General features: G+C 32.5%; 9 protein-coding genes across 29 annotated transcripts in view; 4 read left to right on the top strand and 5 right to left on the bottom strand.

Annotated features, from left to right (window-relative positions):
- The window catches only part of LOC137819539 (ABC transporter C family member 8), a 7,716-nt gene extending 2,404 nt beyond the window's left edge, over nt 1–5,312 (top strand). The window contains exons 2-12 of one of the 3 annotated variants that reach the window (XM_068623420.2): nt 1–610; nt 709–1,029; nt 1,131–1,217; nt 1,296–1,913; nt 2,014–2,178; nt 2,627–2,921; nt 3,017–3,231; nt 3,943–4,248; nt 4,366–4,429; nt 4,592–4,831; nt 4,931–5,312. The exon at nt 1–610 is cut by the window's left edge and continues 1,330 nt beyond it. In XM_068623420.2, coding sequence (XP_068479521.2) covers nt 1–610; nt 709–1,029; nt 1,131–1,217; nt 1,296–1,913; nt 2,014–2,178; nt 2,627–2,921; nt 3,017–3,231; nt 3,943–4,248; nt 4,366–4,429; nt 4,592–4,831; nt 4,931–5,061 — 3,052 coding nt within the window. In that variant the 3' untranslated portion in view covers nt 5,062–5,312. Of the gene's footprint in view, nt 611–708; nt 1,030–1,130; nt 1,218–1,295; nt 1,914–2,013; nt 2,179–2,626; nt 2,922–3,016; nt 3,232–3,942; nt 4,249–4,365; nt 4,430–4,591; nt 4,832–4,930 lie in introns of those variants that run through there. The other 2 variants (XM_068623421.2, XR_016516192.1) reach the window with 2 other exon arrangements.
- A 2,006-nt stretch (nt 5,313–7,318) lies between these two features.
- LOC137818689 (disease resistance protein RPV1) lies at nt 7,319–17,131 on the bottom strand. 2 transcript variants are annotated; one of them, XM_068622251.2, is made up of 8 exons: nt 16,348–17,131; nt 14,168–15,215; nt 13,757–14,062; nt 12,188–13,667; nt 11,148–11,239; nt 10,910–11,015; nt 8,839–8,957; nt 7,319–8,488 (listed from the first exon to the last, which is right to left on the bottom strand). In XM_068622251.2, the coding sequence occupies exons 1-8, from the start codon at nt 16,848–16,850 to the stop codon at nt 7,604–7,606; spliced, it is 4,539 nt and encodes a 1,512-aa protein (XP_068478352.2). In that variant the 5' UTR covers nt 16,851–17,131; the 3' UTR covers nt 7,319–7,603. The 2 variants fall into 2 exon arrangements, with proteins under 2 accessions (XP_068478352.2, XP_090152381.1); XM_090296255.1 differs by lacking the exons at nt 7,319–8,488; nt 8,839–8,957; nt 10,910–11,015; nt 11,148–11,239 and having other exon boundaries at nt 12,935–13,088; nt 13,171–13,667; nt 16,348–17,015.
- A 1,531-nt stretch (nt 17,132–18,662) lies between these two features.
- On the bottom strand, nt 18,663–27,266 carry LOC137819339 (putative disease resistance protein At4g11170). 10 transcript variants are annotated; one of them, XR_016516191.1, is made up of 9 exons: nt 27,131–27,266; nt 25,702–26,163; nt 23,882–24,932; nt 23,489–23,794; nt 21,935–23,402; nt 20,985–21,226; nt 20,785–20,896; nt 20,302–20,438; nt 18,663–19,691 (listed from the first exon to the last, which is right to left on the bottom strand). XR_016516191.1 is itself a non-coding variant. In XM_090296247.1 (9 exons), exons 2-9 carry the CDS (start codon nt 26,154–26,156, stop codon nt 18,801–18,803), a joined length of 4,590 nt encoding a protein of 1,529 aa, XP_090152373.1. In that variant the 5' UTR covers nt 26,157–26,163; nt 27,131–27,266; the 3' UTR covers nt 18,663–18,800. The 10 variants fall into 10 exon arrangements, 8 of the variants coding, with proteins under 8 accessions (XP_090152373.1, XP_090152375.1, XP_090152376.1 ...); XR_016516190.1 differs by having other exon boundaries at nt 20,785–20,887; XM_090296247.1 differs by having other exon boundaries at nt 20,985–21,154.
- Nucleotides 27,267–36,601: 9,335 nt separating this feature from the next.
- Nucleotides 36,602–43,821, top strand: LOC137818386 (putative phospholipid-transporting ATPase 4). 6 transcript variants are annotated; one of them, XM_090296517.1, is made up of 11 exons: nt 36,602–36,879; nt 37,504–39,447; nt 39,588–39,698; nt 40,021–40,297; nt 40,379–40,467; nt 40,596–40,683; nt 40,775–40,984; nt 41,276–41,401; nt 42,404–42,502; nt 42,671–42,862; nt 42,953–43,821. In XM_090296517.1, the coding sequence occupies exons 2-11, from the start codon at nt 37,628–37,630 to the stop codon at nt 43,613–43,615; spliced, it is 3,675 nt and encodes a 1,224-aa protein (XP_090152643.1). In that variant the 5' UTR covers nt 36,602–36,879; nt 37,504–37,627; the 3' UTR covers nt 43,616–43,821. The 6 variants fall into 6 exon arrangements, 4 of the variants coding, with proteins under 4 accessions (XP_090152643.1, XP_090152642.1, XP_068477889.2 ...); XR_016516333.1 differs by having other exon boundaries at nt 36,679–36,879; nt 41,276–41,393; XR_016516332.1 differs by having other exon boundaries at nt 36,679–36,879; nt 40,754–40,984; nt 41,276–41,393.
- A 1,897-nt stretch (nt 43,822–45,718) lies between these two features.
- Nucleotides 45,719–50,147, top strand: LOC137818388 (casein kinase 1-like protein 2). 2 transcript variants are annotated; one of them, XM_068621791.2, is made up of 14 exons: nt 45,719–46,050; nt 46,130–46,170; nt 46,511–46,580; nt 46,675–46,823; nt 46,909–47,004; nt 47,086–47,156; nt 47,676–47,737; nt 47,836–47,899; nt 47,978–48,062; nt 48,157–48,283; nt 48,410–48,492; nt 48,574–48,640; nt 48,787–48,929; nt 49,572–50,147. In XM_068621791.2, the coding sequence occupies exons 1-14, from the start codon at nt 45,975–45,977 to the stop codon at nt 49,875–49,877; spliced, it is 1,440 nt and encodes a 479-aa protein (XP_068477892.2). In that variant the 5' UTR covers nt 45,719–45,974; the 3' UTR covers nt 49,878–50,147. The 2 variants fall into 2 exon arrangements, with proteins under 2 accessions (XP_068477892.2, XP_068477891.2); XM_068621790.2 differs by having other exon boundaries at nt 45,739–46,050; nt 47,836–48,062.
- Nucleotides 50,148–51,912: 1,765 nt separating this feature from the next.
- LOC137818389 (uncharacterized) lies at nt 51,913–53,235 on the bottom strand. Its single transcript, XM_090296246.1, has 2 exons — nt 52,661–53,235; nt 51,913–52,191 (listed from the first exon to the last, which is right to left on the bottom strand). Exon 1 carries the CDS (start codon nt 53,047–53,049, stop codon nt 52,690–52,692), a length of 360 nt encoding a protein of 119 aa, XP_090152372.1. The 5' UTR covers nt 53,050–53,235; the 3' UTR covers nt 51,913–52,191; nt 52,661–52,689.
- Nucleotides 53,236–55,667: 2,432 nt separating this feature from the next.
- Nucleotides 55,668–59,041, bottom strand: LOC137818385 (eukaryotic initiation factor 4A-10). Its single transcript, XM_068621784.2, has 5 exons — nt 58,824–59,041; nt 58,066–58,135; nt 57,860–57,966; nt 56,929–57,359; nt 55,668–56,500 (listed from the first exon to the last, which is right to left on the bottom strand). Exons 2-5 carry the CDS (start codon nt 58,131–58,133, stop codon nt 55,865–55,867), a joined length of 1,242 nt encoding a protein of 413 aa, XP_068477885.1. The 5' UTR covers nt 58,134–58,135; nt 58,824–59,041; the 3' UTR covers nt 55,668–55,864.
- Nucleotides 59,042–60,281: 1,240 nt separating this feature from the next.
- On the top strand, nt 60,282–63,487 carry LOC137818509 (glycylpeptide N-tetradecanoyltransferase 1). The gene is made up of 2 exons (XM_068621976.2): nt 60,282–60,416; nt 61,961–63,487. The coding sequence occupies exon 2, from the start codon at nt 61,984–61,986 to the stop codon at nt 63,286–63,288; it is 1,305 nt and encodes a 434-aa protein (XP_068478077.1). The 5' UTR covers nt 60,282–60,416; nt 61,961–61,983; the 3' UTR covers nt 63,289–63,487.
- An 886-nt stretch (nt 63,488–64,373) lies between these two features.
- Nucleotides 64,374–68,803, bottom strand: LOC137818670 (telomere repeat-binding factor 4). Of its 3 annotated transcripts, none has more exons than XR_016516189.1 (7): nt 67,308–67,817; nt 66,998–67,218; nt 66,691–66,775; nt 66,029–66,112; nt 65,882–65,948; nt 64,767–65,064; nt 64,374–64,666 (listed from the first exon to the last, which is right to left on the bottom strand). XR_016516189.1 is itself a non-coding variant. In XM_090296244.1 (7 exons), the coding sequence occupies exons 2-7, from the start codon at nt 67,455–67,457 to the stop codon at nt 64,635–64,637; spliced, it is 870 nt and encodes a 289-aa protein (XP_090152370.1). In that variant the 5' UTR covers nt 67,458–68,332; nt 68,552–68,803; the 3' UTR covers nt 64,374–64,634. The 3 variants fall into 3 exon arrangements, 2 of the variants coding, with proteins under 2 accessions (XP_090152370.1, XP_090152371.1); XM_090296244.1 differs by lacking the exon at nt 65,882–65,948 and adding an exon at nt 68,552–68,803 and having other exon boundaries at nt 67,308–68,332; XM_090296245.1 differs by lacking the exons at nt 64,374–64,666; nt 64,767–65,064 and having other exon boundaries at nt 65,880–65,948.
- Between the last annotated feature and the right edge of the window lie 355 nt (nt 68,804–69,158).

Raw genomic sequence — 69,158 nt, 5'->3', positions numbered from 1 at the left:
ACAAGATGAGCGTCTCAGATCAACTTCAGAAATTCTAAATAGTATGAAAATCATCAAGTTACAATCCTGGGAAGATAAATTCAAGAACATAGTTTTGTCCCTACGTGCTAAAGAATTCAAATGGTTGACTAAGGTACAGATCATAAAAGCCAATGGGGCATTTCTATATTGGATGAATCCCACCATTGTTCCTACTGTTGTTTTCCTTGGGTGTGCTCTTTTCAAAAGTGCCCCACTGAATGCTGGGACCATTTTCACAGTTATTACAACATTGAGGATAATGGGAGAACCTGTTCGAATGATCCCAGAGGCTCTATCTATTATGATCCAAGTTAAGGTCTCCTTTGATCGTCTCAATACCTTTTTGCTTGATGAAGAGCTAAGTAGTATTAATGGTTATGGAAGAAATATAAAGCAGAGTTCAGTTAATGCAGTGGAAATCCAGGAAGGCAACTTCATTTGGGATCATGAATCAGTGTCCCCAACTTTAAGAGAGGTGAAGTTAGAAATCAAATGGGGACAGAAAATTGCAGTTTGTGGACCAGTTGGAGCTGGAAAATCATCTCTTTTGTATGCTGTACTTGGAGAAATTCCCAAGATCTCAGGAACTGTGAGTTATTAATCAAACAAATACAGTTTTTTGTCAATCCAAATTCCTTGGCATACAACACTTTTTTCTCCCTAAAATTTCACAATAATGGTAAACAGGTTAATGTTGGTGGCACCATAGCCTATGTTTCTCAAACTTCTTGGATACAAAGTGGGACAGTTCGGGATAATATACTTTTTGGAAAGCCAATGAACAAAACCAGATATGAGACTGCCACTAAAGTTTGTGCCTTAGATATGGATATTAATGATTTTAGCCATGGTGATCTTACTGAAATAGGCCAGCGAGGCATTAACATGAGTGGAGGACAAAGGCAAAGGATTCAACTAGCTCGAGCAGTTTATAATGATGCTGATATCTATCTCCTTGATGACCCATTCAGTGCAGTTGATGCACAAACAGCTGCTATTCTGTTCCATGTAAAGAAAATAACACTTATATCTTGTTAATTATAGTAAAACTATTGCCTTAATCCTGATTTTGGTGAATCAAACTAACTGCTGCATTTAAAAAATTACAGGACTGTGTCATGACTGCTTTAAGAGAGAAAACAGTCATTCTTGTGACTCATCAAGTGGAGTTTCTCTCAGAAGTTGATACGATCCTGGTAAAACATCTCATTTGGGTTCCTATGTTTTTTTTTTATATTACATTAGTAAATATACTATTATAATGAAAATTCTAGGTAATGGAGGATGGAAAAGTTACTCAATCAGGAAGTTATGAAGATCTCCAGTCCTCTGGCACTGCCTTTGAACAGCTTGTGAGTGCCCATAAAGCTGCATTAATAGGATTGGATAAAAAATATGAAAATACTAGTGATTCTGATATTGAATTTATGGTACATCCTGAAGAATCTCAAAGTTTTAATCTCACTAAAAATCAAAGTGAGGAGGTGATTTCTACCAAGGGACAACTTGGGGCACAACTTACCCAAGAAGAAGAAAAAGTGATTGGTGCTGTTGGGTGGAAACAATTCTGGGACTATATTTCATTTTCCAGGAGTTCATTCCTGTTTTGTTTAACCATGTTAGCAGAATTTGCTTTTATTGCTTTGCAGACTGCATCGTCGTATTGGCTTGCTCTAGCTATTGAAATTCCAAAAGTAACCAGTGGCATTTTGATAGGAGTTTACGCATTATTTTCATTTCTTAGTGCTATATTTATATATATAAGGTCTTTCCTAGCTGCTAATCTTGGATTAAAAGCTTCTGAAGCCTTCTTCTCAAGTTTCACATCATCTATGTTCAATGCTCCGATGTTGTTCTTTGACTCAACCCCTGTAGGAAGGATTTTAACCCGAGTAAGGCTTCTTCCTTCCTAATTGTATTAACATATATATTTCCATCTGTTTATTCATAAGTATCTAAGTAACTCCCTGTCCTTTTTTCTCTCTCTATCAGGCTTCCTCAGATTTAAGTATTTTGGACATTGATATTCCTTATTCTCTCACTATAGTATCATTTGTAGCATCTGAAATTCTAGTGACAATATGTGCAATGGTATCCATCACATGGCAAGTTCTTATTGTTGCTGTTCCGGCTACAGTGGCATCAATATACATTCAGGTTTCTTCACTTCCTAATGTTTATTTGGTAGAATTGTATTGCCTTATCAAAATATTTATATAGAAAACCATAGTTCTAGATAAATACAACATAGAACAATTCAAAAGGAAAGGATCTAGATCATCAAGAATTTAAAATTACCTTGACCTATCGTTTTATGGTCTTTCTCATGGGATTCTTGTTTCACTTCTTGATGGGGCTAAGGGAAACTGTGTACAATTTGACATATTGGAAACCATAATCAATGAGCTCTTTAAATATTAACTATACCCTATTGAGACCGTATCAATCTTGAGTCTATTCATTAAATATGATGCTCACAATAGATGTAGGAAAGGCACGTCTTCTAACATTATTAGCTTCCCATTCTCGGTTCTTAATTAGATCATGGATCTAGCAACTCCTTGTCTTCATATGTATATTTATGTGTTTTATTTAACTTTAAAAGGGATATTATCAAGCCTCTTCAAGGGAATTGATGAGGATAAATGGAACCACAAAAGCTCCTGTCATGAATTTTGCTGCCGAGACATCACTTGGAGTGGTTACTGTAAGAGCATTGAACATGGTGAACAGATTTTTCAACAACTACCTAAAGCTTGTGGACATGGATGCAGCAGTGTTCTTTCACTCTAATGTGGCCACAGAATGGTCAATTTTAAGGATTGAAATACTTCAAAACTTGACAGTATTCACAGCAGCTTTATTACTGATTCTACTTCCCAGGGGATCTGTATCATCTGGTAATGATACATAGTACTAATATTATTTACCATGATAAAAAAATTTCAGATTGTTAACAAACCATTAATTCTGGACAATTCTCCTGTTGTGTAAGGTCTTGTGGGATTGTCTCTTTCTTATGCGTTGACACTAAAAGAATCCCAAGTATTTTGGAGTAGGATGTTTAGCATGTTGTCAGACCATATCATCTCTGTTGAAAGAATCAAGCAATTCATTCACATACCATCAGAGCCTCCTGCCATTGTGGAGGATAACAGACCTCTATCTTCATGGCCATCAAAGGGTAGGATCGATCTTCGAGGGCTAGAGGTAAGAGGAGTAATCAATGTTGGTAACAGGACCCCTTATTATTTTTGTTTCCTTTTATTTGATGAATAGAATCTGCCTAATAACTGTATATTATTAGATTTCTGCTTTTAGTTTATATAAATTAGAAATTATGTTAAATTGTCACTAAGGGCTGTAATTGAGGATGTATTATTTATAACATTATCTATCTATTGCTTCTGGGGTGTTTGTTCATCTCTTTATTCTTGGTGATTCTTAATGTGATTTGGTTTATGTAAAAGGGTTGGGATACCCTTTCGTATCCCTCTTAATTTAATTTCATTCTTTGCTGATAAAAAGAAAAAAATAGCAGAGAATACAATGAAAGAAGGCAAGCAGCCATAAATTCTGACAAGGAATCATAACTAATAGCACACCTTGGTAAATTATCTATTGTGGTAGGCTAGCATGTTCTCAGAGGCATATGTGGAGGGAGAAGTTGGGAAGGCCAACATCACCTGCCACAATTCTTGGAATGTTACTTATATATTTATTGGACAACTTCACTTATTGTTAATTGGTTCTGAGATGAAATCTTGAAATTCATAACATATTTTAATGGATTTTATTCTGGTACAGTTGTATTGTTGTCCTTTTTTTTAACCTATACTTGCAATTTTTTCTTCATTTCATTTCTGACATTTGGACAGACAACTTCAAATCTTATTGCTGCTTTTTATACATTGATTTCAGATTAGATATCGTCCAAATGCTCAATTAGTTCTCAAGGGTATAAATTGTACGTTTGCAGAAGGGAGTAGAGTGGGAGTTGTTGGAAGGACTGGAAGTGGCAAAACTACACTTATAAGTGCTTTGTTTCGCTTAGTTGAACCTTCAAGAGGTGATATTCTAATAGATGGGATCAACATATGCTTGATGGGGTTAAAGGATTTGAGAACGAAGCTAAGCATCATCCCTCAAGAACCAACTCTTTTCAAGGGCAGCATTAGGACCAACTTGGACCCTCTAGGCTTCTATCAAGATGATGAAATATGGAAGGTGAATGGACTAGCTCCACAGCTTAAACTTTTGTGACTAATAAATCTGTGACCTCTTTCATGAGAAAGTTCATTAAGAGCAGGTTTGATAAGATGTTATTTGTATATTATTATTTAGGCTTTAGAGAAATGTCAGCTAAAGGAAACAATCAGCAAGCTACCAGGTCTCTTGGACTCTTCTGGTGAGTTAACAGACTTCTGATATAGTGTTATACATGCCACTATTCTGCTCTTTCTACATTTGAGTAAAGTACAAAGTGACTGAAACTAGGCAGTGTGCTTTATCACACTGAGATTTTAAAACCAATAAACCATAGAAGTTTAATTTTGACAAGTTTTTTCAGTGAGTGACGAAGGTGGAAATTGGAGCTTGGGACAGCGCCAACTGTTTTGCCTTGGTAGAGTACTACTTAAGAGGAACAGAATACTGGTCCTAGATGAAGCTACTGCGTCCATCGACTCTGCAACAGATGCCATTCTACAACAAGTGATAAGACAAGAATTTGCAGAATGCACAGTCATAACTGTGGCTCACAGAGTTCCAACTGTAATAGATAGTGACATGGTCATGGTCCTGTCTCATGGTATACAAGTTAATTACTTTTCCTTTCAAATTTTCAGATATATCACAACTTTTATCTAGTCTTCTCTGCTTCCTCATTTTATTTTGCTGGTTACTGAAGGGAAACTAGTGGAATATGACGAGCCTTCGAAACTTATGGGGACCAACTCTTGGTTCTCGAATTTGGTTGCTGAATATTGGTCAAGCTGCAGGAAGAACTCATCGCCAAATATTAGCAGGAAGCAACATTGAACAATATCAACAGAGAAAATGGAGTGCAAATAAACTGAATGATAATTGACTGGGACATAGTATAATCTATGAAACTTTTAGACATTATATTAAAAGTATGAGCACTCAATTGCAAGTCTAGTCTGTGAGAGAAATGTAATGTTATTCCTCAGTCCCCTGGCAAGACAAGAGACTTAGCTAATAGCATATTTAGCTAAAATTTCTCTATAAAAAAATCTAAATTAATAGAAGAAAATTATACTTATGGGTAATGTTAATCTAGAAACATGTCTTTACTTTAGTAAGTGCATGATGAACTTGTTAAATTGAATATTCTTGAACCAGCTAAATCTTCCAGAACCACTCCTTGTTGTCAGGTCAGATTCCCATAATTCATCATTTCTGAATTCAGAAGGGGGACTCAAAATCTTCAAAAAGTAACGAATGGAGTAGACAGATTTTGAATCGTTGCTGAAGGTTTTTGGCAAGCACAAATATTGCTAGTTCTAAGGTGATTATGAGTGAATGTCTGAAAGAGACAGTTTGTGAAACTGTTAATCGTAAAGCCACTTTTGTTTCATGAAAAGTAAGACTATTTAGTGTACTTTGATGAGTAAATTTCTTCACCAGTATTCATTTAAGGAATTCCACCTCTTTATTCATTATTATCATTGGAAAAGACACCATCTTTAGCCTCCTTGTCAAAGTGTTGGGTTTCAAACCTACATTGCCCCATTTCTTTGTTCACTAATTCTTGTTGTTTCTGAGCATCTTTCATTTGCTTGCTGCACAAGCTTTTGCTTTTGTTGAAAACGGCTGGTGTGATCTTCTACCACTTTTTGAGTAGAGGCAAAGTCCTTGAACAGATCATCAATTGAGGAAGCAATGCCTTCAACCAGCTTTGCAACATTAGGAGAAACTTTCTCCTTGAATGACTCTTCTATGCATTCCAAAGTTGTGCTAATTCTTGTTACAGTTCAGTGTCCGAGAATGCCAGATGATTGTGCAATGCTTCCCTTACAGCAACAACAGTTATAGAACTGAGGACTTAAGACTTCTCAACAGGATGCTATCAAGTTGTTGGAAATCTCACATCGACTAGAGATTAGACATATCATAGTATATAAGTGGATGCAAACCTCATCTTAGAAGTCGGTTTTATGAAGTTGAGTTAGGTTTAAAGTCCATTTCTTAATACAAGTTCAAAAAAATAATAATTGTCATATTCACAGTTGCAATGGTTGGAAATTTGAAAATTGAAATAATCCTAACAAGCAAGTGTAGACTCTGAATGTTTCTTTGGGACCTCTTTTAGCAGTGCCGGGTTTCCTTGCAAGTAGATTCACTGTTCTCTACTTCAACCACCACTGATACCTTTAAACGTGTGACTAAAGAAAAATTATGAGTTAGAGAAAAGAAAGAAGCAACAAGAAAGTAAACCCAAAAAGATAGATACACATGATTAACATGAAGAGACTTTTACCAAGATCCGAAATTCTCGCTCAAAGTATCTTGAACAATTATATGAAATGATTAATAGAATTAGGAAAAATTACATTCACTTCATAAAATTTAACAAATGTTCATTCCATGCTGTTAACTTTTTTTATCCTGCAAGAACCTCTCTTAATTTATATAGTAACAATTATACATTTTCTATTTAGAGTAAGGTAATTTTAGTTAACAATATTCGTGACTGACATTCTACATGCTAATGCTTTTTTTTTTTTTTTTTTTTTTTTTTTTTTTTGATCAGCAATGAATGAATTAAATTAAGAGGGATACTTTAGGGGTATCCCAACCCGTTTACAAACCACACACTGCTTATACCGCTGAGCAGCCATAAAGAGGCTATGCCTGCAGCAATAGAAACAAGAAAACCCTGCAAAAAAGGATCATAGCAGCAGAATTGAGCTTACACACCCACTAAACCCATCCTCCACACAAACATGAGGAGGGTGCTCTTAGCTTATGATCTAACCTTTAAAAAGGTCCTAAGAATACCTCAATAGCAGTAAAAAAAACAGCAAATACCCTGACATTTTAAAATCTCAACTGCAGCAGAAACATTCAACACCAAAGTGTTTATATAGATTCACCACTGCTGCAGGCTTCAGCAACTGATGTTTTCTTTTGCACTCCAACCCACCTCACCCATTTCTACACCTGCTAATGCTTTTTTTAAATGTAATGGAGTTTAGAACTCAAAATTTGTTTGGTTTGATAACAATGGTGAACACGAATTATTAAAGAAAAACCCATGAAAAAATGCATAAAAGAAGTTTCAACATTAGCTAGTATGGATAGTGTAAAAGAGTGATAGCACTTGTAAGTTAAACATTGTGACTTATCAACAACCATAGTATTTTGAATCAATCCCTACAAAATACATTAAAACTTGAGGTCAAATACTAATTGAAACCTCGTACATCATTCATACAAATTTCACTTTACACAAATAGCTATCATCTTGAACATACTACACTTATTTACAGCCAGAAACTTATGTATGGAATGATACAAACAAAAATTACATCAAAAGAAAAAACCTCAGGAAAGAAGACTAAAATGGGGGCTTTGTCTTCATTCTTTGATATGGCTTTTTGAGGTCTTCGTAAGCTGAAACCAAACTCAATCTTTTCTCTACAAGTTCTTTTAATTGTTTGGTTGTGTAAACAACAGAAGTTGAGATATGCTTCACTGATTCAAGTGTTTCGTTCTTCTTTGTTTGTTTTTCTGAGCATAAAAACTCTAGTGTTGACCTCTCCTTTTCCAAGGCTTCCTTTTCTTGTTGAAGCTTTTTTATAGCTTCCTGGATTTCCCTTTGCCTTTTTTGGAGGTTTTCAATCTCATACTTACTAGTTGAGATGGTGGTGTCAAACTGTTGAACTTTCAGTTTAGAATCTTGAAGTTTGTTATACAAGTCCCTCTTCTCAGATGCCAGTTTTGCTTCTTCATCCTCGGTTAACATCTTATCTTGAGAAATTTTGGAAGCTTTATTGTATAGCTCTATAAATGTTTCTAAACCCTCATTTTGCTCTTCTGTAATTTCTCTACGATAAGTGTTAAGCTTGTGTAGTGATTCTTCAATTTGTTGCCGATAGGACTGGTCTGGAAGTTTCTTTAGCAACGAAGTTGAGAACACTAAGGTTCGGAACTCATTGAGGATGGTTGTAGCATCATTTGCTTGAGCTACCTTTTGAACACAAGTTTCTGATTGTTTCAGTGAAGGAGATGGCTCATTAGAGAGTAAGTCAAGGATTGCAAATGGATTTTCATCCAACTGTTGGAGGCAATTCTCAAGGTCAAAGGATGAGTATTCAGTAACAAATTTATCTGTATCATGAGTTTCTACAACTTGCTTATTCGATTTGTCTAACCTATCATGCAAGTGCTCAGAGCTCCCTTGGGAAGAGGCTTGAAGTGGTGTGAAATGTTCATTGGCCACCTGTGAAATCAGAAGGTCCAAGTTTCACTAAGTTAAATACTTCAATGATAAATACTATTAAACACTCTCTAATATACTGTTTTAAACATACTCTTCATTATTACCTGAAATTTATTAGAAATCATTGTGTAGGTAAAAAGGCATAACAGATATTACTTCACAAGGGATATCAGCCTCTTGTTATTAAAGATCACTTCAAAGGGACAAAACAAGTGTTTTTTCTTCGACTAAACAAGTGGACATTTCATATACCTAAGTTTTTTCTTCATGATAATATGATACAGTTACGTTTTGTATTTTTTACACTTTCAAATAATATGATAAAAAATTTCAAAATAAAAGATACTTACAATTTCTGTAGACTCTCTAGAATTTTCTTTTGGACTTCTTTTAGCAGTGCTCAGGGTTTCCTTGCAAGTCGATTCAGTGTTCTCTAGCTCAACCATAACTACTACCTTTGATTGTGTGACTAAACGTAGAATTATGAGTAGGAGAAAAGAAAGAATCAGCAAGAAAGTAAACCCAAAAAAGATAGATACACATGCATGAAAAGACTTTTAGCAATCTGTGATTCTCCTCAATAATGGATTTAGTCTACTTGTCCAATTTTCTCCTTGTTCCATCACATAGTTTATTCTAATTTTATCCCCTCCATTATTAATGCTTTAATATACTATCTAGAAGATAAGTGTTTTTTGAGGGACTAGTAGAGTAAATCTAAAGTGAAGAGAAACAGAGAAGTTAGAGAGAACAACCACACAACATATCAGACCAAAAATTCATTCTTAGTCAAAATTCAAAATTTCCAATCTCATAAGTTAAACAAATGTCTTTACCTTTTTAATTAGGATCTTCACAATATTTTGATAATTGAATCAAAACATCTCGTATTTTTGGTGCTTGAAATGTTATTATCTTGACAGTTTTCATTTTACTTTCTCATCGTTTGAAATAATGATCTAATAGCAAAATTTGCATGCATTAGCAAGCAAAAATTGCAATTGTTTTGATAGACAACATAAATTTATACATAAAACTAGTAATTAGTAATGCTCCATCAGAGTATCTAATATTTATTAAATTTGTTTAATTACATGACAAACAAAAACTATTCATAATTAGTTTTTCATTATAATAAGAAATATGCAGTCATAAACAAAATATATATTTATATAAATAAATACACTATACAGAAATATTCCCAAAAAAATGGGGCCTAAGCCTATGGCCTGTGAGCTACAAACACTGATATGAACACTATTACGACACGAACAGGAAGATATGTATAATTTTTAAAATATAGGACACTGGGACACATATCTATATATAATTATGAATTATATAAATTGACAATAAAAATTTATACGCACAAGTATGTTTCAGATTTTGTTTTGGGACAGAAAGATTTGTTCCTTACTTTTATAATCATAATAAAAATTTATACAACAAATTTGAGTTTTTAAAAATTAATGTATTTCTCCTTTTTAAAATTGTGTTAAAACTGTGTTAGAATGGTCAGAAATACAATAAATATTTTTTGAATTGGACACTCCACCGATATGTGTCCTACGAGTGTCGGTGTCCGATGTGTGACCGATATGGACACGTCATTTAAGAGGAGTGTCTGAGCCTGATAGCCTCTAAGCATACACAGCCCTTAGAATAACATTCTACCAAAACTCTAAACCCAAATCATAGATGCATATAGGTGAGTCAGAAAAAACTTTTGAATTATGATATAGAAAAATAAATATAAAAGATTACTCACCAGGGTCGTGAGATTTTCGTGAAATTATTGTTGCTGCAACCAAGGAACAAAAGTAAAAAGAATATGGTTCTTGTTGGAAAACCTTTGTCAGTGTTTGGTTTAACTAACGGTATGTACATATTTTGGGGTTTAGTCTAGTTTAACTTCGAAAGTTAGAGTCACCTTTCACTTATACATATATAATTTTGGTTATGTCAGTGGTTAATGTTGTATCTGCAACATATATCCCTCAGCTTACTGGACATTGATAGTTGTTTTTTTCTTATAAAAACTTTCATATTAGGCATCATTATGCAACTTGACATTTCAGTTATAGAAACTAGACCAAAACTCATGTTACCAAAACCGACACATAGGTAAACTATACTTATTCATAAAAAATTCTAAGAACAGACTAGATGGAAGCCTATTATACCAATGAAATGATTCTCTATGAATAAATCCTAAATTAACCAACTTATCAACACTCTGGACATTGATAGTTAGTTTCATAAAAGTTTTGATAATAGGTGACTCTATAAAGTCTAACAGTCATCATCACCAACACAAGCACAAAAGCTAGCTCATGCAATGAAGATTGTCTCCCACATACATGTTATTTTGGTCATATCAGTAGCTAATGTGATACATCAACCACGGTATAAATTACTTACTTGACTTTTCTCTAAACTCATTTTCATTGTCTAAATGTGACCCCACGCTCTCATGCAATGTTGCATCTGATTTAACTGGTGCTTCTTTATTACTTCCGTATTTGAGCTGCACAATATAATAGTTTGACAAAATTGAAAATTAAAAAAACAATAAAATGTAAGTTTATATTTTATATTTTTACACTTGTAAGATCCTGAAGGACAATTTTGTTGATGAAATGTAGAATTCTTGACTTACTGCATTTGTTCTGGAATCAGTTTTGGTTTCCTTGTGAGTAGATTTACCCTTTTCAGCTGAATCTGGTTTAACAATAATCTCTGAGTCTGACTCTGCATTTGAAGAGAAGAAAAATGATAAGTTGCAAAAAAATACAGTGACCTAGGTTAAATGAATATGAGTATGGGTATGGTAGAAATGCAAATATGGGTAAGAAAATAACTATGAAAATTATAGGTGCAAATATGCTAATATAATTCCTAAAAAATAGTATGTTAACACACCTATTTTGAAGAAAAGTAAAATGTTGGTATAATTAGTAGAGCTGGGCAAAATGCATGAATTGAAGTGAACTATTTTAAAACTAAATTAAACTCAATTATATCATGGTTTTGGTGAATTGAACAAAATGAAGCTACTCTAAATTGTTTCTTAATTGAAATATCTGAAGTGTTTTGAATTATTACCATTAGAAATCTTAGATTATATTTTTCAATCTCAAGTTATAATCCAGATTAGTTCAAAACGTTCTTTTTAGAAACAATTCCTCTTCTAAAAACTACACTAATATAACAATTTAGTTCAGTGTCTTTTTAAACAATTCAGTTTTATTATATATCATTCAATTTAGTTTGGTATCAATTGATTTCAGTTTATATACTTTTTAACAACCCTAATAATTGGTTGAAACCTAAACTTATCCCTTTCTTTCCTATAAACAGGTCACCCAAAGCAAAAGCAACACTAGTAAAGATACAGATTATTTTACGACAGTAATTTGTCTCAAGTGGAAAAAAGAGAGACAGAAATAGAAGGAAAAGGAAGAAAAAGATAATGAGACATAATATATAATGTAATCAAAAATGAAGAAAAAGAAAAATGCAGAAATCAACCTAATTCTGGATTATCTGAACCATGAGTTCTAGATATATTTTGGATCATCTCAACCTAATTTTTAATGATCATGACAATTTAAAGCAGAAAGTTATGAGCAGTTATTCAAGGTTTATTCTAATAGAAGATTATAAGATATCAATGAAAGGGAGTGATGAGTTCCATACCAGAGGTATCAGAAGAGCTTGATTCACTCCAAACCCGTTGTTGATTCCCAAGCTTTGATTCCAACTCCACTCCCTCCACCAACTTCTTTTTCTTATCCGAATCAAAGTCCAACTCTTGTAAAACACTATGCACTTCTAAAACATTTATAATGCCTACCCCACACTCTTTAATACAGATGGAACCGTCAACTTCCCCCTTATCATTTGCAACACAGAACTCAAAACAAACCTTTGATAGTTCATAATATCTGAGAATGTTGTCACAATGTAATGGATCATACCATACATAAAGATGATCCGACTTCAATCCCCTGATATCACCATATAGCCATGTTGCCTTTATACCTTCTTCTGGCAAGTGGCATTTACAAAATATCTTAGCACCGTCAGTCTTCATTCCACCAATTGGAGAAAGAACCACTGAGTAAATGAAGCCCAGTAATTCAGAACGCGAAGGAAGTGCAATGGTAATGGAGGACTTAGTGGATCGATAATGGATATGCTCAGGGACAGTCCCTCCGGGTAAACAAAGCTCAACACTCGTATAGTTGCAAATTTTGTATGTCCCATATGATCTTACTAACACATTGTGATATGCAGCACTCATCATTGTTAAATGGAGGCTGTTCATAATAATTCTGAGTGAATGTCCATCCAATTTCCCACTATTCTTGAATGTAATGCGTTTAGTCATTCCCAACATCTCTGTTGCCAATGTCTTCAAGTTTGTCACTGACACCAATGATGTACAGTTAATGGCACGTAAGTGTTTGATGAGGGATGGAAACTTTGGTAGGCAAAGAAGCTCCTTGCAATCCTCGAGGGACAGAATTTCCAACATTTTAAGATTCTTAATGTTTTCAGGCAACCTTTTCAAATCGCTTCTGTCTAACCGTAATTCCTGTAATTGTGTCAAGAGACTGATGTTGTCAGGGAGTTCAAACAACTTAATACAATCCTTCAAATATAGTATTTGCAGGTACCTTAATCCATTAAACAGGACATGTATTTGTTGTTTGTCTATTACCAGTTCATTACCCGAAATCTTCAGCACCTTGAGAGATGTCAAACAAGATAACTCTCCTAAAATATGCTTGAGGTTTAAGCCCTCCAGATTGAGCCACTTAAGTTTATGCATACGCCCTGATGTGTCCAATGTTTGGATTCCTGTATAGCTTAAATCCAAATTTTCAATTAAATCTGATGAAACTGCAAATTCCACCAGATTTAAGCAGCCATTAACACTGATCTTCTCTAGAGATTTTAAATGTTTCTCACTTTTAACACTCTTGAGGTTTGTACACTTATCCAGTATCAAAGTAACAAGTGTGCCTGAGGATAAAACAGATGGATGAAGATGCTGCAAACTTTCACAATAGGAGAGATTCACCCATTTAAGTCTTGGTGCCTTAGACAAATCTGGAAGCTCCTCAAACTGCTTGCATTGTCTTAGGTCAATTCCTTCTAAATAATTGAGCTCCTATAAATAATACAAAAGGAGCCATCACAATGGAAACTACTCAAAAGAAAATGTAAACACGTTTACATACATATCTATTCTTTAATTACCTGGATCCCCTGCCAAAGCTGTTTTACTTTGCTGTGTGGCATGTGAATCTCAACAAGAACCTTAGCGCAAAAAGGTGATGGAAGAGACTCAAACGGGTAACCAATCCACTCAATGTACCTCAGTTTATCAGAAAATGGCTCAAGAGTTCCAGGAAGGTCAAGGTATGTATCTCTAGCACTCTGACCCAATGTGTTGTAGAATTTCAGAAATCTCAAGGTTTTCATCTTTGTGAATGTGTCAGCATGCAAAATTAAACCTTTAATTTGAGACAAATCTAATGCTATGCCCTGAATAGCATCAGTTCCCTGGTAAAACACACAAAAAAGAAAACACGAAATAGATGACATCAAATTTGCAACAGTTTCTACAAGAAAATGTCATATTAAAGGTCAGTGTTCCTTCTCTTTTACCTTGTTTTCTTCAATCACTTCCCTAGCTTCATTATCCTTCAATCGACTACGTCTACCAGGATCCCCACTACTCTCTTGACGTACAATCTCCAAACCCATTTGTTGCAGCAAGTCATGCATACGTATTATCTTTCTATTTGAAATTGTTAACAAAGCTTTATCTGCGAGAACTTCTATCCCACTAGTTGCTTCAAAACCACAGGCATCTAGTATCCTAATGACATGATCTTTCTGTTTTTCTTTGAAAAAGAATACAATGTCTAGAAATATATTCTTTTCTAGATCATGTAATCCAGTGTAGCTCACTTCTAATACTTTCTGAATTCTCTCGTTAGGATACAAGCTGAGTTTTCTTATAGTACTTTCCCAAAAATTGATACCTTTTGAACGAAGATATGAACCCAAAACTTTAAGAGCTAGTGGAACACCACCGGCATATTCAACTGCACTTTCTGAGAGAATCTCATAACCCTTTTTTGGATGTTTTTGCTTGAAGGCTTCAAAGCAAAAAAGCTTTAAAGATGGTCTGGTTTTCCATTTCTTGACCTCATAGATCTGATCAACTCTTCCCTCGAGCAATTGCTTATCTCGTGTTGTTATGATGAGTTTACTAGCGGGATCTAGGTCCTCATACTCTCTACATAAATATTCCAATACGTCTAAGCGATCCATATCATCAAGTACAATCAAAATCTTTTTCCTTCTGAGTCTCCTCATATCAAATGTTGATCCTACCACATTTGATGCGGAAACTTCCTCTCTGAATAGGTTAGAGAAAAGCTTATCGAGCGAAAATTCTTTTGCATTGGCCACGAAGCAAACATGATCAAAAGAGGGAAAGTATTTGGCAAACAAGGCTTTAGCAATGGTTGACTTACCAATTCCCCCCATACCCCAAATTCCAATGACTCGATATTTTTGCACTAACAAGTCCACCTTTCCACAAGTATTTTTCATGCTGACTAAGCCTTTTAGATCTGTAGGATATCTCTGCTGTAGCTTTTGCAATACATCATTGACAAGATTCTGGATGAACGTTGCTTCATTTCTGTCATAATAATGAAACAAACCAACCACACATAGGGAAATAATACTATTATGAATTTACTTGATAAAAGCAAGGATAATTATCTGAAATAATCTCTACTTTGTTCAACCACCAATGTTTTCCTATCTTACCGTACCTCTAAGCCAAACCTCTAAATCGTCATGCTAACTTCACCAATTGGTAGGTGAAGAATATCTCCAAGGATTTTATCCGGGTCTTATTTTGTTTCCCAATCCAACATCAATTTTAAGGCTCTCTCTTGCATGTTTTTCCCCTAAAGATGATGTTCTCTAATACTTAAGTTTTTATAATTTTTAATTTACCCTTCAATTATTTATAAAAAAAATAATTTAATTAGTATAACTAAATATTTTTATTCTTAAGATAACAATAAACTATCTTTAATCCAAAACCTTAAGACTATGTGCTTGCGGATTCTTTTCTTTATATGTCACTCGACATTTTGATTTCTATTCAATGTGGAACTCTGAACTCATACTTGGATTCTTAACACTTATAAGTAGAGATAGCAAATAAACTTGTCCGTGCAAGTATTGTGTCCGTGCAAGTATTGTCTGAACTCATTCCGATTTTAATAAAAATCTCCACATTGACTTTGTACTAATGTGGGTATGGACAATACCCAATTTTTTAAATTGGATATGGGGATGAGAATGGGTATGTATATATTCGCCTCATCCCCCACCCCATTTCCATCTCAATCTCAATACACGTCTCATAATTAAATTACTAAAACATCTCTAATTTATTAAATGACTCTAAAACTTTTTTGTTGTTAGTTTCGTAATTATTTAACTTTTCACATAATTGTTATTTGATATTTTCATTTGAGAATTAATATTTGGAATAGTAAATAAGTGAATACGTGCCTAAGTACTGGTGTACCCATTCTCAAGAGGATGGGAGAGTTAGGTATGAGGATGGAGATAAGGATAAACTAACTTTTACATATAAGGAATTCTTTTCAATTAAAGGAACTCATGTACTTATCTATATCAAAATGTTCTCAAAAACTTCTATAGAAGATGTTCTAAAAGACAAAAGTCCTAAATTTAACACTCTCATCATATTTCAATGAAAGAATAGTATGAACAAGGAAGATGGTATCTACCTGTATGATCTGGAGTCCCATCCAGAAATATTGGCTGCTTGTTTGAGAGCAGCTTTCCACCTAGAAACATCCTTCCTGTGGGCTTCTGGGTCCCATGAACATGATCCGGTGTCTAGCTCATGCTTTGCGAAAGACTTATCAAAACTCCCACTCAGCTTCCTTACGTGTGAGGGATCTACTTCATAGAAGACGGGTATAACAACCATACCCCGAGTTCTTCTGAATTGGAGTATGTGTTCCAGCTCTTTCAAGCACCAGCTGGAGGAGGCATAGTTTTCGGATATGACAACAATTGACACACGAGACCCCTCGATTGCTCTGGCAAGGACTGGCCAAATGTAGTCTCCTTTGGTGAGTTCGTAATCTATGAATACGCTGATTGATTTCTGAGTCAGAGCATTCAGAAGATGGTTTGTGAAGTTTGTTCGTGTGTCTGCTCCTCTGAAACTCACAAAAACATCGTACTTTTCGCCAAAGGGGGAACACATCTCCGAACTTTCCATATTCTCCACTGTCCATTCAAGGAAAGGAAGGAACCAACCAACATCACAACATCGTATGAAACCAAATGGACCATGAAGCTTTTCAAGGATTATGTTCTTGGGGTTCTCTCATTTTGATCGCTTTTGACTTTGGATGAATCTTTTGGATGAATCCTCTAAAAAATCTATGAGGGGTATCAAGACCAATTTCTACTAGTATAAAAATCAAAACTTTTTTAAAAGGTTTAATGCCAGTTTTCTGAAAACGTTGACTTTATGTTCTGAAAAACTTAATTTTGCACACACGGGGCAATCATTAAAGAAGAGATTAGTAGAATTACCCTTATGGTTTTTATATATATATATATATATATATATATATATATATATATATATATATATATATTATTTTTAAATGAGTTTGTTGATATGCCTTAAAAATATTACATCAATAACTTATTAGTATTCATAAAACTTGAAAGTTTATTCAAAAGTTATTTTGAATGTATATTTTAGTCACACGTGTGTAGATTGGTGATTTTATGAATGTGCATGTATGAAAGACCGTGAATAAACACGCAAGTTATGATTTCTATCCTAACAAAAATTTACTTTCGTTATAATCATTAATTCTATTATGATATTCTCGAATTAATATTTTAAAATCATACAATATAGAATATATTGTACAATTTTTCTGAGAATGCGTAGTACAATTTGAAAGCTTTTTAATATATTTGAAAAGTGTAAATTTTAAAAACAATAATCATTTCGCGAAAGATGTGTAAGAAACAATTATGGAAATAAAACATTAATTATTTTTTAATGCTAATTTAGATCCACTCCATGTTGTGTGATATATAATTAACAAAGATACTTAGTCCTCTCAATTCGAACCCTACTCACATGAGAATCCAATATACCATAGACAGATAAGAAGACATGTAAGGAATATATATTGTGAATTAGTTTGATAATAAAATTTTGTTTTTAAGACACGTCTCAACAAAATTAAGAAAGAAAAATATATTTAAATTGTTATTGACTTTACTCTTAAGTGTTGATATTGAGCATACTAGAATAATCCATTAAGATAATATCTTTAGGGTCAATAATCACATTAGATGTATTGTCAGCATTGAATCCTTTTCTTTTAAGATATAATCATTATCATCGCATTTAAGGTATTGTCCTCTTTCGAGCTCGGAGCTCCATCATAATTTTGTCCTTTAAAGACTTTCTGGGAGTTAAGGATGGAAGGTGATTTAAATTGTTTGTGAGCGATATGGTATTATTGAGCATACCGGAACAAGCCCCCTAGTTGAGGTCTAGGGGGAATGAGGTTTGTATTTGGAAGCATTTTGCCATCTTCCAGTTGAGGACTAAGGGGAATGAGGGTTCATCTTTGAAACCATTTTTCTATCCTCATATACGCACTAATGTTCCAACTTCAAGTCAATTGAAATAACATTATTTTTTAGGATTAATTATCACATCCAAAGTATTGTCCGCTTTGGAACTTAGAGTTTTGTCACAGTTTTATCTAAAAGGCGTATTGGAGGATAAAGGAAAGAAGATGCATTTAAATTATGTTGTTTAGGTTTACTCTTAAGTGATGTAGGACTATTGAGTATATACCAAAACAAATCTCAATCTTTACATAACTTATTAAATAATTTTTATCATAACCCTGAGCACAAAACAATTATATCCAAATTCAAACAAACTTTCAACATTTCCTCATTTAAAACGAAAAACAAAGAAAAAACATCACAGAAAAGTCCTGCAACCCATCCATAACTTTTGGGAAAAGAAAAACACAAGAAAGTCGTGTCTCCAATATAGAACATATGCTTAATGTCCATAAATTCTCCATCATCTTGAACACACCAAACTTATTTACACTCAGGAACTTATCTATGGAATGATTCAAATAAAAATTACATCAAAAGAAAACCTCAGGAAAGAAGACTAGAATGGGGGGTTTGTCTTCATTCTTCGATATGGCTCTTTGAGGTCTTCGTAAGCTGAAGCCAAACTCAATCTTTTCTCTTCAAGTTCTTCTAATTGTTTTGTTGTTTGAACAACAGAAGTGGAGATACACTTCACTGATTCAAGTGTTTCGTTCTTCTTGGTTTGTTTTTCTGAGTATAAAACCTCTAGTGTTGACCTCTCCTTTTCCAAGGCTTCATTTTCTTGTTCAAATTTCTTCATAGCTTCCTGGATTATCCTTTGTCTCTTTTGGAGGTTTTCCATATTAGACTTACTAGTTGAGATGCTGGTGTCAAACTGTTGAACTTTCAGTTTAGAATCTTGAAGTTTGTTATACAAGTCTCTCTTCTCAGATGCCAGTTTTGCTTGTTCATCCTCGGTTAACATCTTATCTTGAGAAATTTTGGAAGCTTTATTGTATAGCTCTATAAATTTTTCTAAACCCTCATTTTGCTCTTCTGTAATTTCTCTACGATAAGTGTGAAGCTTGTGTAGTGATTCTTCAATTTGTTGCCGATAGGACTGGTCTGGAAGTTTCTTTAGCAACGAAGTTGAGAACACTAAGGTTCGGAACTCATTGAGGACGGTTGTAGCATCATTTGCTTGAGCTTCCTTTTGAACACAAGTTTCTGATTGTTTCAGTGAAGGAGATAGCTCATTAGAAAGCAAGTCAAGGATTGCAAATGGATTTTCATCTAACTGTTGGAGGCAATTCTCTAGGTCCAAGGATGAGCATTTAGTAACAAATTTCTCTGTATCATGAGTTTCTACAACTTGCTTATTCGATTCTTCTAACCTATCATGCAAGTCCTCAGAGTCCCCTTCGGAAGAGGCTTGAAGTGATGTGCTCTGTGAATGTTCATTGGCTACCTGTGAAATCGGAAAGTCCAAGTTTCACAAAGTTAAATACTTCAATGGGAATACTAGTATGCACTCTCTAATGTATTGCTTTAAACATACTCTTTATTATTACCCAAAATTTATAGAAATAATTGTTTAGGTAAAAAGGCATAACAGATATTACTTCACAAGGATATCAGCCTCTTGTTATTAAAGATCACTTGGAAGGGACTATAAACAAGTGTTTAAAAAGGAGAAATGATTTGAACTTTGTGGATAAAATAAGGTCAGTTGTTGGAGCTGGAAATTTTTTATGCATGTATAAATCGTCAGGTTGGTTTCATAAGGAATCTGTGAAACTGCATTGAAATCAAGCCTTGATGGACCTTCTTTTGATCTTTGCACCAGAACATGCTTCTGTTATCAATCAGTGCTGTGCCATTTTGTTTTGGAAAGTTTTATTGAGATCCATTTTAGTTAGCCAAAAATTCACCTCAGATTGCTTATATTGCAAATATCAATCATCATTATACATGTATTCACCTTGTGCTGTTAATCTTGGACATTTCATATACCTACGTTTTGTATTTTTAACACTTTCAAATAATGTGATAAAATTTGCAAAAATAAAGATACTTACAATTCCTGTAGACTTTGTTGATTTTTCTTTGGTACCTCTTTTAGCAGTTGTCCTGGTTGCACTGCAAGCAGAGTATTCAATGCTCTCTTCGACACCAGAAAAATAGTCTTTACTCGCTCTGTTGTCTTTAACTGATTCTAGTTCAACCATCACTACTATCTTAGATTATGTGACTTAGCGCAGAAGAAAAATGTAGGAAAAAAAATGAATTGAACAAGAAAATAAACCAAAAAGACAGATGCACATTTAGAAGTATTCAGTGAATACCTTGTATATAAACTTCTCTTAACTTTTATATAAGGAGATAACATCATATACCATTTCTATTAATTAATTAAAAAACAGGTAGTAGATGTAATTTCGTGGAACTTCAGATTGTGTAATTACGTTAGAAAATGTCATTCATCAACATTAAGTTCGTGTGACTGTTGCATTTTAAAGAATAATAGTGTAGTAATAGTGTATATAGATTAAGTTCCATACTTGAGTTGTCTTCTGACTCGTTATATTCTGTGTTTTGTTGTGACTGGTCATGTAAACTAGCATCATGTTCAGCTGTTGCTCTTCTATTTCCCTTGCTTTCGACCTGCACAACCTAATCATCATATTAACAAATGACAAAGTTTGTGAAATTTTACTTTTTCTATACAAAGTTTGTCGAAATATCAGAACCCTTGACTAACCGCATTCGTGGACTCTGTAGTATTCTGCCTACAATCTGTGCCAGAATCAGTTTTGACTTCCTTGTGGGTAGAATTGATAATCTCTTCTACAGCAGAATAATGGTTTTTCCTCTCATTATCTTCTTCACCTGAATCTTGCTCAATCATCTTTGAGACTAATTCTGTACCTGCTGAAGTCAAGAAGAATGATAAATTGCCAAAATAATAACTTCACCAATGATGTATGAAGAGGATATGGTCTCCTGCAATTGAAAAGTTAACTGCATGAGGTGCAGTTCCATCTTTCACAAGTAAAAATATAAATTAATAGCTGAGATTCATACAGTTCAAAAAAGAAGTGCATGTGAAGACATGATACCATTTACAAAATGTTTGTTGAGTGCATGGTAACTAGTAATAATAGTATTGAAAAATGATATGTGGAATTTTGGACAGTTCAAGTGAGAATATAATTTTGTAAATTTTAAGAAAAATGAATGAAGTCATAAAGCATTGCACTATATCATCACAATTTACAATGGATAGTTATGAGTCGTTATAAGCTATGTAGCATAGACACTGACACAAACACTTTGACACGTATAATCTCTAAAATGTAGGATACGGAACACAAATTTATATATATTATATCATCATGAATTATATAAATTGACAATTAAGATTTATGTGAACAAGTATGATTGATTTTTTTTTTTTGTGGCAGAAAGATGTTTTCCTTTGTTAGTTCAAAAGGATTTGTCTTTATTTCTATAATCGTAATAAAAACTTATACAATAAATTTGAGTTTTTAGAAAACTACTCTATTTATCCTTTTTAAAATTGTATCGGAACCATGCTAGAATTGTTAGAGACCCAAGTTTTTTTTTTTGAATTGGATACTTCACCAATATGTGTGTCCGATTCGGACACACGATTTAAGAGGCTTCATATAAGAGTAATGAGTTGCATACCAACTATACTATGAGAGGAGCTGTGTTCACTCAAGTCCCCTTGTTGATTCCCAATCTGATTTCTCAGGCCATTGTTTTCCTCTTCAGCAGATCGTTCAATTGATGTTAAGGTTATCCTTTGTCCTGTTATCAATTCCACTCTCTTCACTAAGTTCTTCTTCTTTTCCGAATCCCAGTCCAACTCTCCTAAAACACTTGGCAGTTCTGAAACACCTATAACTCCAACACCACACTCTTGAATACACATAGAGCCATCAACTTCCCCCTTATCATTTGTAACACAGAACTCAAAACAAACACTTGGCTCATCATATTTGAGAATGCCATCAGAGTGGAATGGATCATACCATACATAAACATGATCCGTGCTCAATCCCTCAATATCACTAGATACCCATGATTCCCTCGTATTTTCTCTCAAGTGGCGTTTACATATAATCCTTGTGGCATGCTTCTTCGTTTCACCAGATGGAGAAAGAACCACAGAGTAAATGAAGCCCCTCAAGTTGGAAAGTTTGGGAAGGTCAATGGTAATGAAGCACTCAGTGCTCCGATATTTGATCTGGTGTGGGACCCTGCTTCCTGGTACACAAAGTTCAACACTGTTATAACTGTAGCCGTGGAGGTCAAGGGATTTTCTCACCATGTTGTCAAATGCAGCAGACACCATTATTAACTGTACGCTCTCCATAAGAAGTTTGCATGAATGTTCATCCAATTTCAAGCTGTTCTTGAATGTAATGAATCTGGTACTTCCCCACATCGCTTCTGCTAAATTGACTAAGTTTGACACTGTCACCAATGATGTGCAGTTAACGGCACCTAAGTAATTGATGCTGGATGGAAGCTTTGGCAGATGCAGAAGCTGCTTACAATTCTCCAAGGACAAAATTCTCAAAATTCCAAAATTCTTAATGGTTTTAGGCGACGTTCTCATGCATTGATATAGATTTAAGCAGTCCAAATATTGGAGGGAAGGTCCGTTGTAGTTAATCAAATCCTTCACAAGTAATCCACTATCATGTAGCTTCACCTTCTTGAGAGATGTCAAGCAAAATGACTCCTCTAAAGGACGACTGAGTCTTAAACCCTCTTCTAAATTGTGGCTCTCAGGTCTACGCTTTCGCCTTACTGATGTGCCTGACATTTGGATTCCTCTGTTGTTCGAATTCAATATTTTAAGTAAATCTAATGACACTGCAAATTCCTCCAGATTTAAGCAGCCATTGACACTGATCTTCTCTAGAGATTTTAAACACTTTTCACCTTTAATACTCTCCAGTTTTGTACACCCATCCAGTATCAAAGTAACAAGTGTGGCCGAGGATAAAACAGATGGGTGAAGATACCGCAAACTTTCACAACATGAGAGATTCACCCATTTAAGTCTTGGTGCCTTAGACAAATCTGGAAGCTCTTCAAACTGTTTGCATTCACTTACGTCAATTCCCTCTAAATAATCTAGTTCCTGTGAGCAATTCAAAAGGAGGCATCACAAAGGAAAATCCTCAAAAAGGTTTTAAAATGTGTACATACATATTATTCTTTAGTTACCTGAATTCCCTGCCAAAGTTGTTTTACTTTGCTATGTGGCATGTGAATCTCAACAAGAAACTTTGCACAAAAAGGTGATGGAAGAGACTCAAAAGGGTATCCAATCCACTCAACGTACCTCAGTTTATCAGAAAATGGGTCAAGAGTTGGAGGAAGGTCAAGGTATGTATTACTAGAACTCTCACCTGAGGAGTTATAGAATTTCAGAAATCTCAAGGTTTTCATCTTTGTAAATGTGTCAGAATGCAAAGGTAAATTTTTAACTTTAGACAAATCCAGTTCTATTCCTTGAATTGCATCAGTTCCCTGACAAACACCAAAGAATTAAACAATATCAAATTAGCTACAATACAACTATCTGTCTTATAAAAAGCCAGCAGATTATTGGTTTACCTTGTTTTCTTCAATCACTTGACGAGCTTCATTATCCTTCAAGCGACTACGTCTGCCAGGATCTGTACATTCTTGACGTACAATCTCCAAACCCATTTGTTGCAGCAAATCATGCATTTCTATTATGTTTCTATATGAAATTGTTAACAAAGCTTTGTCTGCTAGAACTTCTATTCCACTAGTTGCTTCAAAACCACAGGCATCCAGTATCCTTATGACATCATCTTTCTGTTTTTCTTTGAAAAAAAACACAATGTCTAGAAACATATTCTTTTCTAGATCATGTAATGCAGTGTAGCTCACTTCTAACACTTTCTGAATTCTCTCGTTAGGATACAAGCTGAGTTTTCTTATAGTACTTTGCCAAAAATTGATTCCTTTTGAACGAAGATATGAACCCAAAACTTTAAGAGCTAGTGGAATGCCACCGGCATATTCAACTGCACTTTCAGACAGACTCTCATAACCTCGTTCAGGATAACTTTTCTTAAAGGCTTCAGAGCAAAAAAGGTTTACAGATTCTGTTTTCTTCCATTCCTGAACCTGGTATATCGCATCAACCCTTCCAACAAGCAATTGTCTGTCTCTTGTTGTTATAACGAGTTTACTATCGCTGTGCTGGTTTTCATACTCTCCACATAAATACTCCAATAGCTCTAAACTATCCATGTCAACATCATCAAGTACAATGAAAACCTTTCTACTTCTGAGTCTCCTCATATGAAACGATGACCCTATGACATTTGTTGCGGAAACTTCTTTCTTCAATAGTGTAGAGAAAAGTTTGTCCAGCAAATATTCTTTTGCATTGGTCACAAAACAGACATGGTCATATTGGGGAAAGTGTTTAGCAAACAAAACTTTAGCAATGGTGGACTTACCAATTCCACCCATACCCCAAATTCCTATGACCCTACATGATTTTAGTAACACTTCTACATTTCTGCTATTTTCTTCATTTTCAACAAGGCCCTTTAATTCAGTATGGCATGGCAGATTAAGCTTTTGCAATATATCATTGACAACATTCTCAATGACATGAGACTCGTCCCTAACATAAAAAATGAAACAAACCACCAAAGGGAAATATTAACTATATGCTTTGAATCTAACAAGGGAAAGTGAATAACTTCATCAATAATGAACAAATTTGTAAAGAAGTGAAAGTTTTCAGCAATCACTCTTATAAGGGTAGACATTATAACATTTTTCAGACAGTTAAAAGAAAACAATATAATGTACAAGAGGTTAAGGTTGTGAAAAAGATTAAAGATTTTGGTGTAGATTCTCAAGAGAAAAAAGGGTATTGGACCAAATTCAAGAAAAAGATAGAAAAAAACTGGTATAATTCAATCAAAAGTTTACTCGGTCAATTATTAAGAAATGGTCTTTAAGCTTATGAAATGTCCTGAGATCTCTATCCGATAGCGAGTGGTCTGATAATACCAACAAACTATGGTTAGAATAAATTCTAAATGACTTTGATACTACATTAAAAAGTGAACTTTAAGCTTAACTCGACCTTATAAAACCAACTTATAAGAGGTTTAGATCCACTTATATATTATGAAATGTCTTTATTTTTAGAGTCGATGTGGATATCCAACATCAATCAGTCAAAGATAACAATTTAATGGGTGCAACTTTAGAAAAACAGCATGAAATATCTTCTAAAGTTCTGTTCAAGTACAAACATAACAAACTTGTGAAAAACAAAAACTGGGAAAGTGGAAGAGAAAAAGTGAAAGAACAAGACATTAGTGTATGAAGTTGAGAAAGAAGTGGAAGAGATAAAACAGTAGAGAAAGTTACTTGCTTACCTATGTGTGCGGGAGTCCCATCCAGATATATTTGCAGCTTCAGTGAGAGCAGCTTTCCACTTTGGAACTTTCTCTTGGTTGGATTCCAACAGCTCCTCCAATGCCTTCTCGTAACTACCCCTTTGATTCCTTATGTCTGATGGATCCACGTTATAAAAGACAGGTACAACTACCAAACCCAGTTGTTTTCTGCATTCAAGAATTTTCACCAGCTCTTGCAAACACCATTTGGAAGAAGCATAGCTTTCGGAGAAAACAACAATTGAAACATGCGAGTCCTGGATTGCTTTCGCAAGTGTTGGCCAGACATCTTCTCCTCTATCGAGCAGGCAATCTATGTAGGCTCCAATTGAGTTATCTTTAAGAGCTTTGAAGAGATGACTGATGAAGCTGGTTCGTGTGTCCTCTCCTCTAAAGCTCACAAACACGTCGTGCTTTTTCATGGAGGAACTCATTTCGTCACTGCCAATGCAAACGAGGAACGATCGAATCAAGCTCTTCTTTGTTTGACTTCAGTTCGTTGATTTCATTATGCAGCCAAATTTGACAGAGTTGTGAAAATTTTGTTTGAAATTTAATAAGCAATTGTGTGGACTTTAACTATTGGATTATTACTTGGTCCACTTCATTTTTACTGTAGCATAATTGATCCAACACGTATTGATTTCTCCCCCTTAATGATTGGCTCATTGAAAATCAATGATTTTGATATATTAGATTACAAGTTACAATTCTTTGCATTTAAGAGTGTATAGTACAGTGCAAATATCACAATTTAATTGTAACTTAGTCACCTAAACTAAGAAACAATTGAAATAGATGTAACTTTATTTAAATAATACATATGTAGAAAGTTTGTTTTCTTCTATAATTGGAGGTTCTTCCTCTAAGCTAGTGCCATAAATACGGATGATATATAAGAGGATCAAAATCATAGAATCACTAATTTTAAAGCATGGAACTAAAACTAATTTAGACCAAATATTTAGTGATCTAAAAAGATAAAGAGGACAGTGAATAATTGAGTGAACACAATGCTGCAGTACATAGTACTGTCATACAGTTCAATTAAATAAATAGCAGTTGATCCAAAACTACCAACCCGAAAAACTGCTAGAAAATATGGTGTCAACTAACAGAGGAAAAACTGCTAGAAACACGGAAGAAATTTGTAACTAATCAGCAGTTTTAACCAAGTTTGTAACGTAAGACCTGGAACCGAGAATTGGTTAACGCCTTTGTAAGACAATTTGAAACATGATATGTGAAGGCTCATATCAAATTTCAAGATCTTTCCTTAAGATCATGTCTCTAACGAAATGAACATCTATTTCAAGGCAACATGATGCACAATTGGTTTTGAAGACAAAGAAAAAGCAATTTCTTCGAGAAGAGCAAGAAAACGTATCACCAAAATAGACACACTAACCTGCAACTGAACGACGATCATCAGGACAACTCGCCCAGTCTACAGCAGAGAACAAAACTATGTCATAGTGTGTCACTGTACTTGATAACCAATGAATCATTGTTGGTTGTTGAAGAAATTGACTTGACTTATGCATAGTGTGTACTGTTCTTGGAGACCCGTTTAATACAAAAATTAGAAAATGAAAAAGAGAAGAAACCCAAAAATACATTCAAATATCACTTCTACACCCATGGAAACATGCTTAATTTAACATTTATTTATTTTATTAAGTGAATTAAAATTAGTAGATTCAAAAAAAATCATTAAATAAAAAAATATTTTATATAAAAAACTAATTATTATATTGATCAAATTATATATAATTTAAAAAATTTTAAAATTATTGGTACTTAAATTAGTTTATATTATTGATAAAAAAAAAATTAAACTAATATATATTAACTATAGTTAAACGGTTGATAATTAGATTCTAGTTTATAAACTATTTTTAATAATAGAAATTAATTTAGATATTAATAATTTTTCTACTATCTAATTTGATCAATATAATAATTAATTATTTTTTATATAAAATTATTTTTATTTCATAATTTTTTAGTAATATCTTAAAAAATTAAACAATAATATTTATAGGAAAATTAAACATGAATGGTGAATGATGCCAGTATAATTTGGAATTTGGTTATAGCAATAATTGATTACAGTAATATACAAATTATTATAAGATATTTATTAAATAAAAATTAATTTTAGATAAAAAATAATTAGTTACTATATTAACTAAAATATATTTTAAAGACTACAAAATTATTAGTATTTAACTTAATTTATATTATTAATAAAAAAAATTAAATTAATTTTTAAATAGTTTCTAATCAAGTATAAAAGTTTTAGTTATCAACTTTTAACTTTTAGAATATAACTTGATAGTTAATTAAATATAATTTTAAAAATTAAATTATAATATTTTATTAATAATAGAAATTATTTTAGATATTAATAATTTTTTATTTTATAAAATAATATCTAATTTAATTAATATACTAATTAATTATTTAATTTTTTAAAATTAGTTTTTATTTAATTTTTTTTAATAAATATTTTCATAGCCGGAATACAATGAATAGAATACATAAAAACAATGAATTATAACAAATATATGTAATTTCTATTTTTTGATATGGTCCTAAATTTAATTCAATTATATAAATAATTAATTAATATAATACTTGATTTTAGGGTAACAAAGAACCTAAAAGCTATGATTATAATTATTATATCATATATTAATATGGCTCACCGTGATAGGTAGTATTATAAATTATGAAGAGCAAGTAACGTAAAGTTATTATTTTAACAACTTACATATACTTTTATACTATATTTATAATTTATTTTATATTGCAGGTATTTAGAGAAATAGAATTATTAACTATAGACAATTGACGATGTCATAAATAAATGAATAACTAAATTTTTAAAAATTAGGAATATATCTACATATATATAATATTACTTGACTTTTTTTAAATAGCATTAGACAATTTTTTAATGAGAGTTTTTATATATAAAAAAAATAGTATTGACAGTTTAAATTTATTCAAAGTTTGTCCATTGTAATTTTAACATCTATTTATATTTTTTCAAAATTTAAATTATACCTATATGGAAAAAATTTCTTTTGCAATCTAAAAATACTCCACAAAATTTTACATAATTATATATATATAATATATTTATTATTTTGTGAATAATTCAACATCATATATATATATATATATATATATAATTAGGAATTGGAATATTCTTAATTACAACACCAATGTTTAGTTAATAATCGTTTAGTTAATATCATATTTAAAACACATAAATTACACATAAATTAAATTATAACATATGTTATTATTATAAAATTTATTTATATCTCATAATTATTATTTAATATTTTTTAATGATTTGAATTTAAGAAGAGTTATAAATAGTGAATAACTTACATATAATTTTTTATTTTTATATTTAACTTAATTATTCATATTCTTTTATACTCACAAATATCTTATATTCTTACTAACCTAAGCATCAAAGAATGTTTTACTAAAACATCTCTCATTTTTTCTTATGATCAGTCAACACACAAAATTCAGTATAAAGAAAAGAATTCTCTTCTCCGCCTTAAAACTCTCTAGATCCATTTTCTGGTAAGAACAATAAATATGTATTCTTATAATTTGTGCTGCAAAACAAAAAGATCATGGGGACCATAAAATGTTTCTCTCTCAACTGTTCGATCAAGTTCAAAACAACCATCATCTTTAATTTCTCAATAAACTTTTACACTAGTTTCATATTCACTATTCTACTTTATCTTTGGAGTAGAATGTTAAAAACAATTCAATGAGAGAAAACTTTAAAAACAATTCAACAAGAGAAAACTTCAAATAACCTGTATTTTAGTATATGTTACCGAGATAATAATGAATTGAAATGCAGTCTAGGAATTAACTTATGTGTTCCAATGACCAAGAATTTAAAAATGATGTATGTGTGAAGTTAGGTATATTTTTTGTTTTTCAATGTCAAAATTAGAGTTAAATGGTATCAATTCTCATGAAAAAAGTAAATAAAATATATGCTTTAATTAGTAATTTTATTATAATAATAATAATAAAATAATATATATATATATATATATATATATATATAAATGCAAGAGTTGAATGCTTAAAAGACAGTATAAAATCAAGCATGTGAATTCTCTTGTAGAGATAACATCAACAATAAATGTCATGACTTGAATTTTATTGGAGGAATGAAGATGTTCATAACTACCAAAATATTTAAGTATTAACCCACCACCTAGTTACTTAAAGAGCAAAGAATCTTAAAAAGGTTTATTGTACTAACAAAATTAACACTCAATTTTTTTAATATATATTATATTTTTATTTTTGAGTCATACATTTTATATCTAAATATTATACCACTATCATTATTTGAATGAAATATAAATTATAAATAAGTCTTAATATTTTTAAAGAAAATTTTAAAAAATATAATTAATATCTCCTTCACTTTCCATACAATTATATTTAATATGTGACTAAATATTTAAAAAATTATAATTTTATTCATATATACTCTAAAAAATTACTAAATAATATGATTTACAATTTAAATTACTCATTTTTATCTCTTTCTCATTCTTTGAAAAATGCTTTTAATTTTCATAATTGATTACCAAGTCGGATATTTCTTGATTCTTTACAAAATTCTGGAAACTCGTGTGGACCAAATCTAAAACATGTTTTGCTTGAGAGTGAGACTCTTTAAAAGGTAAGGCATGTGAATTTCCAAATTGAAAAGCATCAAGAAACTAATGTTATTAACAACAAAACTAATTTAAAACTTGGGACAAGACTCTTTGAGACGGATGGCCTAATCTCCGGTTTTTTGACCATGATGGGGTTATTTTTTTTTGTTTTTACCAAAATGGGGTTCGTTTAAAAAAAATTAAAAATTTAGGCAAGTCGTGTCAATTTGGTACGACTTCATATACAGAAGTCGTCTCAATTAGGCACGACTTCTGCCATGTCATACTAAAGTCGTGCCAACTTGGCACGACTTCAACCCTGTCATACTGAAGTCGTGCCAACTTGGCACGACTTATGCCCCGTCATATTGAAGTCATGCCAACTTGGCACGACTTCTGCCCTGTCATACAGAAGTCGTGCCAACTTGGCACGACTTCTGCCACGTCATAATTTTTTTTTTAATTTTATTGTTTATATATTGGGTAGTAAGTTATGTAATGTTAAAAATTAATTTGATACATAATTTTCTAAGAGTGTTAGTTTTAAGGAACAAAAAATTGGATAATCGTGTATGGATCATGTTTAACGGTAATGTAATACAATAACTTGATTATTTGATTAATTAAAAAATGAAGAAAATTGTTATTGAATTTGGAAATAAATACATAAATGAAAATTTATTATATTTGTAAAATAAATAGAGAATTATTGTTGTGAATTTGCTAAATAAATAGCTTGAAAAGTAATGATTTTACAGAACACGTAATAATGAAAAGAGATTAATTAGAACTAAACAAATTAGTAAGATTCATTACAAGATATAAAATAAAACTATAAAGTTGAACTAGAAGTAAATTATTTATGGGAAGACGTGACACAATGTGGTCTTCGTATTTGTCGTCGAGGTCTTCGTGGAAGAGCATCATCAACGACATGTTCATCATCATTGTCATTGGCTTCATTATGAGATGCTGGTGAGGGCATTGTGGGTCGATAGTGCATGGATGATGTTGGATTATATGCAGAAAGAGGGGTGAATGCCGAAGTTCCAAATATATTTGGTGGAGTGGAAAAAAGTACCTAAAGGAGAAGATAAAAAGTTATACGTGTAAGGAATTTGATGGTGAGGAGAATGAAGTGACAGGGCAGAAGTCGTGTCAAGTTGGCACGACTTCAGTATGACATGGCAGAAGTCGTGCCAAGTTGGCACGACTTTAGTATGACATGACAGAAGTCGTGCCTAATTGGGACGACTTCTGCATATGAAGTCGTGCCGAATTGGCACGACTTGCCTAAATTTGTAATTTTTTTTAAACGGACCCCATTTTGGTAAAAACCAAAAAAAATAACCCCATCATAGTCAAAAAATCCTAATCTCCTATGTCATGCATATGCTTTTGAAGGGCTTGACAAATTTGAAGAAAAGAAACAATTCTAAAATTTTAAGAATTATTTGAGGAAGGTGCAGCTTCAATCTTCTACAAACCATCTTCAAGCTTCCCTTTCCTTTGAGCATCACCAAACTTGTCCACTTGTTCTTCTCAAAACAATCAAAAGAGTTAAAAATAATATTTACTTTGTTATCAGTCACCAATTGAGACACACTTAGCAAATTCTTAGTAGTCTTAGGCACATACAACACATTATTAAGACACAGATCTTGTAACTTTGCATGACCTATATGACTATTGCCAAGTTTGCTTCCATTTGCTACAATAAGAGACTTCTTATCATTATAAAACCTTTCTTATGTGATAGATTTTGCAGATTGTTGGTAACATGATGGCTAGCTTTGGTGTTTGCATATCATGAAGGATCTTCAACCACCACAAAATTAACCATTAGTGCATTTAAGGCTTGGTTGTTGGATGAGTCTGGCATGAAAGTACAATCAAATTTGTTCCAGTGGATTGAAGGTGACCTCCTTTATCACATAATTGACACACAGGTTTATTACAAATTTGTAACTAATAAGCAATTTAAACTCCATAAAATAGTAAATGGATATATTTATATTTGTATTTGGATTTTTGTTTTATACTAACATTGAGACTTAAATTAGGCTTGGGAATTATGTTTTGAATGTAATTCTTTGATAGGTTTGTCTATATTATAGTAGTTGGTTTATACCAAAAGATAGATGACAATCTGTCAAATTTTGTTTAGGAATTCATATCTTTTTCTTACAAGAAAATCATGAAATAGAAACCAATTTTTAAATACTAAAATAATTAGTTGGTTCCATTCATATATTACTAATTATTTTGGTCTTTAAAAATTGGTTTTTATTTCATGATTTTCTTGTAACAGTGTTTAAATTATTGTTTAACTTATATGTACCACCAGATATATAGTAAGTTTTTTATATTGAATATTGTAATATATGAATGAAACTTAATTTTTCATTTAAAATGTATTAATATAGTATTAATTGTTTTATGTATATTAGTTGAGTATAGAAAATGTATTTCTAAATGAGATATGTTGACATCTTTCATAAAAAGTGATATGTACATATATCATATAAGTCATTTTCTATTGAGATAAATTCAGAAATGGATCATAGTTGGATTATTTTATATTAATTTGTATGTTAGTATTCATTTGTTTATGACGTGTGTATTAACAATTATTTTGATTATTTAGAATTTTAAATGAATTATCTAACAAGTAGGTAACACAAATGTGTATTGTTCTTGGAGACCATTTAATAGGAAAAATAAAAAATAAAAAGAGAAGAAACCCAAGAATACATTCAAATATGACTTCTACAACCATACAAAGATGCTTACTTTAACATTTATTCATTTCATTAAGTCAATTAAAATTAGTATATTTACTACAAAAATCATTAAATAAGAATAAATTGTAATTTTAGAGAATAAATAATAATTGTTATATTGACCAAATTAGATATTATTTGAGAGACTACAAAAATTAGTAGTATTAAATTGGTTTTTATAATTGATAAATAGATTCTAAATTGATATATAATTAGCTACTAAGATTTTAACTACCAATTTAAAAATTAATTTTATAATATATAAAATAATATGTAATTTAATCAATATAACAACTAATTATTTTTTATTTTTAAAATTTATTTCTATTTAATAATTTTCTAGTAGGGATTTATATATTGCATTATTACTATAACCAAATTATAAATTATACAGACATCATTCACAATTCAATATTATTTTGCCTAAAATATTATTTTTTAATTATTGATCTTCAAGGCATTAATTATATTTTATTTTTAAAATATGAACCATTACTAAAAAAAATTATTAAATAAAAAATAATTTTAGATAATAAAATAATTAGTTTCTATAAAATAATTTTTATTATTAATATAAATTTATAAATTATTTTTTAAACTGATATCTAATTAATTATCCAGATTTTAGCTACAAATTTTAGAATCTAAAGTGATGGATAGTTTTAGTAACTGATTAAATACAAATTTAGATAGTTTGTAATTTTCTATTAATAATATATTAATAATTATTTAATTTATAAAATAATATCTAATTTAATAAATATAGTAACTAATTATCTTGTGTCTCTAAAATTAATTTTTATTTAATATGTAATAAATGTTTTCACTATACAATGAAAAACATACAAGTAAAAATAATGAATTATAACAAATATATGTAGTTTCTATTTTTTGATATGGTCCTAAATTTAATTCAATTATATAAATAATTAATGAATATAATACTTGATTTCAGGGTAACAAAGAACCTAAAAGCTATGATTATAATTATTATATCATATATCAAATATGACTCACCGTGATAGGTAATGTTATAAATTCTGGAGAGCAAGTAACGTAAAGTTATTATTTTAACAACTTACATATACTTTTATACGATATTTATAATTTATTTTATACTGCAGGTATTTAGACAAATTAAATTATTAACTAACAATTGGCCATATCATAACTTTAAAAATTAGGAATATATATATATATATATATAATATTACTTTAATTTTTTTAAATAGAATTAGACCATTTAAATTTTTTGAAAGTTTGTCCATTGTAACTTTAGTATTTATTTGTGTTTGTTACAAAATTTAAATTACACTTCACTTATAAGGAAAAAATTTATCATGCAATCTATAATATTTTACATAATTATATATATACTATATTTATTATTTTGTCAATAATTGAACATCAATTATATACAAAATTAAGAATTCTACGTATCCTCAATTACAACCAATTACAACATCAATAAACGTTTATTTAATATGATATTTAAGACACATAAATCATATCATAAACCAATTATAGGTTACTAACAGTTATATATTATTATAAAATTAATTTATATCTCATAATTACTGTTTAATGTTCTTTAATGGTTTGAATTTAAGAAGATCTATAAATAGATAACTTACATGTAATATTTTATTTTTAATTTTTAATACTTGATTCAAGTATTCATACTCTATTATATCTTATACTCCTAAATATCTTATATTTTTACTCTCTTAAGCATCAGATAGTCTTATGTGAACCTTCCATTTCTTCTGGTGATCAGACAAAGTTCGATTTATAGAAAAGTCTTCTCTTTCTCAACTCATAACTCTACCAATTCATTTCAGGTAAGAATAATATATATTTAGACCATTTAAATTGTAGTTTATCTATTCTAACTTTAGTATTTATTTATGTTTGTTTCTCAAAATTTAAATTATATGGAAATAATTTATTTTGAAATCTAATAATACTCCACAATTTTTTACATAATTATATATATATATATTATATTTATTATTTTGTGAATATAATTCAACATTATATACTTAACTAAGGTATTTTATCACAAGTCAACATCCTTTTCTCTTTTTTCCATCATTTGTGCTGCAAAGAAACAAAAGATCATGGGAACCATAAAATGTTCTATCAACTCTTCAATAAGTTCAAAACAACCATCATCTTTTAATTTCTCAATAAACTTTTACACTAATTTCATATTCATTGTTCTACTCTTTATCTTTTCTTTTAATTACAAATTAAAAAATAAATTAATCATATATATTACTTCTAAAAGTAGGTTATCAAGTGATTGACACCTTAAACAATTTTTATTTATTTTTCATTTTCATCCTTTGCAATAATAAAATGGTAAAATCAAAGAGTGGCTAAATTGAGAGTACTAAAGAAAAAAAATACAAAAGAAAAGGCTTAAAGGAGAGAGAGAAAAGGGAGAATATAGAAACTTTTCTCTTATATTTGAAGGGGTAAGTGTATTAAAATCATGAGAATGACTTATTTGGTATAATAATTTTCTATTTCAATCAATATTTATTTTTTGAAAATTTTAATTGTCGTTTTGGTTTTACCTAATAACAATACTAAGTATAAATATAATAATTTAGAAGTCATTACTTGAATAAAATATAAATTATAATAATTTAGAAGTCTTAATATTTTTAAAGACAAGTTAAAAAAAAAATACAATTAGATTTAATATGTGACTAAATACTAAAAAATTATAATTTTATTCATATATATTCTAAACAAATACTAAATAATATAATTTACAATTTAAATTACTCATTTTTTTATTGTCTCATTCTTTGAATAATGCTTTTAATTTTCATAATTGATTATTAGCTGTTGTTATGATTTTTTTTTTGGGTTGACGTGAATGGTAATGCCTCCAACTCTTGTTCTTTTAAAATTTATAATGTTGGCCATTATTTTTATTTGGAAAAAAGGTATATAATTATTTTTAAATGGAAACTTTCATTTTAAATATATATAATAAATAGCAAGTGTCATTTATTTATTTATTTATTTTCCTTATTTGTTTATTATCTCCTTATTTTGTAATCTCTGCTGTAAGAATAACTACACTTTTTCTATTTTTGGTCAAACTATGCAAATTATTATTAATTTTTTAAGATATATTGCAGTTAGTGGCAGAAGCATATTACAGAAAAAAATTGCATTCAGTGGCTGCCACGTAGGATTACATAATTCATAATTTAGAAATAATAATTTATATATATATATATATAAATATTAGAAAACAAAAAAGAAAAATGAAAACCTTATTTTTTTTTTCTATTCTATTTCTAACCCAAATCCAAAAAAAGTTAAAAGGTAAAAAAAGGGAAAAAAAAAGAGAGAGAGAAAGAGTGCGTGTGCGATGTGGGACTCTCTCTTTCTCTTTCTCTGTTTTTTCTTTGTCCATAAACTAAAACCCTGTCTTTTCTCTCTCTAAACTTTTTTTTTTCTTCTCTCTTTGGATTTCATTCACTATTTTCTTTCTCTCTCTCTCTTCATTTTGTCTCCTTCCATGATCTGCAACGAACAACACGCGTAGCGTGACTCTGCTTCCTCTTTCCTTTCGCATTTTACGGCATTGTTACGTTCGTTGCACAGCATGAACGGGCCCCTCCCGTTCGGTGTGTGTGCTTTCCTCTCTGTCATGTTGAATTTCTTTTTTTCGAGAAACTGGAATTCTTTTTGTATTCGATTTGGTGGATTTGGTTGCACTCAATCTTCAATTAGCTGGCATTGTTGTTCAATATTGTCCACGCCTCTAGCTGGATCATTATTCTCGTTAGCCAAATTTTGAAACACAAGATAAAATAAAGTGAAACGTGATCCACGTTGCTTTTTTGAATGCATTTTGTTTTCTTCAGACGCTGTTTAGCTCGTCGATTTGAATTCCCGGATTTCTCATACCTCGGGAAATGAACGAGTGTGTTGCAGGATCTCCGGTTTCTTTGCTCTTTTTTTATTGATATTATTCTTGTCTTAATTTTTAGATTTTTTTTTGAAAAAAAAAATTATGACGTCGGAGAATCTCGTGGATTTGAATTTGAATTTGAATTTAACTTGGAATGTTTGTAGCTTTGTGGTTTCATGTTTTATTGTTTGCGTGTATTGGATTTCTTGTTCTTGGGATTGGTTTCTTGCACTTTTGATTTGTAATCTGTTATGTGTGTGGATTTGGTTGTATGCATGGAATGATCAGTGTTTATGTTGTCTTAGTGAATAATTCTGGGTTGTGTATGTGTTGGTAGGTTTTAAGAGAAGAAATTGAGAAGAAGGGGCAGGTTGATGGTTCAACAGATTTGTTTGTGTGTACTTGTTGTTGGGAATGTGTTAAGTTAAATAGAACTCTGCATTGAGCTGAATTCTGGTTAAATGGCACGGGGGAGGATAAGGGCGAGGCTCCGGAGGAGCAATCTCTACACATTTGGTTGCCTTAAGCCTTCTACCGTTGAGGAGGAACCTCATCCACTTCAAGGTCCCGGGTTCTCGCGTACTGTGTATTGCAATCAGCCTCTTTTCCATGAAAAGAAGCCTCTATATTACTGCAAGAATGATATATCCACGACCAAGTACAATATTCTTACGTTTTTCCCCAAGGCACTCTTTGAACAATTCCGTAGGGTTGCTAATATATACTTCCTTTTGGCTGCGTGTCTCTCGGCCTCTCCAATTTCACCTTTCAGCCCACTCAGCATGATTGCTCCTTTGGCATTTGTTGTGGGGCTCAGTATGGCAAAGGAAGCATTGGAAGATTCTCGTAGGTTCGTTCAGGATGTCAAAATTAATCGTCGAAAGGTTAATCGTCATAAAAGCGATGGTAATTTTGGTCCAAGGTCGTGGCAGAACATTATGGTTGGGGATGTGCTAAAAGTACCAAAGGATCAGTTTTTTCCAGCTGATTTGCTTCTGTTGTCATCAAGTTATGAGGATGGGATATGCTATGTGGAGACTATGAATTTAGACGGTGAGACCAACTTGAAGGTGAAAAGATCTTTGGAGTCTACCTTGGGTCTAGACAGTGACGAAGTTTTTAAAGATTTCACTGGAACAATACGTTGTGAAGACCCAAACCCGAATCTTTATACATTTGTCGGAAACTTAGAGTATGAGCGCCAGATTTATCCTCTTGATCCTAGTCAAATTCTTCTCCGAGATTCTAAGCTCAGGAACACTGATTACATCTATGGGGTGGCCATTTTCACTGGTCATGATAGCAAAGTCATGCAAAATTCTACAAAATCTCCTTCAAAACGAAGCACAATAGAAAAGAAGATGGACTATATCATATACACCCTCTTCACTGTCCTAATTTTGATATCTGTTATTAGTTCCATAGGATTTGTCATCAAGACTAAGTTCCAAACCCCAAATTGGTGGTATTTACGGCCGGACAATATTGAATACCAGTATGATCCCAAGAAAATTGGAGTAGCTGGAATGAGTCATCTGATTACTGCGCTTATTCTTTATGGATATTTGATACCCATCTCACTTTACGTTTCCATCGAGGTTGTAAAGGTTTTACAGGCTACCTTCATCAACCAAGACATTCAAATGTATGATGACGATACTGGAACTCCAGCTGATGCACGGACATCCAATTTGAATGAAGAATTGGGTCAGGTAGATACTATCCTGTCAGATAAAACTGGAACTTTGACCTGCAATCAGATGGACTTTTTGAAGTGCTCTATTGCTGGTACTGCATATGGTGTGCGCTCCAGTGAAGTTGAAGTTGCTGCAGCAAAGCAGATGGCTTCTGACATTGAGGACCAAGATTCAGATCTCTCCAATTTCCCCCTTCCAAAGGCTAAAGTGCGAGTTTCATGGGATGATGTTAAAAAAGATGAAGAAATTGGACTGGAGGCTGTTGTTACTTCCAAAGTAGATGATGATCAAAGGGCTGCCATAAAGGGATTTGGTTTTGAAGATGACCGTCTCATGAACTGTAATTGGTTGAAAGAGGCCAATGCTGATGACCTTTTGATGTTCTTCCGAATCCTAGCAGTTTGCCACACTGCCATTCCTGAGCAGAATGAGGAGACCGGTGTTTATACATATGAAGCTGAGTCACCCGACGAAGGGTCTTTTCTTGTAGCAGCACGGGAATTTGGCTTTGAGTTTTGCAGAAGGACTCAGTCAAGTATTTTCGTACGTGAAAAGTTTTCTGCTTCTAGACAAGTGGTTGAAAGGTCAGTACTCCCGAAAACTCTTATGTTCTTCTACTTCCCCCTCCAGGTCAGCCTGAATCAGAGGAGTTCCAAAATTTGCTTTTACTAAATCTTTCAAACGATTTGCCCCCTACTTATGTACTTTTGGGTGAATTCTACAGAGAGTACAAGCTTTTGAATCTGCTTGATTTTACTAGTAAAAGAAAACGAATGTCAGTGATTGTGCGTGATGAGGAGGGCATTATCTTTCTTATGTGCAAAGGGGCTGACAGGTTAGCTTTCAGAATCTGTTATTCTTGCCTAGTTTCTATGGTTTCATTACTGGCAGCTGGACTTGTCGTTGTTAATGACCAATAGGACCTATATCTCGAAATTTACATTAGATTTAGGAAATCGGAATCACATTGAAGCCTGTGAATTTTAATCTTGTTTACCACTAAAATGCACCTTGCATTGGAATAATCACCGCAATTTCCTGCTTCCAAAAGAAAGAAGCCACTAAAATGCACCTCACATCCACATGAATGCTCTTAGATATTTTCAACATCTCTCTTTAAACTTTGACATCCATTCTTTTATTGCTTGGTTATGCAGCATCATATTTGATCGCATGTCAAAGAATGGAAAAATGTATTTAGAGGCTACTACCAAACATCTAAATGATTACGGAGAAGCTGGTTTGAGAACACTAGCCCTGGCTTATAGAAAGCTTGATGAGGAAGAATATAAGGCTTGGAACAATGAATTTCAGAAAGCCAAAGCATCTGTTGGGGCTGAAAGAGATTCAATGCTTGAGCGAGTATCTGATATGATGGAAAAAGAGTTGATTCTTGTTGGGGCTACTGCTGTGGAAGACAAACTGCAGAAAGGGGTGGGCCTTGTCATTCTTTACAGTCAATATTTCTTTTCCTCTACAAATATTCAACCGAATTCAATTTTTTGTTCTCTGCAGGTTCCCCAATGTATTGATAATCTTGCTCAAGCTGGTCTTAAAATCTGGGTGTTGACAGGGGATAAGATGGAAACTGCAATCAACATTGGGTCTGTCTACCACAAATCATTTGACCTTGTCAAATTATTTCATTTCTGTTCTAATAATTAAGGTTTATCTTGTTCAATAATGCCTCTGCAAAAATGCATTATGAAATTGTTTTGTTTCTGTGGTACAGATTTTCTTGCAGTTTGCTTCGACAGGGCATGAAGCAGATCTGTATAACTACTCCGGTTACAGATACTGTAACCACTGATGTCAATCAGGTACCTTTTGTCATTGAGAAAGGGTAGAGTTTACTTTATAGACTTGAGTTTCATCTGATGTTAGGCCTAGTTCTTTTGTTTAACACCCCAGGCCATCAAGGATAACATCTCGAACCAACTCACCAATGCTTCCCAAATGATAAAACTGGAGAAGGATCCTCATGCTGCATTTGCATTAATTATTGATGGGAAAACTCTGACATATACTTTAGAAGATGATATGAAGCACCAATTTTTGGGATTGGCAGTTGATTGTGCATCCGTCATCTGTTGTCGTGTGTCTCCCAAGCAAAAGGCACTGGTAGGACTTTTTACCTTTTCAATTGTGATTTTTAGGTTTTCATACAATACTCTGCCACATTTATGCCGTTCCTTATTGGGGTTAAATTTGTGCATGACTACTCGCATGGATCCACCTAAGCTTGTTTGGAAAAATTAGATCCAATTACATTTAGATGGATCCATGAGTTCAGTTGTGCACAATAGTCATTGCATCAGTTGGTAGCGTTTTCTAATCTTTCTTGATGTATCAACTGTGAAAAATAATCTTGTGAATTGTTTGATGATGTCCACCTTCGTCTTTTGGTGTCAGGTAACAAGGTTAGTGAAACAAGGTACTGGGAAGACTACTCTAGCTATAGGTGATGGTGCAAATGATGTCGGGATGATTCAAGAAGCAGATATTGGTGTTGGAATCAGTGGGGTTGAAGGTATGCAGGTCAGTGGCTTACAGGACAGGTTCTTTAAGCACAATGATGTCATTAAACTATCAATGCGAATGATGGTTTGATTTTAACATTTATTGCAAGTTGTAATGCTGTATGTTGTGTTTTAGAAACAAAACCAAATTATAGTTTTATGTTATTTTAATACTTTAAAAATAACACGGATTAGAGAGAGAGAAGCTCTTGGGTAGTTTTTGCATGTTTTGATTCTATTTTTGAGCTAGACTATGGACCAGGCTTCTTGTTAATTCTTCCTATTAGGACTTGTGATTAGTGCTTATCTAATGCAGTAGAGAAGTGGAATTCTCTTTGCATTTTAGTAATTAAACATTAATTTCTTCTATAAACTGAGGAAAAGGTTACACTCGCTATGCTAATAGTTGTTTGTAGACTCATTTCTTCTATAAAATGAACAAAAGGTGACACTTAATGTGAAACTTATCTAGCACTAAGCAATTTTTTAGTCTTTTATTCATTTTATATAATAATATGGTTATGTTTGAATTCTAATCGTATTTAAAAGTTAAAATTTTCAATGTTCACGTGGGCAATGAGTTGCAAGCCTTTGCTTTGTGCTGTTCATTCAGAAGATACTACAAGCACTAGAAATCCTTACTAAGGTTTCTTATCAATTAATTATTATATGTTAATTTTAAGTATGTGCGAATACTAACTTGGTTCATTGTGACAAGTTTTTGGTTCTGACTTCTGAATATGGGCTGAAATAGGGATTATCAACTATTTAAATGTACAAATTTGTTGTTGTATTGTAATTTGTGGGAGATATTTTTAATTGGCAACTTTGTTTGATTCCGAAATGATGTTTACACCATTAATCTCGTGTAGAATATAGTTTGGTCAGAAACTATAATTGGTCCATGTACACTCGTTAATTTTTTCATATATGCAAGACAACAAAATGCACATTATGTTTATGTTTGGAATCTTGTAAAATTTCTGCAAGTTGTAGACTGAAGCCTGCAACTTCCTTCCAGGCAGTGATGGCTAGTGACTTTGCAATTGCCCAATTTCGATTTCTAGAGAGGCTTCTGGTTGTCCATGGACACTGGTGTTACAAGAGAATTGCGCAAATGGTAATTCATTAATAATCAGCTTAATCATTATTCTCACATGTTGGAAGCCTTGTCTGTGCTATACATTGCATGGATAGAGAATCATGAAGTAGTTTTAGCAATTTGTACGTTACCATTCCGAATTGGTTCCTGTATGTCTTTCCTAAAGTATTATGTTAATGCATGCAGATATGTTATTTCTTCTACAAGAATATTGCATTTGGCCTCACCATCTTCTATTTTGAGGCTTTCACAGGCTTCTCTGGTCAATCAGTTTATGATGACTGGTATATGATATTGTTCAATGTTGTTCTGACATCATTACCTGTTATTTCACTCGGTGTTTTTGAACAAGATGTTCCATCAGAAGTTTGTTTACAGGTTTGTTCTCTTGAAACGTCTTCTATGTGTTTCTTAGATAGTATAATAATAGAACTTACCAATGAGCCTGTTGGTTGTTGTGCTTTCCAGTTTCCTGCACTGTATCAACAAGGACCCAGGAATTTATTCTTTGACTGGTATAGAATATTGGGATGGATGGGCAATGGTCTCTATTCCTCCCTCATCATCTTCTTTCTCGTCGTCACCATCTTCTACGACCAAGCATTTCGTAGCGATGGCCAGGTAGCCGACATGGCTGTTGTTGGGACCACTATGTTCACTTGCATCGTCTGGGCTGTCAACTGTCAGATTGCGTTGACAATGAGCCACTTTACATGGATTCAGCACCTGTTTGTATGGGGAAGCATATCCACTTGGTACATCTTTCTCTTTTTGTATGGAATGCTTTCTCCAGAATATTCCAAGAGTGCATACCAAATATTCGCTGAAGCTCTTGGTCCTGCTCCTAATTATTGGATAACAACCCTTTTAGTTACAGTTGCTTGCAATCTTCCTTATTTTGTCCACATATCATTCCAAAGATGTTTCCATCCCATGGATCATCACATTATCCAAGAAATCAAGTACTACAAAAAGGACATTGAAGACCAACACATGTGGACAAGGGAGCGTTCTAAAGCCAGACAGGAAACAAAGATTGGTTTCACTGCAAGAGTGGAAGCAAAGATCAGGCAACTCAAGGGAAGGCTGCAGAAGAAGCAATCTACCATGACTATTTCGGCCCCATCGTGACACTATACATAATTTAACAGTTTTGGGTATTTTTAGGGTTCCTCATTAAATGGGGTGAATTAAAAGCCCCCATTCACTACAGAAAAATATGGAAGTTGCTGCTGTATGTAACATATTTACGTAGAAGTCTCAGTGTGTAATTCTCTTACAACATGGTTATGATTCAATTGACCACGAAGAAATGAAACAGCTAAGTTGTACTATTAGTATTTTTGTTTTCCCCTTCTTTTGAGCTTAAGGGTTTTTAATAGGTATATTTGGTTAGAACATCGAATCCCCAAATTTTCTCCAAAATGGATGAAGTCCATTCTGTATTCATTATACTATTCAAATTCTTTGCATTGACTGTACTTATTCGTATTTATTTCATTGGGGGTGAGGGTAGGTTTAAATTTCTATGGTTGAAGAAGTCATGGCAGGAACAAAAGTTGCAGGATACAAAATTTGTGAGCTGCATTAATTAAAAATGCCATCCATGGGAGCTTTATATTTGTTTAATTGACCAAGTCGTGGTTGAATTGAAAGCTTTTGTGCTGTCAGACATTCAAATTTCATCAAACCTACCCCAACCTTACATGCACTTTAATCATTGAAGCAAACCTTCCTATTTTCCAACTCATTTGCACATTTTCATTTTTTCCCATCATTTATGTTTTTTGCATTCCATTTACTTTTTAATTTCCCCTTCATTTAATTGCATTTCCTTACATTTTTATCCTAATCATAAATTATAGGCTTTCTAGTCTTTAATAAAGGTGCATTCATACTTTAGTCCTCCAAAAATAAGAGGTAGTACTTTGATCTTCTATGCTTCATATTAACAAAAAATTGTTCAATTCTTGAAACAAATTTTCAGTGTTCACAAATTTGAGAAGTAACAGAGGAATTAGGATTTTTTTGTGTGAAAATATTAAATAATTATGCATGCATAACCATAGTAGAAAGCAATCCTATGCAGATACTTTTCCAAAACAGTAGAAGTAGCATATGAAAGAAAAATTAACTTCAGTCAAAAAAAAAAAATACACATTGTTGATAACAAAATATACCACATGTCAAAACCAAATATCTATTGACTTAAAGGTTGACTATGTCTCTAGAATAATTTGACTTAGTCATGTTTAATACATCACCTTTCTTAAACTTATAGACTAGTTTAACTTCAGTAAAAACATTTAATAAAACAACTTATTTTATAAATTTCAATTTTAAGTTACCAATTAATTTAATTTAATTATATATTTATTTTCTTTCATTAATGTTTTTTATATTTTGATATACCTTTTTGTTGTTTTATTTTTTTTAACTATTATTACTTACTTGTGGTTTTATAAAAGTAAAAAATTTAGAATATAATTGAAAATGTATTGAATTATTTTCTTAGCATTTGTTGAATTATTTTTTATGTAATTTAAATTAAAGAATATTTAACAATATAAATTGAAATAAGTTATGTTTTGTGAAAGTTACACAATAAAAGTAATATTTGTTTTGATATAAAATTAATTTAAATTGCAAATTAATTTAATTAATATTTGTTAAATAAACCAACTTAAAGATAATTTATCCAAATGAAAGAAAATATATACAACATAACAAATAATATGTGCTGTTAAAATATTAAACTTTGGAACTTGAGTTATAGAAGAAGATAATAATATTGATAGTCTGTTAGCAATTTAAAGTGGTTTGTATTATTATTCAACCCCCCCCCCCCCCCCACACACACACACACATATATATATATATAATATTTTACACATGAATTTTTTTTTGCGTAATCTCTTCCATCATATAAAAGGGATAAATAAATATAATATCAAGAAATATAATACTTTTTTAATTTAATAAAATAATTGTACAATTGTTATTTCTTCTTTTTTTCATCTACACAATATATACACGAATATTTAAAAATTAAAAAAAACACATAAAGATATATAACAGAAAGAAAAAAAATTATGTTCTCGAAATTCTAAATAGATGGATAAAAATATATTTTTTTAGAATTGAGACAAATATAAGAATTGGAAATATATTCCCAAAATGAGAAGGAGGAATTAAACGACGAAACAAAACCCAAAAGAAGGTCGTTTTATCTTTGCAAAGAAAACAAAAGAGGTGGTAGGTTGAAGAGGGTAAGGAAGCGTGTGACACACAACCATCATTCTCTCTCTCTCTCTCTCTCCGTTTTCTTTTATCCGTTTCTCTTTCCCAATTTTGCCCTCATTTTTTCCCATTTTCCGATTTTGCCCTCTTCTTCTCCCATGACCTACTTCAACTCGTAGCTAACTACACTACGCGTTCGCTTTTCCAATTCCAAATTTCAGTTTCCCAAACCTTTTAGGGTTTCGGCCGAATGGAAACTCGAGTTGGGAACAAGTTCCGTCTCGGTCGGAAAATTGGCAGCGGATCCTTCGGGGAGATCTATCTCGGTTCGCTCTTCGTTTTTCGCTTTTTGCTTATTCACTGCCAATTTTCCTATTTTTGTTAATTTTGTTTGTGTTGCCGCAGGAACTAATTTTCAGACGAATGAAGAGGTTGCGATTAAGCTTGTGAGTTTTCAGACCTACGACATACCCTAATTTGAAAAAAAAGTTTAACATATTTTTTTTTTTTGCTACTCCTTTTTGGTTGCTGAGAAATTTAAAAGTTGCAGAAGTTAGGAATTGGAAAATTTCAGTGACGTTGTGTTATAGAGTTGAAATTGGAGCTATAGCATATCAGATATCTTTTCGTTTTCTTTTAGTTTGTTTTCTACCACTGGAGTCGTTGGTTAATTTTTGCTAATTAGTGTTTGGAAGTTAAGTTTTTTTTTTGTTTCTTTCTGCTGGAAAATTGAAATCATTGAGTGCGGGGTTGGATGTGTTTAATCGGATTTGGTTTTTGATTCAGGAAAGTGTCAAAACCAAGCACCCTCAACTGTTGTATGAATCTAAGCTGTATAAAATACTGCAAGGAGGAAGTAAGCTCTCTTCTTGGGGAAACTTTATTTGTTGTTGGTTTGTGATGCTCACTCAACTTAAATGTTTTTGGTTGGCCGTCTTTTATTTTGGCAGATGGGATTCCAAATGTGAAATGGTACGGTGTTGAAGGAGAGTACAATATTCTCGTGATGGATTTACTTGGCCCTAGTCTTGAGGATTTGTTCAACTTCTGTAGTCGGAAATTGTCTCTCAAAACTGTTCTTATGCTTGCTGATCAGATGGTAGGTTTCCCCTACTGAGGAGACATCTTTCTTTATTCCGACTTACACTGACTGATGTTGTTTATACATCTTAAACTGCTTACAGATAAATCGAGTTGAATTTGTTCATTCCAAATCATTTTTACATCGCGACATCAAGCCAGACAACTTCCTCATGGGTTTAGGGAGGCGTGCAAATCAAGTATGTGCTTAATTGTTGATTTTTAATTTTTTTATCATATCTTATGTTTGATGTATCCTCTTCGTATCTGCCACATTTTAGGTTTATGTCATTGACTTTGGCCTTGCTAAGAAATATAGAGACACTACTACACATCAGCATATCCCTTACAGGTACTTTACATTTATCTGATTTTATTTACTATGGTTTGCACAGTTCAACTTCAAACAGGTTTCAACTTTTAGGAACCAGGGACGAGTCTATATCGGCATGTTAAAGAGTTGGTAACTGTTTATGTGAGATTTCTTGTTAAAGAATAGCAGCTTAAAATTAATGTCATTGAAAGTTGTGAAGCTAATTCGGCTTGCAGTGGAACCTTCTATGCCTGTGTTCCAAATATTAATATCTATGTTTGTGTTCCAAATATTAATACCAATTTGTGTCCTTGCAATCTGTGAATGCGTTTCTTTAATCAACCATGGCTTGTTTCTGTTACTTACACGACTTGTATGGGTATTTCTCTTCTATGATTTGTTAGTAGTTTTTATTCTTTTTATTTCTATGTTATCAATTTACATGGTCCCAAATTTTTTTAAATAAACATGAAGATAGAACTTGATTTTTGTGTCTCTATGTTGCATTCTGTACTTTCATGATTTTCGGGGATTTGACTTCCTTGTAATTGTTTGCAGAGAGAACAAGAATTTGACAGGAACTGCTAGGTATGCTAGTATGAATACTCATCTAGGAATTGGTATGCTCTTATGTCTCTCTTGATCAGTAACCTTTCTTTATTTCTTTGTGGAAGACCATTTATTTGGACCTGAAAATGTCATTTTCATGCTTTTATAGAGCAAAGCCGCAGGGATGATTTAGAGTCACTTGGATATGTTCTTATGTACTTTTTAAGAGGAAGGTCAGTAGCCTCTCTCTTTTCTTATTTAATTTTTTATATTTTTATCACGTACTGTTTTTTCATTTGGAAGTTCTGCAGTCTGCCTTGGCAGGGATTGAAAGCTGGTACTAAGAAGCAGAAGTACGAGAAGATTAGTGAGAAGAAAGTTACTACTTCTATTGAGGTGTGGTTGTGTAGTTAAGAAGGTTTTTTGTTTAATATCATATGTCCATATTTTGTTTTCAAAATTGTATCTGACTGGATTGCTTTTTTGTTAGTCTCTCTGTCGTGGCTATCCCTCAGAATTTGCTTCATACTTCCATTACTGCCGATCACTGAGGTTTGATGACAAACCAGATTATGCTTATTTGAAAAGACTTCTGCGTGACCTTTTCATTCGTGAAGGTTTGAGCCTTGTTCTTCTATTTATGTTTTATTTTTGGATGTACCATGTTCTGTGCTCCTTGATAAAATTATTATAGGGACCAAATGACTTTTTTTATGCCCTTTTGGGCTGTTTACTTGCACCAGGGTTCCAGTTTGATTATGTCTTTGATTGGACCATTTTGAAATATCAGCAATCTCAAAGTGCCACTGCCCCTGCCCGTGCCATTGTAAGTGATGGCATGCTATCTCATTGTATTAGCTGATTGATTGTTAAGATTAGGTTAATTTAGTGGAAGTGACCCTTTCAGGGTCCTCCTGCTGCTGGACCAAGTTCAGGCGTGCCACCACTGGCTGCAAATGCTGATGGACAGTTAGGTATGATTTTTCTTTTGGCTCCATATGTCTGATCCATCGTTTATAACGTGATTTTTTTGTCCCTTTTAGTTTGTCATTTTACTCATTCTTTTTATGCTTTTTTGTTATGTAACTCGTGCATTTTTTATGGGGCGTCTTCTTTGTAGGTGGAGAGGATGGTAGGCATAATAATTGGTCTTCATCAGATCCTACTCGTAGGAGAAACCCTGTACCTTTTGCTAATGATGGAGTGTTATCGAGGCAAAAGAGCCCAGTTACATATGACTCGACTCTATCTAAAGATGTTACGGTGCGTGTATTAATTTATGGTTATTACTTGTGCTGTGATGTCATCATATTTCTTGCAGAAAGTTTAAAGACGATGGTTTCTTTACGCATTAATTTTCAGATTTCTTAAATCTATTATTTACTTTTCAAACCATGTTTGATTAAGGGAATTGTTATTTATCAGGAATATGGGATTGCATTAGAAGGAAAATAATAATAAACTATTTTTCATTCATTCAAGACAAAATTACGAATTTGTTGTATCTTTTTTATTTTGGCCATGACCCGATTACACAGTATTGGCTGTATTGCGTTTGTTTACAGATGAAGCACGAAATAAATAGGTCATTTAATATTCAAAACTTAGCTTTATGTTAGACATTTTATATATCATTTCCTGAACTTAAATTCTTCAGACCTGTATTAGAGTTTTGTGGGGGAGAATATACTCATCCAGTGCTTGTAATTCGCTGGCAAACTAAACCAATATAATATAGACCCTGTGTTGTTTGTGTTGGTGATCTTTCTTTTATCAGATTGCCTTCTTGTTTCAAAATTATAATCATATTTGATATATCTTACAGGTTGAGGTTATACTTGTTTATCTGTTTATATGGCAATTAATTTTCGTGTTACTCACAAATCTGTGTGCATGGTTTATCAGTTGTCAAGTTCTAATTTTTTCCGGCCAATTGGATCTGCAAGGCGAGGTGGTGTCTCAGGCAGCCGGGAATCCCGTGATGTGGTTGTTGGCAGTGAGAGTGAGGTTTCTCGTCCTCTGACTCTGGATTCAAGTCAGGGAGCACTTCGTAAAATGTCTGTTCCTGGTGCTCAGAGAAGTTCAGCGATCACGTCATCTGAGCAGAACCGTACATCCTCTGGCAGAAACACATCGAACATAAAGAATTTGGAGACAACTCTTAGGGGTATTGAGAGCCTACATTTCAATGAAGAGAGGGTACATTATTAGCAGCTACCACTCTCCATGATCGATCACCTTTCTTCTTTGTAAATTCTAAAAGGCTTATATACTCTTTTTGACGAACTAAGGAGTGGAATGTTGTCTATGCATTGTGTTGAAGAAAAGCTGCGAACAAGTAGGGAAGAATTATGAATTATCTCCCCCTTTAAGTATACAATAAAAATACGTATGTATAGGCACCTTCCTAACTAAACTCACTGTGTAAAAGGCTTCGTCTCTTCATACGCTTTGTGTTATACTCACAAATGTTTTGCTTCACCTTTATGATTGCTTTCATATTTAGTCTCCTATGCTTCTCTTTTATCATATCATTTCATCTCATTTCATTCATAAACACTATTAGTTGGGGAATTATAACATTTCTTTGTTCACTTCTCATTACATCTTACAAACATGTTAATGTGAGCTAGTCATATAATTAAACTCTATTTAAAGTCCAACTTTTTGTATTCTCTGTTAGTTCATTTTCAACTCCAATCTATATCATGACTCTTTCAATTCAAACTCTATTAAATATTCTCTCATTTTAACGTCAATTTCAGGCACTTGTCGAAATTTTTGTTGACTATCACAAATTATAACTTGTATTTTAATATTTGTAAAAATGCCAATTAAGAATTATATCATATCATATTGAAATGGTTAATTGTAAAATATAATTAACAGATTTAGGATTTTTTTAACAAAATGTGTGTAATTTTCCATAATGACTAAAATTTTAAAAACTTGCTGAATTGGATAAGACGTGTTAAAGTGACATGTTTAAGTCGTATTAAATTGACATGTTTTATTCATATAAAATTATGTGAAAGTGACATAATTTTATAAAAAGTCATCATAAAATCAAGATTTAAAATTTTAATAATGTTTTAAAGTTTTATTGTATCCATTTTAGCACAACTTATTCACTTTGTTAATTTTTTAAAATTTTAATATTTAAATAACTAACGTGTCAAGTTGTATCCATTGATAAAGAAATTCAGGATATTTATTTATTGTGAATTTTAATTAAATAAATATAAATATTTATCTTACACACATAAAGTAGATATCTTTCTTCTGACGTGACACATTCGAATCCTGAATTGGTGGTTAAGAGATACAAACAAGTCTTCATAATTTATGTCAACCAATGAACAATCGGAACAAATACCATTTTTCATTATTTTCTACCCAAAAATATTTTGTAGAGTGCCGTTTCATAACAACTTTGAAATCAGAGCTTCAATGAATTTTCGGCAGAGGAAAATAACAGCCAGCCCAGTTATAATTGTTAAATATTTTAAAGTAATAAGCAATTAAGATTGAATTGCAAAACAAGTCCTTTAATTTCCAATTCAAATAAAAAAAAACAAAATATATTTGACTTGAATTTTGATACACCAGTGTAAATATCGTACATAATCAACTAATTATATAATACTTTAAATACGTCCTGTGAAGTAATGATCATAAAAATAGACGATTTTTAATAATACATTATTTATAGCATAAGAATTATTCAAACTACTTATATTTTTAGTCAAACCCTTTTTTTTAATATTATGTATCAAATCAAATAATTAGAGGAAAGATAAGTCAAACTCTCTTTTTTAATGTTATGTATCCAAATCAAATAATTAGCGAGAAAAAATGTGTTTCTGATTAAAGATAATAACATTTTATAATATATATGAAAATAAAAAAAATGAGTTTCATAATAACATTTTATAATATATGAAAATAAATTTTATTTTATAATTAATTTTATAAAGTTGAATTAGATTTAAAGTTTACTCCTTACAATATTTTTTTAAATATAAGGTGTATTTAGAGTTAAAATTCACATATGACTCTTTTCCTAATACATGTGTTTAGGCTTATAGATCATTCATCATTCCTTAGGCTTCTCACCAACCTAGAACTGTTTTTCATGGACTCGCACTTGTGGGGATGTTAGGATCATACAAGTTAGAACTAATTAATCAATATATGTTTTAAGATATATTGTAATACTGAACCCAACTATTATATTAGATTGTACTCTTCAATGCAAATTCCATTTTCATTCTCTCATCAAAACAGTGTTAACTTTAGCACACTTCTTCACTATAGTTTACATAGATATTGCAGATGCGTAAGTTTTGTCCTAACTCTTATTGAGATCTGTTGATATCACATACAAGACTGACACAGAATGAATTACTCAACCAATTCTTTCTTCAACTAATTGGCTTTATTGATCTCTCTGTATTTTTCCTCTGCCTTTGATTTCATACTCCTTCTTTCTCAGTTGAAATTGTATAGTCTGGTTTCCATGCACCTGTACCATAATAGGAAAAAAGAACACTGAAATATGAAAAGCATGGAATTTCTAATAATAGCTGCTAGGGGCACATAGCTTGGCACCCCATATAAAAATTTCAAAACTTTAAGCTAATAATTGCATCCTTGTTCTTATCTGGAAATGATAAATGGACCATAACTTTTGCTAATGGGAATGAAGAAGGAAAAGCTATTACATAGTCTCTAGTTATCATAATCCTGATTAATCTATGAAGTCAAGATCTATTAATCACCAGAAGCACCATTTAGTACTATTTGGAAATTCAGCATCAGTCTTCTAAAATAGATCAGAACTCCCTGAAATATTCGAGGAACTTCATGGAGTTTGATACATGAGAGGAGTTTTAGCATTTGTAAGAAAGCAAATTTGGTTTAAATAGATTTAGAATCCATCTTCAAACAAGGAAATCATAATAGAAGACAAAAAAGAGAGAGTAGTATATTACTATATTGTGCATAACTATATACAGATTCATCACCACCATCCATGAACAGCTTGTGTGTATGTGTTCTTGATCCACCTTAAACTCTTCCTCAGTGAGCCTTTCATCTTTCCTTCCACAGAATATATTTTATAGCCAGCCACTCTCTTCTTCCTTTGCAACTCAGGGTCATTGAAGCTCCAACTTTTTGATACTTTGTTAACTGTGTTTTTTCCTTTATCCACCTTCACTTCGTTTTCCTTACCTATCTTGTATGGATAAGCAGAACCAGCATAGCTTGCACTGTAACTGTAAGACCTCAGATCTTGCATACCTGTTGGGGCCACCCTTCCTCCATTGTAGTTTTCAAGCTGCAGACTCTCACTCCTGCATGATTTGGATCTGAATTCCATGGTGGAAACCACACTACACAAACACAAGAGTGAAGAACTAAGGATGTGTAGTTTTAAGGAGAGAAGGAATGAAGCTAAAAGAGAAGGTAGGTTGGTCGGTTGGTTTTGCTTTTTTCTAGTTGTATTTTATCAGTGTTGTTCATTGCTTCTTTCCTAACTTCATATAATAAAATCTTTGAATAGGAGACAGTTGAAGAAGATAATGTTATTCTTTGTTTTGTCGTTTTGATTAATGAAGTCAGTGGGGGGCATCCAACATGGCATAACTGTTTTAGGTATTTTGGTTTGACTAACTCTTTATACATAGATGTGATAAAATTGATTATAGCAAAATAAATTGATAACTCTGCACCAGATTACAGATTATGACTAAAAAGTTAATAATTAACTTAGTTGAAATGAAGTAATTTTGAAATTATATTGATGTTGTAAACTGAGATCTTTCCATTTGTAGCATTTCAGTAAAAAGTTATTTTTCTTTTCAGTTATAATATGATATATGGTTGTCAAATATATCATCACTCCCAATTGATTATGGCATGGAAGTAGCTGGTAGCAATGGTAGAAAAGGAGTAATGCCCTTTTTGACAAAATACAAGTTAATGCACCGCCCTCTTAGCTAAACTTGAGAACTTGCAAAAACACACTAACTTCTTATAATTCTTGGTGCTACTAATGATTTCTTCAAAAGTATTAACTGAGAAGTTAGATGAAGAAATGAACTTTACTATTTCAATAGATTACCAGTCCTTTTAAGTTCAGATGGATCCTATTTCCTCCACACAATTTTAGCTGAAGTTTCTTTCACTGATTATGTTACTTGAGATCAAGATTCTAAATTTACATTAATAGCTTTTGAATTTGGTGTTATGCACATAAGTGGATAAAAAACATAGGTAATAAAGAGATAGAACACTCATGTATTTATAAAGTGGATAAGTAGTGACAGAGGAGCATCTCCCATTCCGTTAGTATATTTTACAAAATCCCCAAAACCAATCTCTGTTCATGAAAAAGCAAAACACTCTGATTTTTTAGTCAATTGTGGTCCACACTCTGCATCATAAATAGTATCTTAATCCCAATGGATCATCCCACATGTTTGTGTCTCTGACATCATCAATCTAGGTTGAAATTTCAAGTATTTCTTCTCAAAGCTTGAAATGATTGACAGAAGAGGCAAAAGGCATGGAAGATGCTTTCAAGTGTAATAATTTAAATCTAACTAAGGAAAATGACTTAATATAGTCCAAACACAAAAGATGAAACAAAGGTACTAATCAATACATACTTATTATACACCGAATCCTTACTTAATAATCGGAGTACCTTTTACAAGTACACTTTCGACCGAGAACCGAAACTTGAAACTTAGTAACAAAGGAAAAAAACAGCCAAACACTATTAAAGAGAAGAAATCAATTTTTCAATCGTTTATCCTTGTTGTCTTAGTTCCACACAATAACACTACCAACCAAAGGAATTTGGTACACAAAACTAATAGATTTCATAGTTTTCGTTCTTTCATAGCACAAAAGTGTTTAGTTTCAATACCAGAAGTGCCTTTTTTTCCTTGAGTTGATTTTAGAGTTCTATACCAAACTTTATTTTAAAGATTTGGTGGAACGTGCATAGTAATATTGGTTATTAGTATTATCAGTGTCAGTACCTACCACTGAAGCAATCCTCTTCAAACTATTTGATACAATATTATTCGAATGCTGTCATATTCTTAACCTTACTTCAATAATTCAGCACTGAAGGTAATGTTTGCATTGTATAGTCACTGAGTAAATATATTTTCTATCATCAGCATGAGCTTTTTTTAAAAATAAAAAATTCAGGAACATACTGCAATTATATTATGCAGTGTTTGGTTCACATCAGAAAGATACGTTAAAAAATCATGTTTAAGCAGTACAAAAGCAACATCCAGTACTTTCAAACGTATAACTCAATGGAATGGAGGGATGAAAATAACTTTTGGAGAAACTTGGTCACAACACAGAAAAAAAATGTTAAAGTGTAATAAAATATGCTTTGTACTGAGTGTAAAATAATAAAAAAAAAATCAAAAACTCTACTTAAGAAAAAATTATTTTATTTTTTTCTCGATAAAATTTTATTCAAATTTTGAATTAAAAATTTAGAACTAGACCAAATCCTCTATTATATTTACATATAATATTATATATATATATATATTTAAAATTAACTAACACATCTATTATATTTAAATGTAATATTATCAAATAGTACATTTGTATTATAACTTTTGATTCTAAGACTATGTAATTTATTTTAAAATATGAATAAAATAATAACCATAAAAAAAAATCCCAGTACATCTCTATTTGACAAATTTGCCATGGATCATAATAATATTAATATTTTGGACTTCAATAGATTTAGAAGCCTGCAAATCGAACTCTGCCTTACAATTAAAAACATGGTTAATTTTCAAGAGTGTTGTATTAAATATAGTTAACTGAAATCTGATTTAAAACTTGTATGCTGAAAAGATTGGCAAGTGCAGGCTGTGGGGTGTTTACCTTATCATGAGTTACAATGGAAACAGGAAGTGCTGCACAAAAAGAAATGCAGATGAGACAATGAAGTAAATGCAGGCTTGAAACAGCAACCTGCTAATTAATCGATTGATTTAAACAAAATTTATAGAATCCAATACAAATAGCATCAGATCATATGTCTTTGATCTCTAATGTGGATAAAATATTTAGAGCGAGAGAAAATGAGATAGCAATAAAAAAAGGCCTGATGACTGATGACTTAACAGAGAACAAAAATTAACTCATCAGAGCAAATCAGCAACATTTGATGGCAGCTCCTCTACAGTCACATTGTAGAACTTCTGAATATCAGACAGCATTCTGGAATCATCTGTTGTCACAAAGTTTATAGCAACTCCTTTTCTTCCAAACCGGCCACTACGCCCTATGCGGTGGAGATAGTTTTCAGGCTGGGTTGGCAGATCATAGTTTATCACCAGAGACACTTGTTGCACATCTATGCCACGGGCCAGAAGGTCAGTGGTAATGAGAACCCGAGACGAGCCGGACCGGAATTCGCGCATGATGATGTCACGCGTGTTTTGGTCCATGTCACCATGGGTGGCAGAGACTGTGTGGTCATTGCTTCTCATCTTGTCAGTGAGCCAGTCGACCTTGCGCCTGGTATTCACAAAAATGACACTCTGGGTGATGGCCAGAGTCTCATAAAGGTCGCATAATGTCTCTAGCTTCCACTCTTCCTTGTCAACATTCACATAAAACTGTTTGATACCCTCCAGGGTCAGTTCATCACGCTTTACCAAGATTCTCACTGGCTTATTCATGAACTTCCTTGTAATCTCAAGGGCTTCTGGTGGCATTGTAGCAGAGAACACCCCAACCTGAATTTTGGATGGCAGCAGCTGGAAGATGTCATAGATCTGCAACACCAACCAACATATTCTCAGTGTCATGGAATGAAAATACATAAACTTTTACCTTTCTAACGGATGTTTATTTTGATTGAAGAACAGAAAATTCTTGTATCCAATCCACATAAACAAATATTGTATTTTGTTTGTCTTATAACCCTTCCCATCTATGCCATACATTCAAAAATTATGCTAGATTGTATGTAATAAGTGCAATATACCATATTATAGACTCCTATAGAAGATAATGAGCATAAGCCTTCACTGCATAAAGGTTTTGGACAGTGATTAATTTATTTGTGCTTTATAAACATAAGGGAATTCACACCTCAAACTTCCAGGATATTTAACAACAAAAGGAATAAGATAATCAACAGGTACATGAGAACCAAGATTGGAGCACTAATCAAATTGTGGAAACTAATCAGAAAAAGAACCTGATCCTTGAAACCTCGTGAAAGCATTTCATCAGCCTCATCCAAAACAAACATCTTTATGCAATCTGGGCGAAGAGACTGCCTTCGCAGCATGTCAAACACACGGCCAGGAGTGCCAACAACAGTGTGGACACCAGCTTGGAGAATGCGCTGATCCTCACGGACGCTTGTCCCACCAACACAAGCATGAACCTTAACACCCAGGTAATCACCAAGAGCTCGCATAACTTTCTCAATCTGCTGTGCTAGCTCCCTTGTTGGTGCCAAAACCAAAGCCTGGCACTGAACCAATCCATAATCAAGCTGCTGCAAAATTCCAGAACAGAATGTTGCTGTCTTTCCTGTTCCAGATTGAGCCTGTTGAATCACATCCAGACCCTTGCAGAAAGGAACAATTCCTCGTTGCTGGATTGCAGAAGGTCTCTCAAAACCTTAAGAACAGTAATAAAACACCAACACGTCATTTTGTGATAAGAGAAGCATGAGTAACAATAATACTTTTCAAAGTACATCATTAATATCCTCACGAAATATCTCATCAGTTTCAAAACAACTAAAATCTCAAGATTTTATTCATTTACCATGTACCCACTTTGTTTTGTTGTCTTCCAATAAGTACATAGGGAAATTTTAAAATACAAAAGTGCAGTCATAAATATGTAATGAAAATGGTTGATGCTCATTTAACACGTACATTATGAAGCAAGTTATAAAGTATAAGCATCCCCAATCCTTAATAATGATAATATAAACACAACAATGAATCTAAATGATTTTTAATGAAACTACATGTAATTTCAATTAATCTGCCACAAATTAATTTGTTTACGCATTTAATTGAATTCTAAAGATTTTGAAAGAGCAATTGGCATAAACAAAAGATATGAATAATAAGCACTTAAACTAAGAGGGTCAATCTGCCAGTAGATACCATAAGCATATATCCCTCGCAGAAGATTTTCTTGTAATCCCATTGCATCAAAGCTTTCGTAGACTTCATCATAAGAGGTGAAGAATTCTTGCCCATCAGTGGAAAGCCTGTGTATTAAATTTTAAATACAATCACAGAAAATAGTACATGAATAAAGAACTCAAGCATTAAATACAACTAGTGAAGAATACAGTACAGGAACTTACAATTCACTCATCTTAGCATCATACTGGCGACCATCAAATTGTGTTCCTTCTGGAGCCAAACCTGCCATAACTGGAAAAAGCAAAACCTCTGTCATAAAAGAAAGACCATACACTCAAATAATCAGGCGAAATTGATACAGATAACAAAACAATAGTTCCAAAACAACACGAAAACCAAACATCATACAAATAACTAAACCACCAATACCTCCACTAGGAGTTTCTATTGGACATGTATAAAAAAAAAGGACATCCTCCACTGGACATATTTAACAGAAGAGCCAAACTTGCAATACACAGGAGGAAGTGCAAGTATTAAACTTCTGTTTGTCTTTGATGTCAGGAGAAGACATTCTAAAGGGCAAAAGGGATGCATGTCATACCAAAAAACAAATCTTTCAGTGTCAAATACCCACTTTGCCAACTCCTCCATGATTCAGTTTAACAGTGCCAAAATCAAAGTTAAACTAAACAACAAAAACAAAAGTGATCATTCAAAACTTAAGCTCGCGTGGAGTATAAAATTTCACAGTATCAAAAAGCAAATCAACCTATCAAACATGCACTACCCCCACAATCCATTAAATCTAAAAATACGATCTTTTTGCCCGAAAACTTAACAGACTAATAAAGAACGAATCACAAACTTCGGGGTCGAATTAAAACGAAAAAAGAAAACATAGATCAGGCCCAGATTCATAGCAGAGAAACGAATGAACAATGGATAATTTATGAAATTGAAAAGCAAAACAAGATACCTGGTGGAAACTTGAAGGGTTGGTATTGCAATAAGGAAAGAGAAAAAAGAGCAAAGGAGTAACTCCTCGGATCTGCACCGTGGAGTTAAAGGGAGGCGAATGAGAAGAAGAGGGAGTGTTATAGGAACAAGGAAGGAAGGGGCAAAACAGTAAATATAGCCTTCCACGTTTACCCTTTCAGATGCCTTCTGGGATCAATCAATAAACATAAATAACATAATTTCTTATTCCTATTTTCAGTTTTTATTTTGATTTTTGTTTTTATTTTGATTTGATACTGATATAGTTAATCAAATAGTAACATGATATGATAGGATACTACAATGAAATTTATTTATTTATTTATTTATTTTTATTCTAAAACTGACCTTGATAAAAAAAAACCTTTAACAACATTTTTAATAAAAAGGCTGTAAAAACATTTTCATTTAAAATAACTATTTTAATTTATATATACATAGACATGTATATAGAAGATAGTAAAAATATATTTTTTTAAATTGAAAAAAAAAGATAATTGTTTTATATTAAAAGACAAATTGTAATAAACAATGTCAATTATAATTAATGTTCCTCTGAACTAGATTTATTCCCAATACTAAATAGTATAAATTCGAATTATTGTATTTTTTTCTAAAAAAGTGTTGTTACTAGTTTTCTATATACTATGATAGTAATTATAATATATATATATATATATATAATTATTCTTTATATAAACAACAGAAGAAAGTGACTAGTAAATCTGATATCTATCTATTTATTTATTATATATAAAAACATTTGGGTGTAAATCATAACAATATCAACATATCTTTATTATTTCAACAATTATATTCCCAATATTATAACGAACTATTTAAATAAATATATGAACCCACAAAAAATTCATTTCATATATATATATATATATATATATACATTTTATTCATTCACATATAGTTAACTTATTCGCAGTATAATTTTTGTTGGGTTATTCCTGCACTTTCATATATTCTACTCTCACTTCCATAAATTTTCATATTTCTAAAAATATTTTTCTGTAATATTTTGAATTATATAATTCAATTTTTTTAAAAAATTTATAATTAGTTTCTAGATTACATAATTCAGAAGTCTTTTTTTATATACATGATTAGTTTTCGAATTATGTAATATGAAAGTGTTTTTTAGCTTTCAAATTACATCCAGAAACTATTCTGTGGGGTGACACAAAAAGGATAAAAATTGTGTATAAGAGTGACAGAAGAACCTATGGAGGTGCAGGAAGAAAAAAAAATTTGTTCACATTGTTTGGGTCATCTTTTTAATATTGGAGACAGAACATGAAGAATTTTTTTAATATTCTACAGTTATGGGAAGTGCAAGAAGCAATTATGGTGGTGGAGGAAGCAATTTTGAATAAAGAAAAGCTGATTATGGGCCCGGCCCATTGGACAGTTTTAGCGAAGGCCTAAAGTAGGGAACCAAACTCCTCTGTCAGTGAGAGAATCGGATCTCACGATATCGCCCACAGTTTTGGTTGATTCCATTCTTCTTCTTCTTCTTCTTCTTCTTCTCTTCTTCTTCTTCTTCACTCGTTCACACTCTCAGGTAAATTCACTCATTACTAATTACTTTGCTCCAAACCCTGATGAAACTCGTCTAAACTTGCTTACTTTCAGATGCTCTGAACCTTCTTCGATTTCACTTCCTTTCCCTTTTTCAAAATTGCTTTAGTATAATCAGATGAACATATATGTTCAAGCTTTGTTGTTTGGTCACGTTTTCTTGTTTTTGTGCCAAAGAAGTGAAAATAGATTGTTGGGTTATTGAACAGTTGTGTTGGAGATTCATATTGACTAATGATGTGATATGACTAAAATAGTGAATATGGGAAGTGGATAACCCTAGTCGTATAAACTAGTTTTTGGAGTTTAATTAAGCTGAAATTCAAATTCTAAGAAAGAAAAATGTAAAATTTGAAGTTTAAAATAGAATGAACTTGTTTGGAAGCTCAACAGTTTAAATATAGTTTAGTTAGGTAAAATTTCGGTTAGGTGTTCTGCCTCCCGATGAATTGTAGAGGAATATCTCTTCTTAAACTTTTGCAGCTACTCGGTGCTTAGGGAAACTTTTCCCTCTTTTATCAAACTGTTGGAACATGGTCATTTGTCTTTCAGATTGTCCTTCTAATGTTGTCTTTGGATTACCTGAAGAAACCCAGATGGAAATGCACCTTCTGGTTTATGTTTCCTATAGTAATGGGTTTAGTGTTCAGTTTGCCTTGGACTACGATGGATCTCCGACTATTGGTTGGGGGATATTCTTGGTGCTAACCAAAAAGGAAAATAATGGATCCTGTGGTTTGGTGATGAATGTTGGAAATATTAATTCTGTTGAATGTTGCTTGTTGGAAATTTTACTTTTTCTTATTCTATTATCATACATAAATCTATTTGTGAACTGTACTAGATTTTACTTGGTGGATTTCAATTTGACTATTTTATCCTCTGAATACCAAAGCCAAAGCTAATTTTACTTGTTTCACTGAAGTAGCAGTTTCCAACTAGAGTAAGTCACTTTAAACATGCAAGCATTGCTTCAAGGATCTTGTGGCTGTGCAAAGTAAATTCATAATGGCCCATGCTGATTAATATGTGCAGAAGAAGTTGTTAACTTGTTATGTGAAAATAAATACTTATCATTATCTATTAGTGCAACTCTGTTCCCATCAAATATGCATTTCATAGTATGACAGCTTGTTTCACCTAAACATGTGTATCTCACATTTCAAAAAAACTAGAGCTTCTTTAAAAGTTAAGTTGTATGTTTATTAGTTCATTTGAAATGAGAATGTGAGATAGCCTGTAGGCATTTTTATTTCTTTTATTTGGCCCACACTGGATCTTGGCTTGTAATGGTATCATAAAGATCAAGGAGCCAGTATTTAAGTCTAAATATTAGTTTGGGCATTATATGCTATTATATATATATATATATATATATATATATATATATATATATATATATATATATCATATAATAGTTGGCCACAAGGCATTGATTATGGAATGCTGAAGTCGCGAGAATTAGGAGAAAATTGTGCTTTGTTCTACTAAATTTGTATGCTGAAAAATCTTTATTTTGTCTTTCAGACCGCTTTTGGAAAGCATTTCAAATGGTTGATAGCAATCCTTCCTCTGGATCACCTGAAGAAACACCAAATCCCAACCCAGATGGGAATTCACCAGCTGAAAGTGATCTTGCATTGGATAATCTAGTACAAAAAGTTCAAGAATCTCTCTCTCTGGATAAAAGACATAAATTTTGGGAAACACAACCTGTTGGGCAGTTCAAGGATATAGGAGACTCCAGTTTGACAGAAGGCCCTATTGAACTTCCAACCCCTTTATCTGAGGTCAAACAAGAACCATACAACCTTCCTGACCACTATGAATGGGTTACTTGTGACATCAACTCCGAGCAGATGTGTGAGGAAGTTTACAACCTTCTTGCTCATAATTATGTTGAGGATGATGAGAACATGTTTCGATTTAAGTACTCTAAAGAATTTCTGCGCTGGGCTCTCCAACCTCCTGGATATTTCAGGAGTTGGCATATTGGTGTTCGTGTTAAAAGTACCAAGAAGATGGTTGCTTTCATAACAGGTATTCCTGCTAGAATCCGAGTTCGTGATGAGGTTGTTCACATGGCAGAGATCAATTTCCTATGCGTCCATAAGAAACTTCGAACAAAGAGGCTTGCTCCTGTCATGATCAAAGAGGTGACCAGGAGGGTGCACCTGGAAAATATGTGGCAAGCAGCTTACACTGCTGGAGTAATTCTTCCTACACCAATAGCTACTTGTCAATACTGGCACAGATCTTTGAATCCCAAGAAGCTAATTGATGTTGGTTTCTCTCGGCTTGGTGCACGAATGACAATGAGTCGAACCATCAAGCTTTACAAGCTGCCAGAATCAACAATCACCCCAGGGTTTAGAAAAATGGAAATTCATGATGTTCCTGCAGTTACAAGGCTAATTAGGACTTATTTGAGCCGTTTTGCTGTTGCACCCGATTTTGATGAAAATGATGTGGAGCATTGGCTTCTGCCAAAGGAGGATGTTATTGATAGTTTTCTGGTTGAAAGTCCTGAAACTCATGAGGTCACTGACTTCTGTAGTTTCTACACACTTCCTTCTTCTATCCTTGGCCACCCAAGTTATTCACTTTTGAAAGCAGCATATTCATTCTATAATGTTTCCACTGTCACACCTTTGCTTCAGCTGATGAATGATGCTCTCATTGTCGCAAAACAGAAGGATTATGATGTTTTCAATGCATTGGATGTCATGCAGAATGAGAGCTTCTTGAGGGAACTGAAGTTTGGACCAGGTGATGGAAAACTTCATTATTATCTTTACAACTACCGAATGAGGCATGCATTGAAGCCGTCGGAGCTTGGGCTTGTGCTTCTGTAGTCTAAATTTTTGAAAATTTGTCATGTTGTGGATGAATTGGGATTCATGATGGTTTTGCTGTAGACATTGTATGGTTGTGAATTATGTGGTGATCTTGGTAGAACTTGAATTTTGTTTTTCCTTTTGAACAAACAAGTTTTACAAAGTCCTTGGAGGCAACCCTGGTATAACTTCAGGATTTCCAATTCCTGTTTTATTTTTTTTTGTGCTGCCGATGACGTCATTTCATGTTAAATGTTTTTCTTCTGACATTTTTTTTCTGCAGAGGATATGATGTTGTTCCAGGACTTTAATAGCAGAGTAATAGGTTATTTTACTGCGTGTTATGTTAGCCATCTCAACATGCATTTGAACAGTCATTGTTTTTCAATATCTTAATTTTTTTATGATACAACACGTCACTTTATGACACCGCTAAGAATTACGGCGACTATATTTCCTAGCACTTTTAAAAAATCTTGAAATTTTGCTTTTGAAAATTTTGAAATAGTTTTTTTGTTGCAGTATCAATTTTAATGAATAAGGTATTTTTTCAGCAACTACAAGAAATTTTACAACAGGAAGAAGCATCGACCTTTAATGTTTAGCACTTGCATCAATTATAATTATACATGCGAATGAAATTATTGTCAATTGTATAAATTTTTCATAAAACAATCTTTATTAAAAATCAGCACTAACAAGCTTGTTTGATATTAATTTTTCAATTTTTAAAATTTAAAATAGATATATAATATAATATAAAATTGTTGACAAAAAAAATTAACCTTTTGAAATTATTTTAATATATAATTTAAAAAAAAGACAGGCTAATCCGTAAATTTGGCTAACTAGGCAAAACGGGACAAAACATGTTGGAGTAATGAAAACACTAACCCAATCAATCAATTTTTGAGGGGCTAACTTCGTCAACCCTAAAATAAACATCAAAATTATATACAAATATTTTATATTTAATTATAAATCAATATAAAGTCTTAATCAAACTAATACTTTACAAGTGTATAATTCGATTACTTCAAGCGTCTAAACTACAGCATAGAAAAATGTTGTTGATTTAATAATATTTTAACATCACCCAAAGCAATCATATAAGTTTCACTTTCAATTAAAGGAAATAGATAGGAAGGATCAGATTCCAGACTACCAGAGTCAAGACCCATGAATAAGCAGGCCTATAAACATGACCTTCCAAGCAAATTTAAAGAAAAAAAATTGTTAAAAGAATCTGGTACAATACACCAAACAAAATTTTGTTAAATTCTATCTCGTTTAATCAACCAAATTTTACATTTAGAAGTCATCATCAAGATGAATATATTTATAGACCTTTTCCGTTAACCATCTTAGGCCAAGAGGATAATTTCACCACGGGAACCTGCATGAATAGACCCACAAGATCAATGGTAGTTATAGTCAATCAATAATATTAAAAGAATCACAAATTATAGGCACGAAAGATAGGCTATCTATAGTACATTGTTCATATATGTCTTTTGCTAGCTGCAACATTGAATCACTATGTTCAACCAGCAATGATATTTTTTCTGCCTCCTTTATTGCTTCCGCAGCCAGGTATGATTTACTTTCAGCATCAGCAACTCTGTAGGCTGCAGTATCTGCAGCTTCCTTTACTGTGGCATTAGATGCCGTAAAGACAGAAGTTGGGGGTTGCCGTTGTGGTTGTAGCTGCAGTGGCCGAACATCCTTTGGTTTTGGTGGAGGTGATTTTGTCCCTGAGGAAACATCTTTTTTTATTTTGTAACAATTTTGTACCTGTAGATGGTAAAGAGTAGAGAAATCCTCAAAAACTGGAAACAAGCTTCAAGATATTTCAACTTAAATATGACATAGTACAACACAGGTATGATGATTGTGTAAAAATACATAAATGTGCAAATATTTAGACCACATTACTAATTGCTTTATAATACAAAAATATACCAATAGATACAATTTCAAAAGTGTTTCACATATGTGTTTGTGTCCAAGGGTGTGTGCAAATTTGGTGCATGGAAAAAACATAAATGCACAATATTGGTAAATGTCTATAGAAAAAAATATTAATGGTTCAGTACTGCATATACATATAAAAAATTTATAAATTATGATCACAACAACATACGAAAATATAGGTTGTAGTATCATAACCAATGAGCAACTTACATATCATTCCCCCACCCATATAAGAATGTATTTCTCCTACTATGAACATGTAACAAAATCTATAATTTTCCTTTGAGGAACTCCAATTAGATCCTAGAGTACAAATATGTAGTAAAGAACAGTAATATATTAACAAAGATTGAATAAGGGCGACTTCTGAATTAACAAAAGGTCTGAAGGGCAAAGCAACTTCAAAATAAGATAATAAGACAACAAGATTGAGGAGCATAGGAGGAGGCCGATGCTTGCTCTATAGGAAAAAAAAAGAACAATGATTCAGTACTAATTACATGGACATTAAAGCCATGTCAGCCAAGTATTGTGTTTCACTCATCAAACTGAGCATGATATTTACAAGTTAAAATAATAAAATTGAATAAATTAATATAATATACAAAAAAGAAAGTGCAGTGCATGAGATTCCCACTTTGTTAGAATTGAGGAGTGGTGAGGGTGGATATACATAGTTTTCCACCAAGCAGAGAGGTTGTTTCCTGAATTTACAACAGTAAGAAAACTATAATATGCAATACATCAGTAAAATCACCATTTCAATATATTGAAACTAAATTACCTTTTCAAGTTTCCCTTGACTAACAAGCCTCCTCAACCTTGTACTTAATGCCCTTCTAAAATTTTGAGGAACCTGATGTTTTTGCTGCAGTATTATGTGTAGCGGTTGTTAGTTACATAAAAAATTCTCAAATAAATTATAATACAAAGTAAAGAAGAGCACGCACAATACACATACCGTGTTAAATTAATTTCCAACTCCCCTCTCCCCCATAAAAAAAAAAAAAAAAAAAAAAAGCAGGGCCTAAACATACTACTTCTAAAAGATCATAACAAAATCATTATTAGGGTCTTGGAGTTCAAGAATTGATCTTAATACTCCAATTTATGTGAAGACGGCAAAGGGATAAATTACAATATTGCAAGTCAGTTGTTACCACCGGAAATATTTATACTTTGACGGACAAAAAAATTGTTTATACTCTCCAATAGGACTGCCCTGGTAAGTGAGAAAACTTAAAGAACAGTGCAACTCAAAAACTCAGATCTATAAAGAGTATGATCACAGAATTACATCTTGAAATTGATATGCATTCCCATTCTAGGTTTTGAAATGTAAAACCCCTATCATATATAATCTCAGAAATAAGAATTCTAAACCACTTTACAATAAATATATATATATATATATGGAAACATTGGTAATAAAGATCTTCATCTGACCTCGATGAAAGTAACAATGGCATTTAGGTCCGATCCATTATTATCTTTTAGTGCTGATAGAGCTTCAAAAACCATTGCATTATACCTGATAAAAGAACAAAAATACCAAGAGCCCCTCAGAATATGATCTTAATTGGCAGAAGAACACATAGCCTGTAATGTTTTCACATTTATAACAAAAGAATTCGAATTTCTAATTGGGATTCAATGAATGTGAACAACAATGACTGCAAATACAGCATCAGACAACTGTTAATTGGTGCAAATTAATAAAGAGCACAGTACATATACAGTTCTATCGTCATACCTCGGAGGGTTTTTGACATCTTGGTCATTCGGAGAAGAATCAGGGACAGCGACATCAGAAGGCCGGTTTTGAGTAGCAGGAGCGGCGTTTTGAGAGGTGGCGGTTGTGGTGGAGGAGGTGGTAGCAGAAGGAGGAGCGGGAAGAGCCTTGAGCTTAGGAATCCTAGGTTTGTCCTTAGAGCCTTGAGAACCGTTACTGACGCTCAAATTCCGCCATTTGTCCTGGAAGAGGGGGATTGTAAGAACCCTAACCCTAATCCCAATTGTAATAATTGAAGAAAAGAAAAGGTGTTAGGGGTTAAAGGGTTTACCTTGAGGTCGATGTTGGAACGGGAAGTGAGAAAAGGGGCGAATTGGGGATCTTTGAGAATGTTCTTCCACTTTCCGGGACCGTGCTTTTCAACTCCGGCGATGAGCGCGTCTTCTTCGTCCTGCGTCCACTTCTGCTTCTGATTCCCCATTCACATTCACACTCACATTCACATTCAAATTCAATTCAAATTCATATTCATATTCATATTCATATTCACATTTAATTTTCTCTTCTCTTTCCTTCTTCACTCTTCAACTCTTCCTCATTCTCAAGCTTCCCTTCCCTTCTTTTGTTCTAAATATAAGTTTTTTTATTATTTTTGTAATTTTGTTTTAAATATCACAATATTTTTTAATGATTTCAAATTAGTTGATGACAAAAAATTAACATTGATAAAAGCTTAAAGAACAAATTTAATAGTATACAAATATGTTTTAATTTAAAGATTATTTTATTAAAAATGAAAAAATGGTGCTTAATAAAAATTAGTCTTGATGTATTGACGTTGTCGGCAAAGGAACACATATTCGATTCCGTTTCAGCTAGTTTGTGTTCTAACAGTGACGCCCTTTCCTTTCCGTGTTTGTTGTCGTTGGTCTGTTTGTTGATGTTGTCATCGATGTGGTGCGTTTTCTCTGGTGGTTTTGGTTAGTGGTGGTAGTGTATTTTCCGGTCTGGTGGATATATCACATCGGTTAAGTCATCCAACTGATGTAATATACCACGTTTTTACCTAAATTTTTTGAATTTTTTATTTTATTTTGTTATGAGTGTGGTATATTACCTAAACCCTAAATCATAAATTGGTGTAATATATCATGTTAATACAGACAAAGAAAGCAACAATGACCGCACAAGAAAGACGTTTACCTGATTTCCAACACCCTACACTGAAAAAAAGTATAGTTTGTGTTTTGTTTGTTCTACTGCTTGATTCGTGCTTCCAGCTGCTTCTTTCTCCCTCTTTCTGACGAGATCGCTGCTTCTTTTTCCCTTTCGTTTGAAACCCTCCTGTTTCTACACCTGCACTCAAAAGCTAAACTTTTACACTCTCACAAAATTGTCCTTAATGTCACCTCACTCCCTTCAGATCACCTAAATATTTTGAATTTTTTATTTTATTTTGTTATGAGTGCGGTATATTATACGCTTTCACCTAAACCCTAAATCCTAAACTGGTGTAATATATCATGTTAACACAGACAAAGAAAGCAACAACGACCGCACAACAAAGACGTTTACCTGATTTCCAACGCCCTACACTGACAAAGAGTATAGTTTGTGCTTTGTTTGTTCTACTGCTTGATTCGTGTTTCCTACTGCTTCTTTCTCCCTCTTTGACGAGGTCGCTGCTTCTTTTTTTCCTTTCGTTCGAAACCCTCCTACTTCAGCACCTGCACTCAAAAGCTAAACTTTTACACTCTCACAAAATTGTCCTTAATGCCACCTCACTCCCATCAGATTACAAAATATTTCATTACCATATCCTCACCCAATGAAATGTTTGCGGGTTCAAGTATATGTTAGTGGGCAGAAGGTGAAGGTGTTAATAAAACATTTTTATAAAAATTATGCATAGTAAAAAAAGAAAAGAAAAAGTCAATTAATTATAAATAATATCTTATTCAAACGTCTTGTATTTCTTAATATGCAGAAATAGATTTTACTTTATCAAGTATGAATTTTTTGTTTATTCGCAATTTTATCACCGAAATATTATTATTTTACTAATTTATCATCAACTTTTTCCCATACATTATATCATTGAGTATTTTTTTTAATTTTCATGTTTTTTACCAATTTGTTAAATGTGTATAACATGTTATTATATATCTAAAAAAAAAATATT

Source organism: Phaseolus vulgaris, chromosome 10, assembly GCF_051622355.1.
Source record: "Phaseolus vulgaris cultivar YP4 chromosome 10, ASM5162235v1, whole genome shotgun sequence".
NCBI classification, from domain to species: Eukaryota; Viridiplantae; Streptophyta; class Magnoliopsida; order Fabales; family Fabaceae; genus Phaseolus; species Phaseolus vulgaris.
The sequence above is the reverse complement of the archived record's forward strand: the minus strand, read 5'-3'. Positions and strand labels throughout refer to the sequence as shown.

Bases quoted from the DNA above. Each gene is read 5' to 3' on its own strand.
- LOC137818689 (XM_068622251.2), bottom strand. From the start codon at position 16,850: ATGGAAAGTTCGGAGATGTGTTCCCCCTTTGGCGAAAAGTACGATGTT. The intron at 14,063-14,167 runs GTAAAAGAGAAG...GTGTTTTACCAG, and splicing joins AAGTGATTGAAGAAAACAAG to GGAACTGATGCTATTCAGGG. The intron at 11,240-12,187 runs GTATGGAACTCA...CTTCAAATGCAG, and splicing joins AAGCTCTTCTGATACCTCTG to AGTCAGACTCAGAGATTATT.
- LOC137819339 (XM_090296247.1), bottom strand. From the start codon at position 26,156: ATGAGTTCCTCCATGAAAAAGCACGACGTGTTTGTGAGCTTTAGAGGA. The intron at 23,403-23,488 runs GTAACTAAAGAA...AATTGCTCACAG, and splicing joins AACTTTGGCAGGGAATTCAG to GAACTAGATTATTTAGAGGG. The intron at 20,439-20,784 runs GTATGGAACTTA...TGGTTGAACTAG, and splicing joins CGAGTCAGAAGACAACTCAA to AATCAGTTAAAGACAACAGA.
- LOC137818386 (XM_090296516.1), top strand. From the start codon at position 37,628: ATGGCACGGGGGAGGATAAGGGCGAGGCTCCGGAGGAGCAATCTCTAC. The intron at 40,298-40,378 runs GTGGGCCTTGTC...TGTTCTCTGCAG, and splicing joins AAGACAAACTGCAGAAAGGG to GTTCCCCAATGTATTGATAA. The intron at 42,863-42,952 runs GTTTGTTCTCTT...TGTGCTTTCCAG, and splicing joins CATCAGAAGTTTGTTTACAG to TTTCCTGCACTGTATCAACA.
- LOC137818388 (XM_068621790.2), top strand. From the start codon at position 45,975: ATGGAAACTCGAGTTGGGAACAAGTTCCGTCTCGGTCGGAAAATTGGC. The intron at 46,171-46,510 runs GTGAGTTTTCAG...TTTTTGATTCAG, and splicing joins AAGAGGTTGCGATTAAGCTT to GAAAGTGTCAAAACCAAGCA. The intron at 48,063-48,156 runs GTGTGGTTGTGT...CTTTTTTGTTAG, and splicing joins AAGTTACTACTTCTATTGAG to TCTCTCTGTCGTGGCTATCC.
- LOC137818389 (XM_090296246.1), bottom strand. From the start codon at position 53,049: ATGGAATTCAGATCCAAATCATGCAGGAGTGAGAGTCTGCAGCTTGAA.
- LOC137818385 (XM_068621784.2), bottom strand. From the start codon at position 58,133: ATGGCAGGTTTGGCTCCAGAAGGAACACAATTTGATGGTCGCCAGTAT. The intron at 57,967-58,065 runs GTAAGTTCCTGT...TTTAATACACAG, and splicing joins GATGCTAAGATGAGTGAATT to GCTTTCCACTGATGGGCAAG. The intron at 57,360-57,859 runs GTATCTACTGGC...ACTGTTCTTAAG, and splicing joins GCGAGGGATATATGCTTATG to GTTTTGAGAGACCTTCTGCA.
- LOC137818509 (XM_068621976.2), top strand. From the start codon at position 61,984: ATGGTTGATAGCAATCCTTCCTCTGGATCACCTGAAGAAACACCAAAT.
- LOC137818670 (XM_090296244.1), bottom strand. From the start codon at position 67,457: ATGGGGAATCAGAAGCAGAAGTGGACGCAGGACGAAGAAGACGCGCTC. The intron at 66,113-66,690 runs GTCAGATGAAGA...ATAATACTGCAG, and splicing joins CCATTGTTACTTTCATCGAG to CAAAAACATCAGGTTCCTCA. The intron at 65,065-66,028 runs GTAATTTAGTTT...TACCATCTACAG, and splicing joins GTCAAGGGAAACTTGAAAAG to GTACAAAATTGTTACAAAAT.